At 38.2% G+C, this 72,089-nt stretch overlaps 5 protein-coding genes across 9 annotated transcripts; 2 read left to right on the top strand and 3 right to left on the bottom strand.

Annotated features, from left to right (window-relative positions):
- Positions 1-39,518: 39,518 nt before the first annotated feature.
- LOC107800905 (thioredoxin-like 2, chloroplastic) lies at positions 39,519-47,867 on the bottom strand. Of its 4 annotated transcripts, none has more exons than XR_012703147.1 (4): positions 47,347-47,867; positions 41,095-41,270; positions 40,076-40,240; positions 39,519-39,967 (listed from the first exon to the last, which is right to left on the bottom strand). XR_012703147.1 is itself a non-coding variant. In XM_075239447.1 (3 exons), the coding sequence occupies exons 1-3, from the start codon at positions 47,569-47,571 to the stop codon at positions 39,857-39,859; spliced, it is 501 nt and encodes a 166-aa protein (XP_075095548.1). In that variant the 5' UTR covers positions 47,572-47,786; the 3' UTR covers positions 39,519-39,856. The 4 variants fall into 4 exon arrangements, 1 of the variants encoding a protein (XP_075095548.1); XR_012703152.1 differs by having other exon boundaries at positions 41,095-41,232; positions 47,323-47,858; XR_012703150.1 differs by having other exon boundaries at positions 41,095-41,238; positions 47,323-47,795.
- Positions 47,868-48,753: 886 nt separating this feature from the next.
- On the top strand, positions 48,754-51,479 carry LOC107800902 (uncharacterized). The gene has a single exon (XM_016624165.2). The coding sequence runs from the start codon at positions 49,722-49,724 to the stop codon at positions 51,210-51,212; it is 1,491 nt and encodes a 496-aa protein (XP_016479651.1). The 5' UTR covers positions 48,754-49,721; the 3' UTR covers positions 51,213-51,479.
- Positions 51,480-53,146: 1,667 nt separating this feature from the next.
- LOC107800907 (uncharacterized) lies at positions 53,147-55,384 on the bottom strand. Its single transcript, XM_016624174.2, has one exon. The coding sequence runs from the start codon at positions 54,982-54,984 to the stop codon at positions 53,500-53,502; it is 1,485 nt and encodes a 494-aa protein (XP_016479660.1). The 5' UTR covers positions 54,985-55,384; the 3' UTR covers positions 53,147-53,499.
- Positions 55,385-57,183: 1,799 nt separating this feature from the next.
- LOC107800906 (enhanced ethylene response protein 5) lies at positions 57,184-62,118 on the top strand. Its single transcript, XM_016624173.2, has 9 exons — positions 57,184-57,517; positions 58,062-58,198; positions 58,293-58,386; positions 58,463-58,827; positions 59,050-59,137; positions 61,140-61,216; positions 61,290-61,364; positions 61,446-61,551; positions 61,661-62,118. The coding sequence occupies exons 1-9, from the start codon at positions 57,350-57,352 to the stop codon at positions 61,790-61,792; spliced, it is 1,242 nt and encodes a 413-aa protein (XP_016479659.1). The 5' UTR covers positions 57,184-57,349; the 3' UTR covers positions 61,793-62,118.
- Positions 62,119-62,806: 688 nt separating this feature from the next.
- Positions 62,807-66,788, bottom strand: LOC107800908 (protein HEAT STRESS TOLERANT DWD 1). Of its 2 annotated transcripts, none has more exons than XM_016624175.2 (12): positions 66,617-66,788; positions 66,368-66,531; positions 66,189-66,267; positions 65,478-65,651; positions 65,286-65,384; positions 64,803-64,971; positions 64,583-64,689; positions 64,321-64,460; positions 64,163-64,235; positions 63,436-63,551; positions 63,184-63,301; positions 62,807-63,095 (listed from the first exon to the last, which is right to left on the bottom strand). In XM_016624175.2, exons 1-12 carry the CDS (start codon positions 66,662-66,664, stop codon positions 62,964-62,966), a joined length of 1,419 nt encoding a protein of 472 aa, XP_016479661.1. In that variant the 5' UTR covers positions 66,665-66,788; the 3' UTR covers positions 62,807-62,963. The 2 variants fall into 2 exon arrangements, with proteins under 2 accessions (XP_016479661.1, XP_016479662.1); XM_016624176.2 differs by having other exon boundaries at positions 66,368-66,528; positions 66,617-66,786.
- Between the last annotated feature and the right edge of the window lie 5,301 nt (positions 66,789-72,089).

The following is a 72,089-nucleotide window of genomic DNA, read 5'->3' as shown; positions in this document are numbered from 1 at the left end:
TGGGTTTTAGACCATTTCTTCATGTGTTGGAACTTTTGATTTCTATGCTTCTGGTATCCCTCTTCGCGATCTCGAAGAATGTGTTGCAATCGCATAGAGTCTTCGCTGACAGGTGGCTTTTTGCTCTTTGCGTTCACGAAGATAAGGATGAGTTCGCAAAGCCTTGGGGTGTTTGTTCATCGTGAACGTGAGTGTAAGTTAATCATGATACTTTTGAGGTTGCAAATATTTAAGATCATGAACTATAAGTACCAAGAGGGTTTGAAGGATTAGAAGCTAAAATAATCGAAAAAAATAAGTTTCATTGAAACGCCAAGTTGGGAATGCTATAACCTGTACTTTAGGGGTGATACTAGGATGATTAACATGATAAGGAGGTGATATTATTAGGTATTTTAGTTAGATTATAGTCATGTGTTATATTTTGAAGTCAAACGAGTTAGGAAACAAAAGTCGACAAAAGTTGTCGCAAGTTACGTTGATAATCTTACATAAAAATTAGGTCTAATGTTACTGGGATTTTCTCTTAATGTAATTGGATTTACAGGGTGATACAACCACAAAATTAAAGATATACAAGTGTAGTTTCCAACTCATCAAACGATTTGTCGATACAACATCGGATTATACATATATTCACTTTTTCACAAAACTGCACAAGCAACTCCTTTTGGGACCCCCAAGTTCGATTGAAGTTTATCTTGATATATAAAGTTGTAGCCTTCATATCTAAGACTCAATTCCACCCAAATCAGACCTTAAAAGTCTCTCTAGACATCCTAAATACATCCTTAGGGGTTTGAAGCAATTCCATCATCCGCAATTCAAAATCAAGACGCGAACACATCAACGCGATACTTACGATATAGGTAAGACTGTGCTATCCCCCTTTCTCCTTATAAATCGTTATTTGGAAAGAGCTTAATGGTTAAGGAAACTTTTCACCTTTGTATTTTACTTATACAAGCATAAGTAAGGTGTGGATAAAAGGGAACAAGGTTTGGAAGCAAGAACACAAGAGGTATGTAGGGTTTTCGTTTTGTTTTCGGCATGATTTGGTTTAGCTATGTTCTAGCCTTTCTTCTTGATTTTATAGGGTTGTTCAAGGGAAATTTTAGCATATATTGTATCCTTGTATATTATTGAATTCCACATGTGAATTGTGGAAGGAAATAGATTAGGTTGGAACTTCAAAACACAACAAGAGCAAAAGGGCAAATCCCCATTTGGCCTATGCCATCTAGACTTTCGTTTGTTCCGTTCTTTTGATGTTTTATGTATACCTAAATCCCATACGATCATGTGTTGATGCTTAGATTATTCCTAAATCAGATTTAGACTTTCATGTCATAAGTTAGCCACTACGAGTCGACATTACATTTACAATTCCGTTTTATCGATCGTTTGATACTATTGTGGATAACTAGATATCCTTGAGTTTGATGTTATCATCTTGGCCGAGTATCCATTCCTGTGTATATTGCGGTGCTTGCTGTTTGTTTTTGGTGATCATCATGTTTTAGGGGAAACTCTACGGAACTTTTTGGAAATTCGAAGAGTTTGACAAATCTTGAGTTCCTTGGTTCTAAATTGATTATAGAGGAATCCTCATGAGTTAATTTATCTTAATATCTCATGTACATACTCATTTTATCCCTAAAATGGTGATAGGCTCCTCTGTCCAACTTATGGACAACGGGTGTCAGAATACATTTGTGATTCTGTTTATGGTTTCCTTCATGATCTCTTTAGTCCATATGATGTTGCCACATGTATTATGCCTCATACATGCTTACATTGATTATGCTTGAGATATATATATCCCATAACACCAGCAAGGCCTATTGATTATATGCTAGGGGGAGATAGCCCATAACTCCAGCGAGGCCTATTGATTATATGCCGGGGGATATAGTCCACAACACCAGCCGAGACTGTTGATTATATATTTACTTGCTAGGGGGGGGGGTATAGCCCATAACACCAGTCAAGCAGGTTATGTATGCGTATATAGCTGCAGTGTGTATTGCAAGACAATACATGAGGCTAGTTCAGTTTTATAGTTACCTGATTTGGGGGACATAGCCCGTAACACCGGACATGTACTAGTTCAGCACAGTTTCTGCTTTAACCTTCAGTTAAGTTCCAGATCATTTGCTAGTTCAAACTCTTGTTTAGCTTTCAGCTTATATTCAGATTTCCAGCTTACAGTCATACTATAGTAAGCTTTACATATGGTTTCCACCCTACATACTTTGTACATATCGTACTCATGTCATTTTCAAGGTGCTCCATTTTATGTCGCACAGGTACCGATAGATCAGCATTTGAGTCACATCAGTAGGCCATCCACCAGCTGTTGGAGTCTTTCCGCTTACTCCTGGAGTTACTTATCTTTATGTGTACAGTTAGCTAGTTTGGTGTGACGGGGTTATGTTCCATCCAGTACCTTGTTAGTTCAGCACTCCTAAAGGCCTGTAGATAAGCACCTACGTAGTTAGTATGTTTCTATATGTCAGATTTTGTTATCCTTGTTAGCGTTCCAGATTGTATAGTTCTTATTGTTTATGCTTATGATTTTAAAGTTTATCCGTTTATATTCATGACTAGTAGATTATCAATAAGTTTAGTGATGATCGACACCTAGTGTCAGTTATTCATCGTGACCCTAAGCTGGGTCGTGACAAACATGGTATCAGAGAAAGGCTCAGTCCTATGGTGTATGCAGGCCATGTCTAGTAGAGTTGTTTATTGATGTGTTTTTCACCACACTTATAGATAGGAGGCTACAAGATATTTAAGATGGTTCCTTTTCTTTACGGTCTATATTGTGCGATAGAACTGGGTTGTATGTATTCGCTCCTAATATCTATATTATTTATCTTCTTAGTGATACCTATTAGTACTAGACGACATGCGCCAACCGCTAGTACGGGTCAAACCCGTCGGACATCATGGTTTCTATTGAGGAGGATCCGTCCGAGGATCCATATGAGTAATTTGTTCGAGTAGTTTCGATTCCGCTAACAACGAATGGGTGAGAGGAGTTCGACCTCACCAAGGACCTTAGTTTCATTATTAGGGCCAGTTGATTGGGGTATAATAGGTGTGGTGTAGGGATTGGCAAAGTCGGGTCACCCCAGGCTCAGAAATATATTAGGGTATTTATAGACACTAGCTCTTCTGACGAGCCAAATAGTTCATAGTCTTTGGAGTCTGTTAATCAGGGTTCGTCTGTGTATGTCATAGGATATGCGAATGAAGAGGATAGTAGTTAGGCAAAGAGGATGAAAGTAGCTGATAAGTATGTGAGGATTCCGCTTCGAAGTGTGTTTGATCTTAGCGCTCATATAGGATCGCGGCAGGATGGTTATACGTTCATTAATCCCTCCACTAAAATTTCCTACATTATGAACTCAGGAGGAAACTTATTATTTGTTATACAGGAATGAATGTTATTCCAGGAGCAATAGACTGTGATTGTAAAAGGGGAGACAGAGTAGAAGTAACAGGACCGCAACACTGCTCTAGTAGGCTAATAAGATATGGGTTTTAGTTCATCTTATAGAGAAGACCCTGGCAAAATTTACATAGGTCTCTAAGAGTTAACATTAGAGGACTAAGGGAGGGGTGGGGAGTGACTTAGCACCTTAAGAAGTTAGAACTCTGATGGCTCTAATGCCCTAGGGAGGAAACCGTGGATAGTACACGACATTTTGGGGAAGTTAAAATAATGGAATAGAAAATTAAGAATTAGGTTAATAAGTTTACAACGTAAAGGTGTCAGTGCCTAGAAGATTGATTAACAGACTCATAGGTGACGAATGGATTAGGAAGTAGTTTTAATGAGGAAGTAGTCCGATAAATGCTTCATTGGAGTATAGCACAGGAAGGTATATGCGTTTAGAATTGCTGAGTCTTTCATGTAGATCTGACAAGTTTAAACATTCGAGGACTAATGTTTTAAGGGGGAGGGGGAGGATGTTACATCCCGCATTTTTGTACATTAAAGTTTTGCCATAAGTTAATCAACGTAAGCTCAGGAATGAGATTACTTTTGAGGTTATACGTATTTATGCCATTTATAAATAGTGATAGATAAGTGTCGTGAAATTTAGAGGATAAACAATCGAAAAAAATGAGTTTCGTTGAAGTTTGACATTTTGGGATAAAATACGGTTAAATCTATAATACTCCGTATTTATGGACTAGGGCCATACAATGTACCACATGACCATGATAGTAAGGTATATAAAGTATGTTAAATTAGTATATTGAATGAATTAGGATGGGATTAGGCTGCCATTCTTAAGATGAACAGACTAGGGAATTATTAAAGGACTTATATTTATACAGAGAAGATAAGCAAGGAGAGAGTAACCTAGGGTTGGGTAGCATACCTCGGTAATATTAAACCGAAGTAAGTGTTATGGTATAATATAACCTACCGATATGTAGAAATGCCATAAGATAATCGAGGATATGTACAAAATATAGCAATAACCGTAAGTTCGACAAAGTACCAAGCAAAGAACATTAGTACACCTATAGATGCTCAGAGGGATAGTTTGTCATAGTTATGATATGTTCACAAAGTGAGGCTTTAAATGATTGGATAAAAGCTGGTGAAAAAAGGAGAGAAAAATCGCATAGGTGTGCATACAAGGACATAGACGTACAGGCTGCTTGACGAATGGTAGCAATAGTTGCGATACTGGAAGAGTTCTTAACATAAGTCATGGTGTGAGAAAGAAGCCTGAAGGAGGGAATACCATGGCCTTTGGATTTATTCGCAGAACAGTTGCCAAGATTGAAAGGAAAATATAAAAATATTCATAAGATTTATAGGTTATGAGAATGATAACCACATCAGTCAATATTTGAGGATGAATGTTCCAAAGGGGGGAATGACGTTACACACCATGTTTTCCTGTGTAAAAGTACGTCGTAAGTCAGTTGATGTACGCTCTGAAAGTAAATCATCTTTGAAAGTACATAAAGTAAGTTAATCATGTTACTTTAGAGGTTACAAATATTTAATATCATGAACTTCATGTACCAAGATGCTAAACAAATCGAAGAAAATAAGTTTTGTCGAAACGACAAGTTGGGAATGATATAACCCATACTTTTGGGGTGATAATTGGGTGATTAATTTGATAAGGAGGTGGTATTATGAGGTATTTTAGTCATATTATAGTCGTGTGTTAATTTCAAAGTCAAACAAGTTAGGAAACAAAAGTGGACAAAAGTTGTCGCAAGTTACTTTCATAATTTTACTTAAAATTTGGGTCTAATGTTACTTAGATTTTCTCGTAATGTAATTGGAATTACGGGGTGATTGTATGTCCCCGTTACAATTTCCTAATGATTTAAGATTTTAAAGTGCGCCAACGGTATTTGAGGATAGCGTATTCGAGTATTAAAAGAGACCTATGGGAAAGAACCACATCATTTTGACCCAAAAATATATGTTTAAGGTGTGTTGGATCATACTAAGGAGTTTTGTGAATGGCAAGAATTTGTGCGGAACAAGTTAGATACATTAAGTGGAAAGGATGTATGAATTAGCACAAGACCCAAATTCAAATGAATGCCACTCCGAAAATATAATAACTTAGGTGGTGCTATACCTAACAAATTAAAACCCTTTGACTCTAGTTTCCAACGCGTCAAACCGTTTGTCATCTGGATATTTATACAGAAAGATATGGCCATTTTACCGGACCTATGCCATATGCGCGCCCAGATGGGCGACCGCGCATATAAGGGGGTTTCTGCCTTATGTGCGCGCCCAGATGCGTGGTCACTTGACCAGGTGCGCGGTCGCGGACGTAGTTGCCCTATAAATACCCCAAGGCCGAGTCAAGAGAGGGGCTAAGTCATTTCTTTGAGCTAGGGCTTGCATATCAAGGGGAACCCATCCTATACTTACATCCCATGAACCAAGGTAATGTTTTTGGAGTAATTTTGAGTTGATTACTACTCATAAAAACTTATATTAACAAGGATTAATCTTGAAGATCCATAGATTTCCATTCAAATCCCCAAATTGGTCAAAAACACTACAAGTTGGAATTTTCAAGAGTCTCGCTACAAGAGGTATGTCTACCATCTCTAACTACTCTATGGTGATTCTTTATGTATGAAATATATGTTAGGAATTATGGGATGGTGATTGGAAGCCATAAGTGCCTAACCTGGGTTGTGTTGGGGTTGTAGAGATTGTAAAATGGTTTAATTAATGAGATTGATGGTTTGGGTGTGAATTGTTAGGCATGCATGTGCTAATCGAAAGATACTGGTGAATCATTGGTGTGGAAGGTGGTTGTTAGGTGAAGAAATTCCATTGAAGGAGGTTGTTGAAAGATATTCACGTTAGATGTTTGATAAAAAGTCTAAATGACTTAAAGTATAGAAATCATACTAATATTGGTACAAATGTGTTGCATTGTTGTAGATTGAAGTTGTTTATTGTGGTGGGCCATCGTAGTACTATTAAGGGGCGAATTTCGGGTATGTTGGCTAAACTACTCTCTTATAATTGAATTCCATGATGTTTCCGCAAGTTTCAAGTATGGTTGGCTCAAGTTCCTAATAAATTTGATTATTCCGAATGAACCTTGTGTCGAAAGATATATATATATATATATATATATATATATGTGTGTGTGTGTGTGTGTGTGTTCAAAATGTGTTTCGGATTTTCTTATCATATTATGTTATCCTTCGGGAACGTGTTCAAAGGATGATATGTGTATTAAAATGTTATGAATCTTAGTCGTGTTTCAGTTGAAAGTCCATTATGCTTAACTTGGAAAGAATACTACATGCAAACAAAACTCCAATTACTCATATATATACTTAAGACCTTGATTTCGAATACTTATATTGTTGATAATCTATAAAGATTCTTAAAAGTCATAGAAGTGAGCTGAAATTGTGTATTGCCCTTTTTGGGAAACATATTTCAAGAATAAATGGTGTGTTACTCCTCTATGATTTTAACTTGTGCGTCGATTGCCAATCATTTTTACTCTATTTCTTGGAAAGAAATCGATTGTGTTTAAAGTCTTCATTTATAATGAACTTAAAGTTGTGATTTCAAAAATATTATATATTTTGATATTAATGATGATGATACATGAGAGGAAAGAAATGGAAGTGTGGAACATAAAATACGGCCACCGTGCCATGAATAAAGAAACTTGTGAATGGCCAAAAGAGCCAAGAAAATACTGTTGTTATGAGTGGTTGAAAATACTAATTAAGATTTATATAATGTGAAAGATGATGAGGTGAATACATTTATATTTATGTTACCTTTTGTGCAATAACAAAAACAAATATTTTTGGGAGTATCATTAGCTAACCGAGGAAGGGTGGGTCATATGGCCCACGCACGAAACTACACCTGTCAGTGAAGGGGTGGATTGTGATTATTTCCCTTATTTGGGATGAGATTGATATTAGTTGTGAATTGGAAAGTCAACCCACATGACATATGTGGGAAGTTGGCCTAGCCGATCGGGTGGAGATCGGACGCCATGCTGCGCACATGATGGTACTACTCTTGGCAACACTTTTTTTGCCAACACATGTCAAACCACATTATCCATAGGGAGATGTACTAGTCGATCGGCCGTGATCAGACTCAGTGATAAAAACACGGTTCTAAATCGGTGCTAATGATCTCCCAACCAACAATATATATTATTTTTGTATTTTGAAAATTGTTATGTTTTAACTTGGCATTTAGATATCATTGATTGTTACTTGTTGCTTCCATGATGTTTCCCCCTCTTTCATTGGCGTTCTATTTCGTAAGAGGACATTTAGCTTTGCATACTATTACTATTCCATATGTACTAACGTCCCTTTTGCCGGAGGCGCTGCATCTTAAATGGATTCAGGTAGTTCATCAGCGGGCGATCTTGATCCTCGTTAGCAGTTACTCTATACTCAACAAGTTTTGGTGAGCCCTACTTTGTTCTAGGGTTTATGTCATTTGACATTGTATTTTGTGCTTTGATGTATAGTCGGGTTCTTATCGCCGGTAGTTCCATTCTACTCTTCTGTTGTACTTAGAGGCTCCGAAGACATAGTGTGGGTGGTGTTTGATGTTTGTAATTGAACTAGAAGTGTTGGTATTTTGGCAAACATGTTTTCATCATAACTATAAACTTTTTCTATTTTGGAAATCGTAGATGAATCTCCTTTGAGTAATGGAAAAAGAATATGGAACACTTGACTATTCTCTTGTCTATCACTTGTACTGATTTTTATATTGTTAATGGGCAAGGTTGGATATAAGACATATTTGAGGCTTGATTAACCAGGGTATCTCGGTTGAGCGCCTGTCACGGCCCCCGAGGTCGGGGCATGAAAATATTGTTATCAGAGCCTATGGTTTTAAAGTATCGTAGGATGTCTCAGTGCCGTGTCTAGTAGAGTCCTTCTTATCGGTGTGTTGTCGACCTTATCTAAAATTAGGAGGGTACTTGCATTTAGGAATGTCACCCTTCTTTGATACTCCAGATCATTCGATAAATCTCAAGATACAAAAGTTAGTTTCCTCGTTATGTCTCATTTTCCAGATGAGTAATCCATGAGTTCGAAGCAGCAAAGAGGGAATGACCTCACCGGAGAATCTAGGGGAGATTGCACAAGAGTTCGTTAGGAGAATGCATCAAGCCGTGGAGGGATTGGAAGAACTTGTTGCTAAAGGAAGTACCCATGGTCCTACCAATGTCACCACACTATCGGATCGTGTGGTGAGAGTATTTGAGAAACAAAAGAGGGTTGTTTGTACTAATAAACCAGATTGTTTGATTTGCAAGAAACGTCACTTGGGAACATGTTGGATGTCTCTTAAAATATGTTATGGTTGTGGAAAGAGAAGGAACAAGAAGAACAAATGCCCTAGATTGGGAAAGAACATTTGGCATCATGTTGTGAGTATGCGCAGCAGCATGTTAGGCGTGGCAGGTTTGGAAAATTCCAAAGGCCCACACCGCAAGCCAGTAGAGAGATTGTTACATCCGCCATGGAGGCTCGGAGGGAGTATAAGGGGGAAGCTTATGGTGTATGCAAAAAGTGTGAATATCAGGTTAGTGGGGCGAGTCAGTTTAGCGGACCTCATCCCTGTTGTGTGAAGTGTGGGAGATGTCATTCAGGAATATGTCACTATGGTACCAATGTATGCTACTAGTGTGTTATGAGGGGTCACATTCAAAGAGATTGTCATTTGTCTTGCAGAGCATGGGCAGGGATATGGCACAACCAGCCAGTTCTGAAGCTACTACATCCATAACGCCTCCCCCAGTTGAAGGCATTATAGCGCCCTCAAGGCGTGGAGCAGCTAGGGGTGGTATCAAGAGCTCAGGAGGGCCCAACAAGTTTTATGCTATGAGGAGGCGTCAAAAGTTGGAGGCTTCTCCAAATGTGGTTACATGTATATTGACTGTCCAATCTCAAGATGTGTATTCTTTTATTGACCCCAGTTCTACTTTGTCATATGTCATTCCTTATGTTGCTATGGAATTTGGGATAGAATCGGAACAACTTTATAAGTTGTTCTCTGTATCCACTCTTTTAATGAGACATATCATTTGTGAAGCCTCTTTATCACAATTATATTACTTGCAACCTCTCGAGGAATTGATTTCTATAATGCTTTCTTTTAATTGAGTCACAAGCCCAAGTTAATAATTCCAACTTGCTTCCCTAAATTCTCCACAAGGGACTATGCCTATGGAATTCCTTAGATAACCTTCTGATCCAAATGGATAACGTCTACTCCTTTGTGCTTATGCATGCACCGTCGTAAAGTTTACCTATGTGGTATCAAGTACACTGTAAAGCAACCCGGTGTTGAGATCCTTCTTGAGCCACTCTCTCTTTCCTGTCCATATGACACCTATTGTTTGAACAATCACTTTGCTCCCTTTGTGAATATAGTCATAGATCATTTTCCCTACCCAAGTAACATAAAAGCATATCTAAGCACCTATTATATGTGTACATGTCAAGTGAGAGGGTCAATTGTTTGCATAAAGTTACTCTGAAACTTGAGATCCTCACAAATTCATCATAAGAATATCCATTTTTTGCCCATCTTAGTATGACCTTTATGTCCACTTAGGACATTCTGCATTAAGTAGCTCACTTTGTTCCTAGTATTGTAGTTGCCCATGACGTGGCATGGCATTGCCGTTTAGGAGTTGTTATAGCAAAAATAGGTCCAACTCATAACAAATGTTCATTTTCTCTTTTAACCTCTACAACATGTACTGACTGTGCGCTACCATGCATATAAGGGAAGTTCTGCCTTATGTGTGCGGCCAGATGTGCGGTCACTTGCCCAGGTGTGCGGCCGCGCACATAGGAGCCCTATAAATACCCCCAAGGTGTAACACTCGGTAAATCTGGATTAGTTGTGGATGCGTTAAATGAGTATTAATGTGACCTTTTAGACATGTGAAGTCCTATTGGTATGAGTATAGGTGGAAACAAATGTATTAGAATCAAGACCGAGACCGAGGTGTATAACATTAAATAAAATTTACTAAGTTTATGGGAGGTCCGTCTTATAACCTTAAATAGTGCAAGGCCATGAAAATGCACGGCCATAGACAGTGCAAGTCCATAAAAACTCAGTGCCCTAGTTGGTACAAGGCACTGTCCAGGGCATCAACGTCAATGCCCCAGACAACGCAAGGAACTGTAGTTTTTGTGCCTCCGACGGCACCTTGAATAGTTATTTTGGCGCCCGTGATGATTTCTCACGCCGACGAGGTTTATCCGATCTAATTTTATTTAAAAGCCCTACCCCGTTCCCCCACACCCCAAACACGAAAACCTACTGTGGAAAGTGATGCTCTCAAGAACCTAACGTCTCCAAGGTCCCTCCATTATCCAAGGAAATTTAATTTCAATTCTCCAACACCTTATTAACATGGGTAAATCCTTCCACTCCTTCGATATTCGGTCGAGATACCATTGTTGAGATAGGAAACCCTAGAACTCGAATTCAAGAATAATGAACTTCGAAAAGGTAATGCTTCTACTCCCTAATCATTTATAAATGTGAATTGATAAGTTTTTGGGAGAATAGTAAATGGGTTTGATAGATAGAACCATAAGAACTAGGGCTTTGGATTGTTATAAACATTTGGGTGATGAGAAATGGTGTTAGTTACATCTATTTGGGATTGTAGAATCACCTAGAAGTAGTAGAATGAGAACTTGGTGAAGAAAAGACCAATTACTAAGGTCGATGAGGCTTTACACCCATAAGGTGTTTGATAAAATTCGTAAGTTACTAAAACATGAACATTAGTGCTAATATTGGTTCATTTGAGACATCAACCCTTTTCACAATTTCACCCACAATACCACCGTGTTCTTACACGGAGTCCGATCTCGGCCCGATCGGCTAGGCCATCTCATTTGAGACATTACCTTATTCAGTAAATCACCTCACATCGTACTCCTTTCATATACTTTTGATTCATTGGCACTCGTGATTACGATTACAAAGTCATTCTTGGCACTTGGCCATATTTCATAGTTCCAGACCCTTTTTCCACATTCAATATCATTATCATTTTCAAAAACATTAAGTCTTCCCATTCAAGACATGAAATTCACATATGAGCAAATTTGGGAATCTTAGGCATATAGAGGCTTTTCATACAATCTGGCACAACAACCTTTATTTCAATCTTGACATGAAGTCTTAACATTTCTAACACATATTCCACATTTTTGAACACATCCTCAAACAACAAGATAACATGATGAGGCATTTAGAATTAAAAATTGAACTTACATCCTCTAACACAAACACATTAGAAATCGCCAATTCTATTATGATCAAGGGCTTACTCCAATTACATGAATATCGTTGGGTTCGATTCTAAGAAGAAGTGGGTTTAGCCAACATACCTCAATTTAGCTTCTTAAAACTCTAAGATGTTCCGGAATATTAGCAACTTCAATATATTTAAGCAATATAACAAAATTGAACCAAAATTAGGAAGATGAACATTATTTTCGCTCACTTGAGCATTCTATCAAACACTATGTCTGCATTAAGGTTCCACGGCCCTTTCATGAAAGACTTCACCAACCCACACCCTATTCTTTTCTATCTTTAACTAACAACCTCCCCCCATACCATAGGAACACATTCATGAAAAGTAAGCAGCCCCATCCCCAAGCATTACCCTACTAATGGCCCATTCTAGTCACATTTTGAAATTAAGAGTTTGGGTGATAGAACTTACCTCTTAGGAAGAAGACCTAGGTGACTCTCTTGATATTCTTCAAGGTTTAAGTGAGAATTGAAGAGTAATTGTTGAAGATCACTTCTCCCCCTAGGACCCTCTCTCTCACTCTAAAAATATAAGAAAATATGCTCAAAATAGTCTAAGGTAGGTGTTTTAATGGAATAGGGTCGGGTTCAAAAACCCCCAAAATGAAGCTCTGGAACAGGTTCTGCGGTTGCATATATGACCGTATAGTGGTTATGCAGTCTGCAAAATGACCGCAAAAATGGTTGCCAGAACTGGAAGGGAACTGACCTGGTTTACGGTCACTATGCGTCCCGCAGACATGTTCCGCGGTCGCATAATGCGCCGCAGAACGGTTCTGCGGTTGCATAGTGCGCCGCAGAACCTCCCTCCAAAAAATCCCAAGGAGGGATATACAACAACAATGCGGCCCGCAAAATGGTTATGCGGTCGCATAATGGCCGCGAAATTGGACATCAAAAATGCCCTAGAAATCTGCCCCACTCTACGACCAGTCTGCGGTCCACAGAGTGGTTCTGCGGCCGCATAATGGGCCACAAAAATGTGTACTTCTGCCCAACATTTTTCTTCAAATCCGAGCGCACTGTTCAATCCAAAAGGTCCGAACTGCGGCAAGCTTGCGAGGCCATGAAGAATTTCTACTATTATTAAACTCTACGCCTACTTTGGCATCACGGAATCCGGGTTTTTAGGAAATATTTTATGGGGCCTTACATACTCCCCCACTTAAGATCATTCGTCCTCAAATGTGGGTCATGGTTCACTCTTAGAACCTTATGTAACTCAATTTTTCTCATACCCCACACCGGCAGCCCCAAATTTAACTAACTCCCCAAATTTTCATACATTTCGCCAGAGTTTCCTTTGTAACTAGGCCTATCCAACTGTCAGAGAGGCCCAGAAATATATATTACAAACATATGCACAACCCAACGATGCAACAAACTCATAACAGTACCAATTGTGACCTCATGTAAACACATATAATCAAAATGAACACCTTTACGTTAACTGAACTAGTGATACAAAATTCATATACGACAGGTTTATAAAAAGAAAGGATTACACAGCTATTCAAACAAGTAAGGATACTTCTTCTTCATTTCTTCCTTGGCCTCCCACGTGGCCTATTCAACCTGTTGGTTTCGCCATAACACTTACACGGAGGTAATTTCTTTATTCCTCAACTTTCAGACTTAACCTCTACGCCTATTTTGGCATCACGGAATACGGGTTTTTAGGAAATATTTTACGGGGCCTTACATGAGGTGTGGCTCGTACTATAGCTAGGGAAACACATGTGGAGCAGGTTTCAGATACTGTTGAGCTAGTGGGACTAGCTCAGGCACCAGCGTTGCTAATCGTTATTCTTGGCCTTCAGGAGGCCTTAGCCCAAATTCTGACTGTGTGCACGAACCTGGCTCAAACGGTATTTATTCCAGTTGCACCAGCTACCTCGCAGGCTGGGTGAGTTGCCCAGACTCCCGCCACCCGTACTCTAGAGAAGCTATCCCAAGGTCATCAAACACCAGGAGTGTTACCTATTCAGCGGCTTGCTACTGCTCGGGCCGAGGTTGCTCCACCTATGATCGATGAGGAGCATAAGAGGTTTGAGTGGTTTGGGAGGCTTAAAGTGCAAGATTTAGCTGAGGAGAGTCAGAAGATGCTCAAGATTTTCTAGATAGGTGTCAGTGCATATTTTTCACAGTGGGTATTTTGGAGACTAGTGGAGTTGCATTTACCACTAATCAGTTGAGTAGGCCAGTTGGTGCAGCTCCACTTACATGACATGAGTTCTCAGTTCACTTTCTAAAGAAGTTTTTCCCACAAACTCACAAAGAGGAGTTGGTTAGAGATTTTGAGCAGCTACGCCAGGGGGATATGACTGTGACTTAGTATGAGATGAGAATTATGGATCTGGCTCGTCATGCTATATGGTTGGTTTCCACTAAGAGAGAGACGATCAGGAGGTTCATTGATGGCCTCGGCTATTGTCCATGTTACAATTTGGGTCGAGAGTCTGAGACAAATGCTAGGTTTGACCAGGTGGTCAAGATTGTCAGGCGCTTGGCAAAGGTTCGCAAGCTTGAGCGCTAGGAGGGGAAATGCATGAGCCCCGTGGTTTCAGTAGTTTTAGTGGTACCTCGTCTGGAAGTCATTAACATCATAGCAAAGGTCGTCCTTTTAGGCCCGCTCAAATGGCTGGTCAGGTTCCTCGTGGTTCATCAGCTAGCCACGGTTCATACAACACTCATCCAGCTCAGTCGTCCTTCAGTTCCCTTCCTGCTCAAAGCTCGTACCATGCTCCATTAGTTTAGGGTTCACTAGTATCGGATTCGTCTAGTGGTTATTCTAGTTCCCGGGGTCCGATTCATGCCCCACAATCATTCCCAGTTCTAGGTTTCCATGATTGTGGAGAGTTGGGACATTCGAGAAATTATTACACCTGTCATTACATAGGTCAAATATAGTAGGGAGGCCAGACTATGACTCTTGCACCAGTTGCTACACCACCCGCCCAGCCAACTCGGGGCAAAGGTCGTGAGGGTCGAGTTCACCCTAGAGGGGGAGGTAAGTCAGGTGGTGTTCAGGATCATTTCTATGCATTTCCTACCAGATAAGAGGTAGTTACTTCTGATGCTGTTATCACAGTTATTGTTTTAGTGTGCCACAGGGATGCTTTAGTATTATTTGATCCTGGTTCTAGTTATTAATATATGTCATCATACTTTTCTTGATATTTGGATATGCCTCGTGATTCTTTAACTATGTTTGTTCATGTATCTACGCCGGTGGGTGATTCTATTGTTGTGGACCGTGTATATCGGTCTTGTGAGGTGACTATTAGGGGATATGAAATGAGACTTGATCTTTTATTGCTTAGCATGGTTGATTTTGATGTTATTTTGTGCATGGACTGGTTGTCGCCATATCTCTCTATCCTTGATTGTCACAGTAGGACCGTGACATTGGCGATGCTAGGGGTGCTGAGGTTGGAGTGAAGAGGGTAATTTCACATTTGAAGGCTCAACGAATGGTTGAGAAGGGATGTTTGGCGTACTTGGCCTTTGTGAGGGACGTCATTACTGATACTCCTATCGTCAATTTAGTTCCGGTAGGGATGGATTTTCCAGATGTGATTCCAGCAATTCTGTCGTGCATGTCAACCGACGGGGAAATTAATTTTGGTATTGACTTGGTATCGGGACTTAGCCCATCTCTATTTCACTGTACCGCATTGAACCTATAGAGTTGAAGGAGTTGAAGGAAAAGTTGCAGGAACTACTAGAGAAGGGCTTTATCAGGCCTAGTGTGTCACCTTGGGGTGCACCGGTTCCATTTGTGAGGAAGAAGGATGGTACTATGAGTATGTGTATCTACTACAAGTAGTTGAACAAGGTTACAATTAACAACAGGTACCCACAACAACACATTGATGACTTATTTGATCAACTTGAGGATGCTAGAGTGTTTTCGAATATTGATTTGAGGTTGGGTTACCATTAGTTGAAGATCCGGGATTTGGATATTCTGAAGACGACACTCAGGACTTGCTATGGTCACTATGAGTTTCTTGTCATGTCTTTTACGCTGACCAATGGCCCAACAACCTTTATGCACTTGACGAACATTATGTTCTAGCCATATCTTGATTATTTCATCATGGTATTCATTGATGATATATTGGTGTACTCACGCAACTAGGAGGATCATGTGTAGCATATGAGGATCGTACTCCAGACATTGAGGGAGAATAAGCTATATGCTCAATTCACTAAGTGTGAGTTTTAGCTCGATTCAATGGTGTTTTTGGGGCACATGGTGTCTAGTGAAGGGATTAAGGTGGATCCAAAGAATATTGAGCAGTTTAAGTTGGTCTAGACCATCTTCAGGCCCAGAGATTTGGAGGTTCTCGGATTTGGCAGGTTATTATCGCCATTTTGTGGAGGGTTTCTCGTCCATTGCTACACCTTTGACTAGATTGACCTAGAAAGGTGCTCCTTTTAGTTGTTTCGATGAGTGTGAGGTGAGCTCTTAGAAGCTCAACATTACATTAACTACAGCCCCAGTATTGGTGTTGCCTACAGGTTTGGGATTTTACACTGTACATTGTGATGTGTCGCCTATTGGGCTTGAAACGGCGTTGATGCAGGACGGTAGGGTGATTACCTATGCATCTCGACAGTTGAACATTTATGAGAAGAAATACCATGTGCATATAGTTAGCAGCCATTGCTCATGCATTGATGATTAAAAGGCACTATCTATACGTCGTTCCATGTGAGGTCTATACCGACCATCAAAGTCTCTAGCTCATGTTCAAGAAAAAGGATCATAATTTGCCGCAACGAGGATGGTTACCGTTGCTGAAAGACTATGATATCACCATATTATATCATCTAGGAAGGTAAATGTGGTGGACGATGCATTGAGTAGGAAGGCTGAGAGTATGGGCAGCATGGCATATTTACCAGTAGCAGAGAGGCCACTAATCACGGATGTTCAGGCTTTTGCCAATCTGTTTGTGAGATTGATTGTTTCGGAGCCTAGCCGCATTCTTGCTTGCATTGTGGCAGTTAATCCTTGGAGAGTATCTAGGCTCGCCAATTGGATGATCCTCACTTATTGGTATTGAAAAACATAGTGCAACGACATGGTGCTAAGGAGGTTGTGATAAGTGATGATGGTGTTATGCAGCTTCAAAGCCAGAATTTTGTTCCAATTGTTGATGTGTTGAGTGATTTGATCCTTAAGAAGGCTCACAACTTGCGTTATTCCATTCAACCAGGTGTTACGAAGTTGTACCGTAAATTGAAACAATACTACTCGTGGAGGAGAATGAAGAAAGATATTGTTAATTATATATCTTTGTTTTTGAATTGCTAACAGGTGAATTATGAGCATCAGAAACCGAGATGGTTGACTCAGAGATTAGAGATACCAGAGTGGATGTGGGAGCGCATCGCAATGGATTTTGTGATAGGCTTACCACGGACCCTGAAGAAATAGGATGCAGTTTGGGTTAGTATGGACCGGTTGACTAAGTCCATACACTTTATTCTGGTGATGACTTACTATTCTTCAGAGTGGTTGGCTCAGATTTACATTCGTGAGATTGTTCAGCATCATGGAGTGTCCGTGTCTATCATTTCAGATTGAGGCACTCAGTTCATATTGTAGCTTTGGAGAGCGGTGCAGCGAGAGTTGGGCACACGGATAGAGCTGAGTACAATATTTCATCCCCAAAAGGACGGGTAGTCTAAGTGCACTATTCAGATATTGGAGGACATGTTACGTGCATGTGTTATCAATTTTGGAGCTTCGTGGGATTTGTTTCTTCCATTAGCAGAGTTCGCCTACAACAATAGCTTTTAATCGAGTTTCCAAATGGCTCCTTATGAGTCCTTATATGGGAGGAGATGTTGTTCTCCGATTGGTTGGTTTGAGCCTAGGGAGGCTAAACTGTTTGGCACTGATTTGGTCTGAGATTCGTTAGAGACAGTGAAGGTGATTCAGGAGCAGATTCATACAACACAATCCAAGTAGAAGAGTTATGCTGACCAAAATGTTCATGATGTTGCATATATTGTGGGTGAGAAGGTTCTGCTAAGAGTATTGCCAATGAAGGGTGTGATGAGATTCGGGAAGAAGGAGAAGTTGAGTCCTAGGTATATTGGCCCTTTTGAGGTTATTGAGAGATTTAGAGAGGTGGCCTACAGACTAAACTTGCCACCTAGTCTATCGGGTGTTCACCCAGTATATCTTGTTTCTATATTCCAAAGTATTATGGTGATCCGTCATATGTTTTGGTCTTTATCACAGTGCAGTTAGATGGGGATTTGACTTATGATGTAGAGTTGGTGACCATTATGGATCGGTAGGTTCGGAAGTTGAGGGCAATAAATATAACGTCAGTGAAGGTGCAATGTAGAGGTCAGCCGGTAAAGGAGGCTACATGGGAGACCGAGGAGGAGATGCTTATCAGATAACCTCACCTTTTTGCGACTCCAGGTATAATTCTAGACCCGTTCGAGGATGAACGTTTGTTTAAGACGGGGAGAATGTAACGACCCGGCTAGTCGTTTTGTGTATTGTAACCCCGCTCCCCTATCTATTTCCTCTTCTATGTTCATTTGTGGTTATGTGACATTCGGGGGTGGTTAGTTTGGTTTAGGGAAGGTCCTGGAATGAATTGGGAAACATAGTCTCAAAGTTAGAAGCATAAGTTCAAAGAGTTACCGGAGTTTGACTTTTTTGTAGATGACCCTGGAATGGTGTTTTGATGATTCCAATAACTCTGTATGGTTATTTTGGACTTAGCCTTATGTCCGAATTTGGATTTGGACGTTTGTAGGTTAGTTTGGTTCTTTTTGGTGAAAGTTGGAAAGTTGAAGGTTTGGAAGGTTGATAGGTTTGACTGAGAATTGACTTTGTCGATATCGGGCTCGGATTTTAGTTCTGGGAGTTGGAATATGTATTTTATGTTATTTGGAACTTGCATGCAAAAAATAGTGGTCATTCCGGGTTGGCTTGATGTGTTTCGGCAAGCGTTTTTTTATGTTGGAAGTTTATTAGGCTGGAACTGGGTGCGATTCATGGTTTGGATGTTGTTTTGTGTGATTTGAGGCCTCATGTAGGTTCATGATATGTTTTGGGATTGGTTTCAGTGATTGGATAGGTCCCGAAGGTCTCAGGTGTATTTCGGATGAGTTCGGACCATTTATTCATGTTTGGCATAGCTGATATCTGATGTTTGGTTTTCTCGATCGCGATCGCGAGGAGTAAGCCGCGATATTGTAGAGTGTTATGGATGGCAAGCAAAATGTATTTCATGTTCATGAAGTGGTAACACATTCGCAAATAATTGGGTGGCACTGATCATCGTGATCGCGATTGGACGGTCGCGTTCTTGTAGAAGGGTCAGTTCAGCTGGGGTGTCAGGTGGTAAGCCTTCATGACCACGATGTTGTTTCCGCGTTCGCGTAGTTTAGGAGCGTGTTGTGGTTCGCGTTCACGATCATGGTCTCGTATTCACGTAGACTCATTTGGAGGAGGTGGAAGTTTGTTCTTTGTGATCACGAGGATGGGTCCGCGATCACGAAGGGTAAGCCTGGGCACACTATTTAACATCTTTGTTTCAAGGGTTTGGTCATTATATCACATTTTGAGTGAGAGAGCTTGATTTTAGGCGATTTTGGAGGTTCATTATATCCACGATTTGGATTGGGGTAAGTAGTTTTCACTCGGATTTGTTTATATTGCATGATTCCATCCTTTTGACTTTATGTGAAGGTCCTATATGTTTTGAATGCGCTCCTAGTTTTATCATTTTGGCAAATTTGTCGAGTGCAAAACACACACTTAAACATGCTCGCTAGTCGAATATAGTATAATATAATATCGTATCCACAGGGATTGGATTTAAACAGCGTTATTGTAGTTTCTAGCTTGATTTCTATCAAAGATGATCATCGATTGAGATTTATATGATTAAGAACTAAAATTAATTAAGAATCTAAAGTTATTGACTAGTGACAATCGTACCAATGAGTAAGAAAAGAAGGTTATCAGTGGGAGAAGATATGGTTTTGATAGGATAGGAACAAGATAATTGTTTGGGATTTAATTCTAGATAATTCTCTTCTAATTTTCAACTGAGTTTCTTGAATTTACTAGATTATTAGTTCAAACGTTCATCAAAAACTCCTCTCTCGATTAAGTCTTAACCTCACAAGATAAACCAATTTAAGCACGTGAAGATATGCAAGAATGCGTAATGGATTGGTCTTTAGGAAAATCTTTTCCAATTATTCTCCTAACTAGGTTTAATAAATAATACTTGGAAAGCAATGCCTATTTTTCTGGAACTGTGAACGAACTGAGCATTTGTATTTTTGAGATACCGCTTTGTTACTTGTACTATGCTGTTATGAACTGTTGTGGAATATTGGTGTTGGACCCGACCTTCGTGTTAGCTCATCACTACTTTCAACCTAAAGTTAGGTTTGTTACTTATTGAGTACATTGGGTCGGTTGTACTCATACTACACTTCTGCACCTTACGTGCAGATGTTGGCTGCTGATGTTGATGTGCTCGAGGGGAGCTGGATTTGAAGATGTACCTGCGTCCCAGTTGTCGCTGCCTCTTGTTCATGGTAGCCTTAGATCTATAAAACTCTGTTAATGCATTTTTCAAACAGATGATGTATTTACTTCATTTCAGCTTTGTAAACTCTATTCTTAGAATCTCATAATTTGTACTACCAGTCCTTGGGGAATGTATAAGATTCAGATATTTCTTTACTTAATCCCTTTATTAATTATTATTGGAATTGGTTAGTGGTTGAATGGATTACCTAGCGGGTTGGGTTAGGTGCCATCACGACTAGTAAGATTTTGGGTCGTGATAAGGTGCTATCAGAGCTCTAGGTTCATAGGTTCTACAAGTCATGAGCAAGTGTTTAGTAGAGTCTTGCAGATCATTATGATGATGTCTATACCTATATTCAAGAGGCTACAAGACATTTAGGATATACTTCGCATATTTCTTTCCTTATCGGGTGGTATTTATTCAACAAAGCGTAACTCTTTGAATTCCTTCCACGCATTTTTATGCGCATTTGAGCACTCGGTATCGGCTGTGCGCCGGCGGCTTGTGATTCCATGGTTGAGGTGCGAGATATGATTTTGGTGTGCTGATGATGGGCAGTCTGGAGGACTTGAGGCTGCGTTTTGACGGTAGATTGAGCACTGAGATTTCGATTGTGTGAGCACGTGCTTTTGAGACTTATATGTATGGTGGTGTCTCTATTAGTTGAATTTGTGATTGGATGACTGAGTTGTGAGAATGATATGACTGTGAGATGTGTTCAGATTGTTCGAATGTGACAAGAAGATCTTACTTGAGATGTAGCAAGTACCATTAGGTGTTTGGCTTCTGTCTTGATGTGGCGTATGGCCTCAAGTTATGGGTATGTTGAAGGGCCTCTCATGTTTTTTAGTTGTGGAGTGAAGTAGATTTTCATGTCGTGTTATGAGTTTGGACTCAGAAAGATTAAGTGATTTCATAGTAATTGTAACTACGAAAGGGTATAACAAGATACCAATTTAAGGTTAATCAGGTAGGTTATCCCCTGCGAAGTAATCTGCGTAGGTGTGTTCCTTATTATGTGAATGGAGATTTTCTTTTTTTCCAGCGGGTCGTATGTGATGATATTTGAATTGAATCTGGTTGAGAAAGTTGACTTGAGTGTTCATAGAATGAATGCGAGTTTAGCGGACGATTGAGTTATTTTATGGTTGATGTTGCATGAGCTTAAGAATAATTTTTGTTGAACTGACTACGGTGTTATGACAGTAATATAGTATGAAAATTGTGAGTTATCGAGTGTTTTAATTTATGGCTTTGAGCCAAGTGGGGGAGTCAACTAATGGCAATTCAATTTATGGTTATATGTCAAAATTGTATTTTGGTCTGAGGTATACATGGGAATCAGTCATGACTTGCAGAGGCGGAGTTCGAGAATGACTCGATTAAGGAAATTTATGGATACGGGTTATGGCACTTTAGGAGTATAGGGAAATCATGGGATGAGTGAGATGTTATTTCTGAAGGATATAGTGCGCACAGAGTATGAATTTGATCGGTGGTATTAAGGCATGGTTACTTCTTTGGATGTTGTTGTGCTAGTGGGGCACATGTCCTTCAGCCCATTTGGGTGGTGCAACTTAGATTTGAGCAAAGTGAATGACTCTCAAGAAGGTACTAATGGATTCAAAAATGTATAAGTGGCAATTGAATATTTTTCGGATTCGTATATTGCGAGAATCGGTTATTTACATTGGATGGTGTTGGGACTTGCGGTAATTCTGTATGACTATGGATTCTACATTTCAGTATAAGAAAAGGGAAGAGGAATAATTTTAAAATCACATAATGTCTTTCAGAGTGGATGTCTCGGTTGTGGTGCTTTTGGGGAGCTTAAAAGGGAATTCGGCGGCTTATGGGACTTTGGGCGTTGTGGTTCTATGCTAGCTTTTGTGGGGTGAGTTGTGGTTAAGGATCGTGGTGTTCCACCAAGGAGAAGTAGCAATTTAAAGGAAATTTGGAAGGGACTTGGAGAAATAGGACAGCGTGGTTGGATCATCACAGTACTAGATACAATCGGTTCTTTCGGTACTTATGATGTGGCTAGCCTCCACAGGTGCTTTGTGGAAATGCTCTTGGGTTTTGGCAACCTGCCTGGCTGGGTTGAGTTAGAGATACTCGGTTCTGATAGCTTGGTTATGTGCAAATGGGTTTCGAAGAGTTCTCAATGGTTTTGACCACGGTTCGAGAAGTATATTTCCTACAGGAGTGAGGAATATGTTGCGTATTCGGATTTTCTCCGGGATGAGATCAAATGGAAGGTTTCTGACTGATTGGGCATGTATTCTGCTTGTGACTCATAGTTAATTATGAGATTCTTGTACTCTTCACAAGATGTCATGGTCGATGCAGCATGTTGTGTGGGATTGAGATTTGCATGTGGAAGGTCACAGTTCAGTTTTGAAGGGAATGACATAAATTCGTAGGCAGCATGGACGGCTTTAGATGACTAGGCTAATGATATTACTAATCGGTATGTCTTGATGAGAGTATACATTTCAAAAAGGGCATTGTGTTTGGAATTATGGATACTTCACTGGTACTGCGACACTCTCCTGGTTGATCGACTGATGATATTAAAATGTTTCTATATAGCACGGAAGAAATTTAGAAGTATTCCTCGTGGGATGATCATGTATGAGAGATGGCTTAGACATTTTGGCGGTGGAGTTGGGATCAGATATGGTGATTCGTGTGTTCTATGGATTTGGAGACTGAGAGTTCTCAAGAGCAGATTGTTTTATGGTTGTGGACTATGAAATCATGGCCGAAGCTAGCTAGACGATAGTATATTTTATGATTCAGTCATTGCGGGCTTTCAGAGGGTTAGTTATCCATTTGTGGGTGCCTGGAGTTGATTTGGGGGGTCCATTGGTAGGCCCAATTAGGATGTGTATTCTACACCGAGCTGGATTGTGTTATCGGACCTATATGGGATAGGGTGACGTGATATCACCCCCGAGTGCGTGCGTGGTAAGATGGAATAGTGATTTTGTGTCTTGGAAACAACTCTTGGCACATTCGAGGACGAACATATGTTTAAGCCGGGGAGAGTGTAACGACCCAACCGGTTGTTTTGAGCATTTGAACTTCGCTCGGTAGTTTACGGGCATGAGTAGCTCCGTATGACGCATTATGACTTATGTCAATCGTTAGTTTTGATTTTTAGGTTATTCGGAATTGAATTGGAAGAATGGATTTCATTGTTGAAGCTTTAAATTGGGAGAGTTGGCCAAGTTTGACTTTTTGTGAATTTGAACCCGGAACAGAGTTTTGATTATTCCAATAGCTATGTATGGTGATTTTGGACTTAGGAGCGTGTCCGGAAAATTATTTGGAGGTCCAGTAGTGGAATTAGGCTTGAAATGGTGAAAGTCGAATTTTTGGGAAGTTTGACGGGGGAGGGGGGCTGACTTTTTTCGGGGTCGAAATCCGATTCTGGAAATTAGAATAGCTCGGTTATGTCATTTAGGACTTGTGTGCCAAATTTGAAGTCATTTCGGATTCAGTTGCTATGTTTCGGCACGAGTTATTGAATTTGAAAGTTCAAAGTTCATAGATTTTGATTTAAGGTGTGATTCATCGTTTTAATGTTGTTATGTGTTTTTTGAGGCCTCAAATAGGTCTGTATTGTGTTATGGAACTTGCTAGCATGTTCGAACGGGGTCCCGAGGGGCTCGGGTGAGTTTCCAACGAGGTTCAGATCATTTCATTTCATTTTTGGATTTTTGCTAAGCTGCTGGTTTTGGTGTGATCGCAACTGCAGCTAGTTTCCGCGGGTGCGGTGGTCGCAGAAGCGACAATGCAGTCACAGAAGTTGGATGAGAGCTGGACGAGGAGGCCCACAGGAGCGGAGAAAAGGGCGCAGGTGCGGATACGCAGGTGCGTCGAGTGGATGGAGCTTGGATTGAGGCGATTTTTGAAGCAATTTTCATCTTGTGGACTGGGGTAAGTATCATCTACTCATTTTTTACTTTATATCACGACTCTACATTCGTTTTTGGTAATTGGATTATGAATTTTAAAGAAGAAATTGGGGTTTTTAGCCTAAAGTTTCATAATATGAATTTTTCAGTTTTGAACATCGAATTGGAGTCGGATTTGAGTTAAAGTAGTATGGTTGGACTCGTTATTGGAGTCGGATTTCAGTTTTGTAATTTTTTTGGGTTCCGAGGTGCAGGCCCGAGTTTTGCTTTTTGCCGATTTTGGGCTTTTGATTCAAGATTTGATCTTTTTCGATCAGGATTGGTTCCTTTAGAATTATTTGATGTAATTGAGTTGTTTTTGGTTAGTTTCGAGCCGTTCAGAGGTCGAAACGCGTGGGATGGCATCGTTGGAGCCTCGCTTGGCTTGCTCGGCATTGGTATTGGCTTGTTAGAGGTAAGTAACTCTTCTAATCTTGGAGCTGAGGGTATGAACCATAAATATACGTGTTATGTGTTTGGTTTTGAGGTGACGCACATGCTAGGTGATGGGCACGTGGGCGTGCACCATGTTAACTGTGATTTCCATTATTTATGTGGTACTGTGTACTTACCTTAACTTGTCTAAAATCATGACAATGCTACGTACTAGAGTTATCGAACTGTGATTATATTAGAAGCCATGTCTAGGCTACATGCTTATCTTGTTGGGACCCACTGAGGTCATTTATGTCGTTGTGCAATCTTCTTTCATTTCATTACATCCTCAGTCATACGCATTCACATTCATATCATATCTCAGTCTCTGTTGTTATTTATTGATGCATTATATCATTGTTTTCGGGCTAGTATCATGACATTGTGAGCCCGAGAGAGTTGAGAGATTGATGACTAAGTGAGGCCGAGGGCCTGATTGTGAGGATTATTATGGGATCGGGCTGCACGCCGCAATGACTCATATTGGCTTACAATAGCATGTGAGTTGTCCGTGCAACACGTGAGTTTTCCGTGCGATTCCAGATATTGATATTATGGCACGTGAGTTGTCCGTGCAGCCCGTGAGTTGTCCGTGCAAATTATAGCGCTTGGGCTGTAGGAGCCCTTCTGGAGTTTGCACACCCCCAGTGAGCACAGGTACCTACTGAGTGCGAGTGCCGAGTGCCGAGTGACTGGGAGAACCGAGTGAATTGGTACTCTGAGAATATACATCACTGATTTGCATCGCATTTGACATGCACACTTGACATACAGGCATAAAGATGCTTTTTTCCTCATGTTGTATAGTATCACGTCATTTATAACTTCTCATACATTTTGACATATGGGCATAGAGAGACGTCTTACACTTGCTATCTGAAAAGAAAAAATGAAACATGTTATTGATTGTTGAAAGGATATTTTTAGGAAAAATCACAGTTTTCAGACTTACTCGTATTTTGGCATTTTCGGTAAAAGATTTGTATTTTCACTGAGATACTTGAAAAGCAATGCCTATTTTTCTGGAAATGTGAACGAACTGACCATTTTTATTTCTGAGATACCTCTTTGTTACTTGTACTGTGCTGTTATGAACTGTTGTGGAATACTGGTGTTGGACCCGACCTTTGTGTTAGCTCGTCACTACTTTCAACCTAAGGTTAGGTTTGTTACTTATTGAATACATGGGGTCAGTTGTACTCATATTACACTTATGCGCCTTGCGTGCAGATGTTGGTTGTTGATGTTGCTGTGTTCGATGGGAGATGGATTTGAAGATGTACTTGCGTCCCGGTTGTAGCTGCCTCTTGTTCATGATAGCCTTAGATCTATAAAACTCTATTAATGTATTTTTCAAACATATGATGTATTTACTTCATTTTAGCTTTGTAAAATCTATTCTTAGAAGCTCATGATTTGTACTACCAGTCCATGGGGAATGTATAAGATTCAGATATTTCTTTACTTAATCATTTTATTAATTGTTATTGGAATTGGTTAGTGGTTAATTGCTTACCAAGCAGGTTGGGTTAGGTGCCATTACGACAAGTCGTGACAGTGCCGCATGGCACGGCGCGCCATGAGGATATTAGTGGACATCTTAAGAGAGCTCAAAAATTGACAAGTAGCATAAATTTGGCAGCCGCGCCACCCCATGCGCCGCGACAATGGGGTTTTCTTAAAGTACAGATCAAACTTCGATTTTTGATATCCAGACTTGGTCCTTGACCCATGAACACAATACTAGCTTAATCCCTTGGGCTTTTACTTAGACTTCAAAGCTCCAAATAGCTCGAATGAGCTCCACAACATCTACATTAATTAGAATCAATCTTACAAGGAATAAAACACACAATAAGTGCAAGACATTACCAATTAAAGCTGAAAATATGTAAAGTGCAGTAAATTAGAGTGCAATAAGCGACTAAGATACGCAATTATAGCCTACCATCAACACCGCACACTTAAACCATTGTTCGTCCTCGAGCAATCAAACTACACTTCACATAGACACGACCTTTTTTAAACAACTCTCATAACTCATCATACCAAGAATATTTAAAATAGACTAAGCACAATTGTGTAACATTTTCACCTCAAGATTTGACTCATAAATACCACACATTATTCATAACTTGCTCACTTACTCGAACACAGATGTCAATGACATTACCTTTCCTTCATGAATCAAGTGCCCTCACACAATATTAGAGAGTAGTACCAACACACAATAAAAGTCAAGGACAATTAGGAACTCAAGATAGAAAGAATTAGCTCACTCTCTGAAGTAACATTCATATGCAACAAAAGATGTACTATAGGCTTGCTCGTAGTGTACTACTCTACTAATTGAGATCATTCAGTCAAGGATCAAGTAGGACTTTATTTGGTTGCTACGTATGTTGTGGGATGGTTATGATATATTTGGATATAAGAGTGACTACACCTAACTAAGAACTTTAATACATACAATTAACTATTCAAAAGCCACACTTGTGTCAAACCATACTCCACCTTCACATCAATATACATTAAATCCCTACTTCTTTAAGAACAATTACATCAAGAGTTACAACTTTCAAGGAATATTTTTCACAATCATACAATTATTTTTCTTTCTTTTTCAATTCAAGAAGCTCTTACTTTTTCAAAACAGTACACCTTTCTCCTTAATTAAATAGTTCCAGTCAAAAACCAACCCAACCACCACACACTTCAACTTTTACAAAGTTCATACAAATTCAATTGCTCACGAGAGGTAAAAGGTTAAAATATATGGTCAATTCAAACAAATGGTAAGGCTCATAATATGGTTGCCAAAGAAATAGGATTACAAACTCAAAGGGGTTAACTAAGATACATAACAATTAGGTGGTTAGAAACATATAACTGGCTCAACAAAGAAACCCCTATATCAATTCTAAGACTGAATACAACTACTATTTCATTTTGCAAACACACGGGGCAAGTTCTAGAAATCAAATGCAATACAATGAATAATAAAAAACCTCACACACACATGGCACATAACTCACTCAGGATTGGACTCATCAAGATACTCTAGTGAAAGCAGTTAAGCAAAGATAAGATCATACAGTTTAAGGTACTTATACAATAGTAAAAAATAGAGCCTAAGTGTCAGAACTAAATCACTCACTATTCTCAAGGTACAACAAAGTTAAGAGATATTGCTTTCAATTCAAATCATAGAACAAGGTTTCCTACTCTTAACAAAAATAAAAACTAACTATACCCGATTCAAACAAAACCCTTGGAAAGGACCGCGACACAAAAAAGGGAAAATTATTACACTACCTACGAAAGAAAATATATTTTTTTCTTTAACTTTAATCCCTCAAGAAACCTGTCAATATGATATCCATCGTCGGAAAAAATCGACAATTTTAAAATTTTCAGTTTTTTTTCAATTCTTTTCTATATCTCTAAATAATACAACTAACAACAAGAAAACTTAAACTAATATACATACACATATCCCCCACCCACACTTTAAGTTATGGCATGTCCCCATGACATACAATTAAAAAGCATAAGGTGAAGGACACTTCCCTGAATATCTAGTTAGAGTCTTAGTAAAAGTAGGGCTCCATTCTTCGTGCCCGATCTAGTGCACACATCCATGTAGACAACTTCTTATCAGCCTTCTTGGGGTACACCCCACACTTATCTTTCTCACTCACTGGAGCCTTCTCTTTCGAACTCTTCACTTTCCACTCAACATTTGCAACTGGTCTTTCATTTTTCACCCTCGTTGCTACATTCATCTCAAAAGTCACAGTCTCCTCACCCATTCTAAGCATGAGTTTTCTCTCGTGTAGATCTAACATATCTCTACCCATTACTAAGAATGGTTTTCCTAGGATGAGGGGAGCCTCCTTGTTTTCTTCTATCTTCACCAATATAAAATCTGAAGGAAATACGAAGTTATCTACCCGAACCAACACATCTTCCACTATCCCCTCAGGTATTAGACTCGTTTGGTCTACCAGCTGCAAAGATATTGGCACTAACATTATCTCTCCGATCTCATTCTCTAGTTTCCTATAAATAGACAAGGGCATTAAGTTAATTGAGGCACTAGAATCACATTAAGACTTATCAAAATTTATAGTGCCTGAAGAGCAAGGTATATTATTACTCCTTGGATCTCCACACGTTTGTGGGAGTTTATTTTGCAAGATTACGTTGCAAAATAAGTTTTCTCTCGTGTATATCTAATATATCTCTACCCATTGCTAAGAATGGTTTTCCTAGGATGAGGGGAACCTCCTTGTTTTCTTCTATCTTCACCAATATAAAATCTGAAGGAAATACGAAGTTATCTACCTTAACCAACACATCTTCCACTATCCCCTCAGGTATTAGACTCGTTTGGTCTACCAACTGCAAAGATATTGGCGCTGACCTTATCTCTCCGATCTCATTATCCAGTTTCCTGTAAATAGACAAGGCCATTAAGTTAATTGAGGCACTAGAATCACATTAAGACTTATCAAGATTTATAGTGCCTAAAGAGAAAGGTATATTATTACTCCTTGGATCTCCACACGTTTGTGGGAGTTTATTTTGCAAGATTACATTGCAATGCTCTATGAGCTTGACCACTGAGGTCTCTTCTATTTTCCTCTTCTTTGTCGGGATCTCCTTCAAGAATTTGGCATAAGCAGGCATTTGTGAGAGAACCCTTGTGAATGGTAAATTTTCATTAACCTGTTTCAGTATATCCAAAAATCTCTCAAACTTCCGGTCCAACTTTTCTCTATATAGCTTCTGGGGGAAAGGTATAGCAGGCATGTGCTTGATCTCTTCATGTTCCTCCTTTCTAATTCTCTTCGTTCTTCTTTTTCTCAACTCCCTTCGTGCCTTTCTTCTTCTTATCAACCTCACTTTTCAGTCACTCCCCACTTTCCTTTTCAAGTTCCACATCCTATTGGACTAGGGTAGGATCTTTCAACACTTGCCCAGTTCTCAACGTTATAGCATTCATTGTTTCTTTGGGGTTTATCTCTATATCAGTAGGAAAAGTACCTAGAACTCTCTAAGATAATATTGTTGCAATCTGTCCCACTTGCTTCTTGAGATGTAGAATTGCTGCCCCTTGTACTTCAAATCTTTCATCTGTTTTCACAATAAAGGCCTTCACGAGATCATCTAGACCGGACTCATTGGGTTATCGAGGCTGAAATTGTTGCCTCTGCTGATTCACAATACTAGGAGTGCCTTGTCCCTAAAATTTGTTGCCATGCATTTGCAGTACCCCCAGGTCAACTCCATGAAAAAACAGGCTGCTTCTGACCCATTTCATTGAAGTTATAATTACCCACAACATTCACTCCCTGAGCTGAGGCTTGACACTCATGAGTAGGGTGTCCTCCTCCACATATATCATAAACTGCATGAGGTTCACTTTGTATTGAAGCTAAGGTCAACTTCCGTATTCCTTTAGCCATAGAATGTAGTTGTACCCGCACATATGCATTAACATTAACTTGATGAACACCAGTTGATCTTCTTCTTTCAGCATTCTCAGAGGGCCACTAATTAGCATCTTTAGATAACTCATCACGAATTGTAACTATCTCCTCTGGAGTCTTCTTCATCGACGGGCCTCCAATTACATTGCTCAATGTTCTATGCGAGGCTGATGTCAATCCATCCCAAAAGTCCTGGAGTTGCATCCAGAGTTCAATTCCACTATGTTGACACTTGACATAAAATCTCCTTAAACCTCTTCCATGCTTCAAATACAGTTTCAGTCTCTTTCTGGCAGAAGTTACGAATTTCTCTTCTAAACTTGCATGTCTTAGATGATGAGAAATACTTATCAAGAAGTTTTCTAGTCATCTCATCTTATGTTCTAATTTATCTCGTAGGCAAGCTTTGAAGCCATCGCTTTGCATCATCTTTGAGTGTGAAGAGAAATGTCCTTAAGTATACTATATCTTGTGACACACCATTATATTGAAAGGTGTTCATAATCTCCTCGAAGTCCACTAGATGGTTGTTTGGATCTTCGTTTATCTTTCCTATGAAGACACAAACGTTTTGAAGTGTTTGAAGCAACCTTTGCTTCAACTGGAAATTATTAGCTACAACTGGAGTTGGTCTCTCACTAGATAGGCCTTGATTGTAGACCGGTATAGAAAAATCGCCAAGTGGTCTCCCAGGCCTGGGAGCAATATTTCTGAACTGGTCTATAGCCAAGGGTTGAATTTAAGCAATTCTCCGACCCCTCTTTTCTTCACAAATAATTTGTGAATCTCTAATAGCTGCTTCCTTAGAATCCCATGTAGCTTTTTGTTGTTGTTGAGATGCCTCTCTTATAGCCAAATCTATAGTATCATCATCGACTCCAGCTGTAGTTTCCTTGGTTGAGTATTGCCCAACCTTTTTTAACTTCTTAATGAGATTTCTTTCCTTCCTCAACTGGCGTAGTTGTTTTTCTATCTCTAGCACATATGGTTGCATTTCTTTTGCATGGGCTCGAGTCATGCACCAATCTAAACATGTAACTTGGAGCACTAACGGTAAAAAGGGAAAAATAAAATAAAAAGAGAAAAATTTCCTTAATTGGCACTACAAACTATTTGAAACACTATTGATTGCCAATCCCCAGCAACAACACCAAAATTTGACGAGCTCAAAATACACACTTAAATATACCCGCTAGTCAAATATAGTATAATATAGTATCGTATCCACATGGATATGATTTAAACAGTGTCCTTGTAGTTTCTAGCTTGGTTGCTATCCAAGATAATAAACAATTGAGATTTATATGATTAAGAACTAAAATTAACTAAGAATCTAAAGCTATTGACTAGTGACAATCGTAACAATGAGTAAGAAAATAAGGTTATCAGTGGGAGAAGATAGGAGTTAATCGCTACCCCAGTTCTTCAGTACCCCTTAGTCCGCATGGTTGGTTTTACGAAGAGTGTGGCACATGAAGGTTTGTTTCCTGTGTCAAAATTATTTCTCAGGCCGAGAGGAAGCCAGACTCCCGCTACACACACTCTAGAGTAGATGGCTCACGGGTATCAGACCCCAACAATACACCTGTCTGGACAGTTCTACTTGTTGTTGCTATACAGGCCAGGGAGAGACCCACAATGTCAGGTGAGGGGTTGCAGAGGTTAGACAAGTTCAGCAAGTTGTTTTCCCTCACTCTAGTGGTTCACCTTCTGAGGACTCCTATGATGTCTTGGACCATTGTCATGAGTGTTTGCGCAACATGGGTATAGTGGAGTCCAATAAAGTTGATTTCATAGTGATTCAGATACATGGTTTTGCCAAGAGGTGGCAGCTCAAGTGTATGTTCAGGCAGTCCAGCAAGTTCACCTCCTCTCACTTGGGCTCAACTCTCATATTTGTTTATGGAGAACTTCATCCTTTTTACTCAGAGAGAGGAGTTCTGTAGTCAGTTTGAGCACCTTCAGCAAGGTAGCATGACTGTTACACACTATTGGACCAAATTTGTAGGTTTATCACACCATGTCACTATCCCGATCCCTATTGAGAGGTAGAAGGTGAGGAGGTTCATAGATGGCCTTACATATGGCATTAGGTTATAGATGGCTAGAGAGACCAAGGATGATATTTCTTTTACCCGGGTAGTGGAGATCGCTAGGAGGATCGAGCACATCAGGGGCCAGGCTATGGAGATGACCTTTAATAAGAGGCCTCGTAATTTTGGAGGATACAGTGGTGCCTCGGGCAAAGGCAGGTTTGTTTGTGTGGAAGCCATCCTATCAGGCCAGTTTAGTCGTCTTTACAGGTCACACATAGTACTTCAGGCAGTCATGGTACTTATGGACCTCGTTCTGAGCGGCTAGCATTTAGTGCACCTTTACATCCCATTAGTGCATAACCAATTCAAAGCTATCATGGTGGTTATTCGATTCATTAGGGTTAGTCTCTCATTCTGTATCCACGCCAGTCAAGAAAGTGCTTTGAGTGTGGAGGTGCGGATCTTATCAAGAGGTACAATCCCAAACTTCATAGCAGTATACAATAATAGGGTACTCGTGCCATGATTCCTACACTGGTTGCTCCACCACCGACACAACAAGCTAGAGGCGGAGGTAAGGTAGCCGGAGGTAGGGGTCAGATAGTTAAAGATGGAGGCCAGTCAGTAAGATGACTTCCGAGAGTAAGAGTTCAGGTTGGTGGAGCTCAACCTCGTTGTTATGCATTTCTAGCTAGACTTGAGGCGTAGTTGTCCGGATATAGTTATTACGGGTATAATATCAGCCTGTCATAGAGATGTTTCCTTGTTGTTTGATCCGAGTTCTACATTTTCTTATGTGCCTTCATATTTTTCTTCGCATTTGAGTATGCATCGTTATTCTCTTTATGTTCCTGTTTCTATGTCTATGACGGTTTGGAATTCCATAATAGGTGATCGGGTGTACAGGTCTTGTGGTGTTACTATTAATGGTTTAGATATTGTAGTTGATCTTATGTTGTTTGATATGGTGGATTTTGAGGTTATTCTTGGTATGGAATGGTTGTCGCTGTATCACGCTATCTAGGATTGCCATGCAAAGACTATGACATTATCCATGTTGGGGTTGCGTAGATTGGAGTGGATAGGGACTCTTGGTCACTCCACTAGTAGGGTGGTTTCATATTTGAAGGGTCAACATATGGTCGAGAAGGAGTGTTTGGCATATTTGGCTTATATCCGTGATTTTAGTGCAGAGGTTCCTCCTATGGATTTGGTATGGGGCTTGAGTGAGTTTCCTGAGGTATTTCCTATAGATTTGGAGAGTATTCAACCTGACAGGGGTATCGACTTGTTCATTTATTTGGTTTCGGGCACTCAACCCATTTCTATACCATCGTACCGTATGGCTCCAGCTGAGTTGAAAGATTTAATGTATAAGTTATAGGATTTGCTTGACAAGGAATTCATGAGATCGAGTGTTTCACCTAGGGGTTCGCCACTATTGTTTGTTAAGAAAAAGTACGGATTGATGAGGATGTGCATAGATTATCGGAAGTTAAAGTAGGTCACTATCAAGAATAAGTATCCATTGTCGAGGATTGAAGGTTTATTTGACCATCTTCAGGGTGCTGAGGTGTTTTCAAAGATTGATGTAAGATTTGGCTACCATTAGGTGAAGATTGGGGCGTGATATGTCCCTAAGTATCTTTTAGGACTCAATTTTGTCACAACTAGTTCTTAGTGATGTCATTTGGCTTGACTAATGCCCCGACGGCCTTTATGGACTTGATGAATCGAGTGTTCAAGACTTATCTGGATTCCTTCATGATTGTCTTCATTAATGATATTTTTGCTTACTTCTGCCATCGAGAGGAGCATATGCAGCACCTACAGTAGTGCTTCAGACTTTGAAGTATCGTCAATTGTATGCCAAGTTTTCAAAGTGTGAGTTCTAGTTAGACTCGATCGCCTTTTTGGGTCATGAGCTGTTGTACGAGGGTATCAAGGTGGATCATAAGAAGATTGAGGCAGTTCAGAACTTGCCTAATCCTACTTCATCTATAGTTATTTGATGCTTCTTGGTAGCTTACTATCATCAGTTCCTGGAGGGGTTTTCATCTATGTCTGCCCTATTGACCAAGTTGACCTAGAAGGGTGCGCTTTTCAGATGGTCCGAAAAGTGTGAGGCGATGTTTTAGAAGCTCAAGACTGCATTGACTATAGCCCCAGTGGTTGTGTTTCCTACAAGTTCGGTATCTTACACTGTGTATTGTGATATATCGCGTATTGGACTTGTCGCAGTATTTATGTAGGACAGTAGGGTGTTTGCCTATGTGTCTCGTAAGTTAAATGTTTACGAGAAGAATTACCTGTGCATGATTTGGAGTTTGCATCCCCTATTCACGCTCTCATGATTTGGAGGCACTATCCATACGAGGTTCTACGTGAGGTCTATACCGACCATCGGAGTCTCCAACACATGTTCACGCAGAAAGACCATAATTTGCGGCAGTGGAGATTGTTAGACTTATTAAAAGACTATGGTAACATCATATTATATCATTCGAGGATGGTCAATGTTGTGGTTGATGGCTTGAGTAGAATAGCAGAGAGCATAAATAGTGTGGCATTTTTACCAACAGTGGAGAGGCCACAAGCCATGAATATTCAGGCTTTGGCCAACCAGTTCATCAAGTTGGATGTTTTGGAGCTTAACAAGGTTCTTGCTTGTGTTGTGGCACACTCATCACTGTTGGAGCATATCAAGGCTCGATAGTTTGATGACCCTCACTTGTTAGTGTTGAAAGACACGCTCGGCGGTGTAGTTATAAGGAGGTTGTGATTGGAGATAATGGTGTTATGTAACGACCCGAACGGTCATTTTATGTATTTTTTCCTCGTTTCCCCCATTTGATGCTTTACATATGTGTATTTGTGATTATCAGACTAGCGGGGGATGGTTAGTTTGGTTTCAGGGGAGTTTTGCATTGAATTTGGACACATAGTCCGTTGGCTGGAGGCTTAAGTTGTAAGTGTTGTTTGAGTTTTATGTAGATGACCCAAGAATGGTGCTTTGATGGTTCCAATAGGTTTGTAAGGTGATTTTGGACTTAGCTGTATGCCCGGATTTTGATTTGGGGTTTTCTAGGTTGATTTGGTTCTATTTGGTGAAAATTAGTAAGTTGAAGGTTTATAAGAGATATAGGTTTGACCATGAGTTGATTTTGATGATATGATGTTTGGATTGTGGTTCCGGGAGTTGGAATAGTTCCGTCGTATCATTTGGGACTAGAATGTAATATTTGAGGTCATTCTAAATTTTGTAGGCATATTCGACGTAAGTTTTGAATTTGAAAATTTGGATTAGTTCCTTATGTTCTAATTGAGGTGCGGTCCGTGGTTTTGATGTTGTTTGGTATGATTCGAGGTCTCGAGTAGGTCCATGTTATGTTTTGGGATTGGTTGGTGTGTTTGGGTTATGTTGGCATTGCTGAAGATTGTTGAGTCTCGTGTTTACGCATCTACGGAATTGTGGTCACATATACAAAGCCGCAGAAGTGGATGATGTTACATAAAAGCGGACTGGGCTGCAGGCAAGGGGAAGACTGCAGATGCAGAAGTTGGAATGTAGAAGCGATTTCACAGAAACGGTAAGAGGACCGCAGACGTTGTTGGTCGGGGAATAAGCCATTCCCACATCTCCAATCGATTTTCCGCAAATGCGACATTTTGGACATTTTGGATTATCATTTTTCATTATTTAGAGTTATGGATATTGGCTATATGCTATTTTTGGAGGGATTTCACAACAATTTAATGGGTAAGTGCACTAATGGATTTTGGTGTTAGATATTAATTATCCATGGATTATTACACCTAGTTTATGTGAATTAAAGGTGGATTATGGTGGTTTTTGACTATGGTTTTAGAGATTGGAAATTGACGCCTTGAGGTTTGGATTTGGATGAAACACAAATATTTGGACTCGTATTGGAATAAGTGTTCAGTATTTGTGAGTTTTGTCATGTTCTATGGTGCGGGCCTAGGGCTGACTTTGTATAATTGCATCAAAATCTTAGCTTTACTAGTTGGGCTTGCTTTCTATGGCTTCTATTGATATTATAAAGTTGTTTTGGCTAGATTCGAGCCATCTGGAGGTTGATTCACGCGGGGAGGGCTTTCTAGAGTACTCATTTAGCTTGCTTGAGGCAATTATCTTACCTAAGCTTGGTTGAGGCACTAGTTGCATGAGTTATTAGTGAAAGCTACATGCTATGGGTGGAGCACATATGAGGGGATGGAGCCCATGTGCGTATACCAGGGTATTATCCATGCTCGGGGTAGTGTTTAAGCTATTCTATGTCTTGAATCGATTGCTAAGATTCATGTTATCATACTTCTTATGTTGTATTCCCTTCGTGAGCAATTTGGAATGATGTTAGAGATTATTTGTTGATTGATCTCCTATTCAAACATGTTAGTTGCTATTCTTGTGGCGTAATCACCTGACTAGAACTGTGGTAGCACACTTCGCACAATCCTATACTATAGCAAAATATCATATGAACCTATCGAAATCGTCAAAACACCGATTTAATATTGTTTACCTAGAACGTTGATAGTGGTCAACTCTAGCCTCATTTTAAGTCAAAAATTACGTTTTCTTCCAAATTTCACATAAAAGCTTTCCGAAAAGCGACACGGACCACACACGCAAGTCATATAACATCAAATTAAGTTATGATAGGTCTCAAAACATAGAAACTAAGGCTAGTACTCAAAACGACCTATCGGATCGTCACACCAATGCTCTTCTAATCTTCCGTATGTCAAAAGTCCTCTAAAAATGTATTTTTGGAGTATTTATACCTTGTAGGAACATGCCCGGATGAAACTACTCTTTCTAAGCCAAAGTGGAAAAAATTGGGCACTATTTTATACTAGCGTGCCGCCCAATGCGCCGCCGTGCACATGGGATTTTTCAGAGAGCTAATTTTTTTCACTCTGCAGGAATTTTGCGCTAGCGCCCAGCGACGCGGTAGTGCATTTTTCTCAGAGTAGGATTTTTTCTCAATTTTTGAATTCCAAACTTAGTCCTCGACCCACGAACACGATCCCGATTTAATTTCTCGGGCTTTGACTCAGACCACCTAATTTTGTGTACTCTTTCCTTTGTCTGTATTACAAGAACTAGAAGACTCTTTTCTAGAATGTAACATAGAGGATTCATCAAAGCTTACATATCTGCTAAATATAAATTTTGGTGTCGTGGGATCAGGATACCATAATCGGCATCCTTTCACCCCAGATGCATACCCAAGAAAAATGCACTTTTTAGCCCTTGGCTCTAATTTTTCATCATTTACATGCATGTATGCAGGGCAACCAAATATATTTAAATCAGAATAATTAGCAGGAGTACCTGATCACATTTCCTCTGGAGTCTTAAAGTTCAAAGGTGCAGAAGGAGTTCGGTTGACAATATAACAGGCTATAGAGATAGCTTCTGCCCAAAAGGCGTTTGTCAACCCAACATTTGAAATCATGCAGCGAGCCCTTTCCAAAAGAGTTCTATTCATCCTTTCTGCCACACCATTTTGCTGAGGTGTCATTCTCATAGTACGATGTCGAGCAATTCCTTCATTCTTGCAAAATTCGTTGAATTCATCATTACAAAATTTCAAGCCATTATCTTTCCAAGCCGCTTAACCTATTTTCCTGTTTTCTTCTCAATCAAAACTTTCCATTGTTTGAAATTTAAGAAAACATCACTTTTATTTTTTAGGAAATAAACCCAAACTTTCCTTGAATAATCATCAATGAAAGTTAACATATACCTGGCACTACCTTTTGATGGGGTACGTGAAGGACCCCAAAGATCTGAATGAATGTAATCCAAAGTACCTTTTGTTCTATTAATCGCTAGAGATTTGAAGCTAACTCTTTTCTACTTTCCGAACACACAATGTTCACAGAACTCCATATTTCTGGTACTTTGGCCACATAAGAGACCTCTTTTGCTGAGAATGGAAAGACATTTTTCACTCATATGCCCCAATCGCATATGCCACAATTTGGTGATGTCAGAATCTGATTTATCTGATATTGAAACTGCAGTAGCACCTGTAACAGTAGATCCCAAAAAAGTATACAACGTACCAGATCTGCATGCTTTCATTGATAGCCGCATCGATCATTTCAAATTTGTATAAAAAAATTATAATGTCATTTCATTAAACTCTATCCCAATACCCAATTCCTCATTATCATTCTAAATTTCTCAGATCTAACACAGATCAACATATATTATCAGTACTCATTACAACACATTAGGACTAAAAATCGCCAACAATATCTTTCTTTTTTAATATGCACATACCTTAATAAGCTTCTTAGAAGCAACTCGTCTGATTTGTAGATCAAATACCACTTCTTCTCTCCTTTTCCGTCGGCAGGATACAAGATTTCAATAAACATAAGGTGTTCAAGGATCATTCATTTACAGTTTATCTAGATGCAGTAAACATGTTATGCGAATTACCAATTCATCCCTCTTTAAATAAAACTCGTAGAAGAACATCCTGTAATTCCAAGTTTCTAAGTTGGATTGTATAGTAATTCAAATTGCATATATAACCTGCATATGTTACTCTCTAGAACTAAATGTGTCGCTGACAATTTAGTTGAAGTAACTTGATTGAGATTTGACAAGTAGCATAAACAAGGTGCAACTTATCTGAACTCGTTGCACAAACATACTATTTCAGGGTAAAAACTTACCAACACTGGTTGTTTACACCAAGAATATCAACTTACCATCGTTAAGTAAATTAATGAAGTCTTTTTTTTTTTAACCCTGTTTAGGTGGTTCACAACATGCTGCAGGTTTGACCATTTCACAATTAAAAGCCACAGTGATTACAATTACAACATATGTGATAACATTATGAAGAAAATGAAGAAGATGCAGTCTCTCTCAAATGCACGTTGGTAGGCCATTGACCACCGCCGCCTTGTTCCTCCTCATCTATAAATATTCTCAAATCATCGGTCCTCCTAACAGCTAGCCCTGATACCACATTCATAGTTGATATTGAAAGCAACAAGACCATTAATGTAAATATAGACAAGACAATCAAAACCACACGTTCGTCCACAATGTACCCGAATACTATCAAAGAGGAAATAAAGGTAACAGTGTATCATTATACCATGAGTACAGATTGAGAAGTATCACAAATGACAGGAAGTAGTGTTTTCGACTCACTTTTTCCACATAATTAATGAACAAAATTCCATCTATATATGCTGCAAGTATTACTACCACAATCGTCTCAAAGAATGGAGTATATTACTACATCATTACCTAGAATGGCGCAAAATGTAGCAACCAACAATGAAAAATGACTATATAGTTTCCATCACAGATACAGATGGGTTACGTGGCTATTCGAGTGCAAGCTATTGATACAGAGATGAAACACGTAAGCAGTTCTACGCAGAAGCTGCTGCAGGTATATCACTTGGTCCCAGAAAGGAGTTCAAGAGTGAGATCTCCCACTCCTATTGGCGGGCCAATACTGCAACGGGCTGTGTTATGTAATTGTATTGCATCTTTTATCTTCTGAAACTACATAAATAATTACCGCAGAAAAGGTTATTCATCTTGAATGAAAGTGGTAAACGGTAGCTAATAAAGTCCAAATAGGGAAACAAAACAAATTTTCAGATGTCTTACTTTGGCCAGTGAGCAAGAGAAGGACTCTAGTTGTCCATCAGCTCCGCGATAGAAATGGAAATATGGAAGGACTTTTACATTCAAAGCCTTGCACATTGGCTTATTTGCATCAAAATTCACTTTCAGAAACATGATTTCGGGGTTCTCCTGGGCAATTCTGCAGAGCTGCCAAGTGAAAAATGCAAAATCAAATTCTTGAGAATAGCAGAGAAAGCAACCTTAAAGACCAGATATCTTCTTAAAGTGGCTAATGGAAAATTCAAACCATTGTTCAACTCAATTTGAGATCCTTCGAGAACAAATATAAGAGAGAAAGTGAGGGAAGAAAACATAAACTGTTATGCAGGACAATAAGGAAACAGTGCCAGTTTTAGTTGGACATTATGATCAATAACCTTGAGATGTAAATGATTAAAAACTGTAGCTTTCCCCGAAAGTTTTACAATAAACAACCAAGTTTTGGCACAAAATCCACAAGAGAAATACAACTGTATTCAAAAACTGAAGGCAGACTGCATTTTTTTTTTTTTTTTTTGGTGCAGAATGGATCTTGTATGTGAAGATGAATCGGTTTTAGACTTGTTAGAGTGCCGACATGTTTAGAAATGGTTATACCCTTGCTTCTTCTTTTTTCACACTTTAAGCCACTGGATTATTGTACAGAATCTACTAGAACATCTTTGTGCTACATTGAATACAAACGTTACCATTTCCCATAACAAGACCCAACGAAAAGATCCACAAGAGAAAACGACTTGTTATAAGGAAAATGTGATTTTGCCCCTCTAACCAGAAAGCATCACAACCATGTCAATGCCATGGAATTATATTCTAAATGGACGTATAGAGCAGATTATAATGATCCCACTTCATATGAGTAGACAGCTACCAAAATAAGATCTTTAGAAGTTGCTGAAAGAGATGAACTATCTTCTTGAAACTTGCTCTTTTACATCAGAGATAACAGCATGGAGGGAAAATTATAGGCTTTCATAATGGGTGCAGAAAGAAGTGCTTACCTTGGGAAATAGTGCTTTGCAGGAAGCACACCATGTTCCATAGAATTCTACAATAACAAGTCTTTCTCCAGCCTGACTAAGAGCATCCTACAAAGTTTGTAAAGTCGAATGATCAACTAGCAGATATTTTCACTAAGTCTCTTACTGGTTCTCGTATTAGTTACATGTGTAACAAGCTCGGTACATATGATGTGTATGCACCGGCTTGAGGGGGAGTGTTAGTTTATAGATATGTATAGTGTAGTCTTGTCCCACATTGGAAGAGGAGTAATATCTCCTTGTAGTGTATAGCTATAAATAGGGACCTCTTGTATTGTATTTATCATCCAATATCAATAACATATTTTCTCCCGTGCCTTCTCACATGGTATCAGAGCATTAGTGAGAAAAGATCGCTTTGCGTCATTCCAGCGTTAACCGGGAAGAAAGAACTTAGTCATCGTGTAATTTTTTCGGTGACCTAAGGCTTGTCTAAGTGAAAGTCACTTTCTGTCGGTGTTGTGCTAAAACCAACACCACCACGAGGTAGATCACCCTCCGACTACCAACTCCTGAAATTTTATCCGGCAGAAAAGCCACCACGCTCCTCCACGCGCCGGCAACAACTTTTCCGGCGAGGGTTCTGGCCATTTTTTCTCGAAGTTTCTTCAGGACAGTGTGTTCTCCTCAAAATTCCGAGCCTACCCATCTAATTCAAATCAAATTCCGGCCACTTTTATATTTTTCCGGCGTGAACAGTGACCTTTTTGGCCATTTTTTGAAAATATTTCTTCAAGACAGCTTGCTCGCAAAGGAATTCTGAGTCTATCCATCCTGTTACAACAAATTCCGACAACTTTGGAATTTTCCGGCGAGCTACAGTGTTTCCGGCACAGAACAGTGTTCTGTTTTCCTGCTTTCCTGCTGTAAACAGTGTTTTTCAAGCTATTTCTTCAGTTTTCTCACAGGAGTTACTTATTTCCACTATTTCAAGTTAACCCTACTACTACAAATTGTAGCGATATGGGAACCGATGCTTTGAATAGTCGGATGGTTTCTTTAGCAAAGTATATTGAGTTCCTTCAGTATAAAGCATGTAAGCAGACATCTTCTGAGATAGCTTTTGTTGTTCAAACAGGAACGCAGTACGGGGCGGATCATTGGTACCGGGCGTGAATCAAACGGACTTTATTACCTTATCCTTGCTAAATCACATGGACTCACATCTTGTCTTCCTTCTACAACTTGTCGTGTTACTGATTCACCAGATTTATTACATAAACAGTTGGGACATCCCAGTTTGTTAAAACTTCAGAAAATGGTATCCGGTTTATCTCACTTGTCAGCTCTAGAGTGTGAGTCATGTCAGCTCGGTAAGCATACCCGCTCCCATTTCCCTCGGCGTCTTGATAATCGAGCAGAGTCATCTTTTACTTTAGTCCATTCAGATATTTGGGGTCCTAGTCGGGTCAGTTCCACCATAGGATTCTGCTACTTTGTCAGTTTCATTGATGATTATTCCAGGTGCACTTGGATATTTTTGATAAAAAATCGATCTGAGCTGTTTTCTATTTTCCAGACCTTCCACGCTGAAATTCAAAATCAATTTGGGGTTTCTATTCGCACATTTCGTAATGATAATGCCCGAGAGTATTTGTCTTCCCCATTTCAGCAGTTTATGAAATCTCATGGGATTATTCATCAAACATCTTGTCCGTACACATCTCAACAAAATGGGGTAGCTGAAAGAAAGAATAGGCATCTTATTGAAACTGCTCGTACCCTACTCATACAATCTCATGCTCCGTTGCATTTTTGGGAGGATGTCGTTCTTACATCTTGCTATCTTATTAATCATATGCCATCTTCAGCTATCCAGAACCAAGTTCCATTCTCTGTCATGTTTCCCCACTTACCTTTGTTCTCGCTTCCACCCCGTATCTTTGGAAGCACTTGTTTTGTCCATAACCTTACTCCAGGAACAGATAAATTAGCTCCTCGTGCTCTTAAGTGCGTATTTCTGGGTTTCTCAAGAACACAAAAGGGGTATCGATGCTACTCTCCTGACCTCCAGCGGTACCTTATGTCCGCTGATGTTACCTTCTTTAAAACCCAATCATACTTCACAGGTTCAGGTCATCACTTAGATATTTCCGAGGTACTACCAGTTTCATCTTTTGGAGATTCAGTCAGTTGTAGCTCCACCACCTATAGCTCCAGTTGTAGCTCTACCACCTATAGCTCCAGTTCCACCACCTACAGCTCCGGTTGTAGCTCCACCACCTATAGCTCCAGTTCCTCCACATAATCCAGTTCAACCTTCTGCAGCTCCACCATTCTTGACTTATCATCGTCGTCCACATCCAGCATCAGGCCAAGGTGATTCACGCCCCGCATCAGATTCTGCACCTACTGCGGACTTGTCTCCTCTTAGTCAACCAATTGCACTCCGCAAAGGTGTACGATCCACACTTAATCCTAATCCCCACTATGTCGGTTTAAGTTATCATCGTCTGTCGTCACCACATTATGCTTTTATATCTTGTTTGTCCACTGTTTCTATCCCTAAGTCTACAGGTGAGGCACTATCTCATCCAGGATGGCGACATGCTATGATTGACAAGATGTCTGTTTTACATGCAAGTGACACTTGGGAGCTTGTTCCTCTTCCTGCAGGTAAGTCTACTGTTGGTTGTCGTTGGGTTTATGCAGTCAAAGTCGACCCGGATGGCCAGATTGATCGGCTTAAGGCTCGTCTTGTTGCAAAAGGATATACTCAGATTTTTGGGCTTGATTATAGTGATACTTTCTCTCCCGTGGCTAAAGTAGCATATGTTCGTCTCTTTTTGTCCATGGCTATTGTACGTCATTGGCCTCTTTATCAGTTAGACATTAAGAATGCTTTTCTCCACGGTGATCTTGAGGAAGAAGTTTATATGGAGCAACCACCTGGTTTTGTTGCTCAGGGGGAGTTTAATGGTTGTGTGTGTAGATTGCGCAAGTCACTATATGGTTTGAAACAGTCCCCTCGAGCTTGGTTTGGTAAGTTCAGCACAATTATTCATGAGTTCGGCATGACTCGTAGTGAGGCTGATCACTCTGTGTTTTATCGGCATTCTGCTCCTAATCTGTGTATTTATCTAGTGGTTTATGTTGATGATATTGTTATTACTGGTAATGATCAGGATGGTATTACTAATCTGAAGGAACATCTCTTTCAGCACTTCCAGACTAAGGATCTGGGCAGATTGAAGTATTTTCTAGGTATTGAGGTCGCTCAGTCTAGCTCAGGTATTGTTATTTCACAGTGGAAGTATGCCCTAGACATTCTTGAGGAGACTGAAATGATGAGTTGCAGACCTATTGACTCTCATATGGATCCGAATGCTAAGCTTCTGCCTGGACATGGGGAGCCTCTTAGAGACCCTACGAGATATAGGAGGTTGGTTGGCAAATTGAATTACCTCACAGTGACTAGACCTGACATTTCTTTTCCGGTGAGTATTGTAAGTCAGTTTATGGATTCTCCATGTGATAGTCACTGGGATGCAGTTGTTCGCATTCTTCGGTATATAAAGTCAGCTTCAGGTAAAGGATTACTATTCGAGGATCGAGGCCACGAGCAGATTGTTGGGTACACAGATGCTGATTGGGCAGGATCACCTTTTGATAGACGTTCTACGTCTGGATATTGTGTTCTAGTAGGAGGTAATTTGGTCTCGTGGAAGAGCAAGAAACAGAATGTAGTTGCTCGATCTAGCGCCGAAGCCGAATATCGGGCCATGGCTATGGCGACGTGTGAGTTAGTTTGGGTCAAGCAGTTGCTCAAGGAGTTAAAGTTCGGAGAAATCAACAAGATGGAACTAGTGTGTGATAACCAAGCTGCTCTTCATATTGCGTCAAATCCGGTGTTCCATGAGAGGACTAAACACATTGAGATCGACTGTCACTTTGTCAGAGAAAAAATACTTTCAGGAGATATTGTTACAAAGTTTGTAAAGTCGAATGATCAACTAGCAGATATTTTCACTAAGTCTCTTACTGGTTCTCGTATTAGTTATATGTGTAACAAGCTCGGTACATATGATGTGTATGCACCGGCTTGAGGGGGAGTGTTAGTTTATAGATATGTATAGTGTAGTCTTGTCCCACATTGGAAGAGGAGTAATATCTCCTTGTAGTGTATAGCTATAAATAGGGACCCCTTGTATTGTATTTATCATCCAATATCAATAACATATTTTCTCGCGTGCCTTCTCACATGTCCAAAGCAAGGTAGAGTCCACATGCAGCTAAACGCATCTACTTGTTCATGAAATACAAAAATAATTACCAATCTCTGCTGAAACCAGTCCACCCAAGTTTTAGATGGTTAAATTTAGTAAGGATGAGTAATGAACCAATTTTGGTAATGAAAATTCTAGCTGAACTCTCAAAAGAAAATAGAAACACGCTATATCAAAATTACTATAATAAAAACTGTGTTGCATTCTGAAACTAAATTTATGGTTATCAAAGTTTGTCATTGTTCGAAATGAGTTAATCTTTAATCTTTTTAAGATGCGCTAGCAAATAAACAAGCTTGTTGGAATAGAATCGAGAACCTGAATAGTAACCTTAGGGGCGGTGTTAACTATCCCCTATTTCCCACCAGTTAATTTCGAAAACTAAAGACCTATTCAAAGGGGAAAGTTGGATGGCATAGTCAAATGGAGAAGGATTAGACATATAAAAGCAAGCATCAGTAAAAATGCAAAATTACTGCACCACATGGTCCAGAAACCACCTTTGTATCAAGTGAGGATGCATATCGGGTTTGGCATCTAAGGTTGCTACCTTGAGCCAAGGTCTCCATTTGGGGTTTGGGCACAAGGAAGCCCAGACGTAAATCAGCAAAGTTTGAACAGTTTGGCAGTTTCAAAAAACAACGCTCATAAATACTACAAAGGGTCATAGACAGCATGCCATGGTTGGTAAGTGCATGACTTCCATGCCTATTATCTATGCAGACCAATGTTTGAACAACCAGAAACACCTATGAATGAGTTTGATCCTTGAAATAGGAACTCTTCTCCCAACCTAACCTTTTCAGTTTCCTGTTTTCGCCAGTTTAACAACAGAAGCAGTAGAGTCTAGAGACTTCAACCTATGCTAATTTACAAAAAGTCAATTTCCAAGTCATTCTAGGCTGAACTTATCTGGGGAAAAAAACTCGCAAGTAGAGAACTTTATCATCGAGAACTTCGAATGATCCAGAATTTAACTTAACTTTTCTTAAAAAGAAAAAAAAATAGAATTGATAATAAGAATAGAAGAAATAGCAAAAGACAATTATGCATGTGGCTTTTAATTACAGGGGCGCAACCGTTGGCATTATCATAGCAGAAGCTTTCTCAGTCATAAGAGACAATGGTTAATGCAGTCAGTCAAAGTTATAATTATGCAGTACCCTATGAAACGAGGACTACTTCACCTGGGGATTCTTATCACCAAATGCTAAGCCCTTGCAGAAAGTTAGTCTGTTCTGTCATTCAAATATTTGATCCGCTATGAATGTTGATGCTAATGTTAGTGGCCCGCCGGTGTTATAACTTTTTTGTTTTACTAGCATTCTGTAGAGTGCTATTTTCTCGAACATAATCACCATAAATAAAACCATGTCCTTTGATTACCCAATAAACGTGATGTCTTCTTCAGAACATTGTGCTAAATAACATATGTGGTGAATTACTCAAGTCTCTGCATAACTAAAGTGATGATTAATAATATGCATCTTCATTTTTTGGAATAATGGCGATGTCCAACTTGCATGCCCTTCAACTATTCCATACCTACATCCTCCCATCCAGGGTAACTTTTCTCACTAACGCTTAAGCAAATATAGGAAGAAATCACCTAGCTTTTTTGCCTTTCTGCTGGAATCTGACCCCTTGTTTCCCATGGTCTTCCTTCCAACTTATCCATTAATCATATACATCTTGACTACTAATTTAGTGATTACTAAAATCAGCATAACAAAGACACTTAATTTCAAGGTTTGAATACAATTTGGTGTTAAAACAGAAGAACAAGAACAGCAGCATATCTAAAATGCTCCCTTCAGCTGCTAAAAAATAACTTGCAAAGAAATATGAAGCGTAAAAGACCTCAAACCTCTAATGAGCTAAGCACAACTACTGGCCACCGTAAACATTGACAATATCCTCATTTAATTGAAATAATAACAGGCAGTCAAAAAGAGAAAAAAACTCAGTAAAATGCAAGAATCTTTACCTTAACAGCAGGAAATCGCTTGTTGGGCCTTAAGGTAATTCCGGAAACGAAATCGACAGAAGTAGAAGGAGAATCAGAAAGGGAGACAGCCCTTTTATGCAACTTTTGATTTGATGTTTGAATAGAATTCAAAGATGAAGAGAATGAGGTTAACAATGAAGAATTTGAAGCAGAAGAAGAAGAGAAGCGTAAAGAGTTCAGAGAAAATCCCATTATATCAGCCATAGAAAAACCAAAAAGTAAGATTCTTTAATATGTCTCTTTAATATCTTCCTCTGAATCCTCCTTTGCTTTTTCTTTTTCTTTTTGGGGAATCTCAGTTCCGTATATATACACAGAAAGAAAGATTGAGTATGTTCCAAGTTACATCAATGGAAGCCCAGACCCAGTGAGATGGAAAATGAAAGCCATTTAATTGAAGGGGCAATTTGATATTTGATTTTTTTCGTGTGTTCCTATGGAAGATATTGGCATTATTATGTGAAATGGTGTATTACTGTTCAACTACTGCAGAAAGGCTTGACCACACACACCCGGAATAATAAACATAAAAGCAAATTGCATGTGAAGATTTTGTGTGAACCATATTTTACGACGAGAACTATCTACTTAGATATTTCTTTTTTATTTTTTAGTATTGGTCTACGTTAAGGCTGCGTTTGGATGCATGATTTTAACCTTTGGTCAACATTTCAACAATTCAACGAAAACTGTTCACAGAAAAAATGAGAAAAAATCAATGATTAGAAGATCTTGGTGTTTGTGAATTGTGAGGATATTGGTATGTTTCTAAGGAAAGGTTATAAGGAGAATTCAAACACTGAATTTTAGTTTCAGAAATCAAACAATTTATAACTATTACTTTTCTAAAATGTAAGACTGAAACTTCATGAGTTTAAGTTTGAGATCTTACTATGATTTATTTTATTTTCTAGTTTCAAATTTAATTATTTTTACTTATATAATGAATTTTTCAATACATATATAAGACTCGAACCAAAACTATTAAGTTATGAGAAATTTATAACTTTTCCCTACATTCGTAACATCCTCCAAATGGCAATGTCGTTATAGTTAATAGAAAAAGAAAAGGCCTTGGTCGTATCCTTGATAAGGTCTAGAACAATAAAAAAATTATATCTCAAGAAATTCAGCTCTTTAAAATTCCAACAATTATTAATGTAGTCTTGATTTTCTTTGGGCGAAGAGTTGCATATGTTCCACATTCATGATTGAGACTAAAAGTCGTTGATTTAGGAAAATGGAATGAGGAGAAATGTATTCCTTATGCAATGTGTTAAGTTACTACTATCATGGTCATTTTCATATAACTTGGGATTGGAAGTTCCAGAAAGATTGTCTTTAGGTTGTTGTCCAATTGTCTCTTAACCTACCAGCTGCCAGACATGAGAGCCATACAGTTGCACAATTATAATGCATTGACCTTTTCCTATTCCAAATCTTACTCGTCTTTTTCATTCTTTTAACCTTTACATCAACGTAATGTTAGGTATCTTTCCTTTTCTTAAGGAAAAAATACATATGTTGCCTTTTAAACTTGTGCAGAAAAATTATCAAAGAAGATTTTGAAACACAAATTATAGAATTCAAAAGCAAAACCATTATGATGCTATCAGAATTGGTTCGAAAACAGGGAAGAGGAAAATTTTGGTTCTTGACTGGAGTTCGACAATCCTCGGCAGATTTTACCCTTTTGAATCTAACTGGTTATGATGTAATTCATTCGTACCAAGTTGAGTGCAGGTTCTAAACCTGTTTTTTAGCCTCTTACACTGGATTACTGATTTCAACTGTGTAATATATGAGGTGTGCAGAAATTGATATCAATATACGAGTTCCTCATTCTTTTGTTTCACATTATATAAGAGTTTGAAGATCAATTCTTGAGTTGGATGCCTATAGGAGTCATCACTATTTGTGATTTTGCGGCACAGTCTCATTTTTATCAATGGTGTCACGGAAATAGCCTATTTGTGCAAATCACCCTAATTTATTGTTGTTGCCTTGTTGTACAAATTATGTATATCTCGTTAAACAAATTACCAAACTAATCTTGTGTAGTCAGAAGGAAAGTCCTGCATCTGACTTTGGTAATTCTGCTTCCTCGGAAGCAGGCCCTTCAACTATTCCATTGTTCCATTTCACTTTGTTCGCACTCCATTTTCCATTTGCTATAACAAGAACCAAAACATGAACAGTTGAATACACACCAGAAGAAGGTATAGTGCCCACAGTTTTCACTTCAGAAACTGTGTTACCCATTGAAGAATCTACTCATTCCATCTCAGGTAACTGATTCTCCGGACACCCTGTTGAAATCCAACTACACCAAAGACAGTACCTTTTTTCGTAGAATGATGAATTCTGATTCAATCTTCCTCCTACCATCAAGCAACAAGCCAATGGCAATACCCACAAAGGAGGAGGAAGAAGAAGAAGAACCACCAATTTCCACCACTACTTTGCTTTCTTTTGACACAGATTCTTCTTCCCCGTCTACTCCTCCTAAACACCCTTTGACTACTCTAATTTTCACAGCACTAATTCTTGTCACTTGTTTAGCTGTCTCTGCCGCTTTTGCCTTTGGTTTCCTCTTCTTTTCCTCCTCTTCACGTCCTTCTCTATCCATTTCTGATGATGTATCAGTTAGGCCACTCAAGAAACTCAAACGTCCAGTTGTTCTCTTGGTTTCCTCAGATGGGTTTCGCTTTGGGTATCAGTACAAGACAGATACCCCTAATATCAATAGATTGATCAAGAATGGAACAGAAGCTGAATTGGGTTTAATACCTGTGTTCCCAACTCTGACTTTTCCTAATCATTATGCTATTGTTACTGGTTTGTACCCTGCTTATCATGGTATTGTTAACAATTATTTTCTTGATCCCAATACTGGTGAGGCTTTTAGTATGAGGAGTTATGATCCCAAGTGGTGGCTCGGGGAGCCGCTTTGGGAAACTGTGGTCAATCACGGTCTTAAAGCTGCTACTTATTTTTGGCCTGGCTCTGAGGTTAATAAAGGAGGTTGGACTTGTCCCCAATCTCTATGTCTTATGTATAATGGTTCTGTTCCATTTGAAGAAAGAGTTGATACTGTTTTGAACTACTTTGACTTGCCAAGTGATGAAATTCCATCGTTTATGACGCTCTATTTTGGAGACCCTGATTATCAGGGTCACAAGGTTGGCCCGGATGATCCTCAGATCACTGAAGCCATTACAAGAGTTGATGGGATGATTGGGAGGTTGATCCGAGGTTTAGAGGAAAGAGAGGTTTTTGAGGATGTGAACATCATAATGGTGGGTGATCATGGTATGGTTGGCACTTGTGATAAAAAGCTAATCTTTTTGGAGGATTTGGCTCAGTGGATTGAAATCCCAAAGGATTGGATACAGTCATATAGTCCATTGCTTTCCATTCGTCCACCACCAAGTTACTCCGCCAAGGATGTGGTTACCAAGATGAACAGGGGCTTAAAGTCAGGGAAGGTTAAGAATGGTCAGTATTTGAAAGTGTATCTGAAGGAGGAGCTCCCTGCTCGGCTTCATTATTCAGCGAGCGACCGAATACCACCCATCATTGGGTTGATTGATGAATCATTTAAGGTCGAGCAGAAGAGCTCAAAAAGGAAAGAGTGTGGTGGATCTCATGGGTATGACAATGCATTCTTCTCAATGAGGAGCATCTTCATTGCACATGGTCCTCAGTTTGCCAGAGGCCGTAAAGTCCCATCTTTTGAGAATGTTCAGATTTATAATCTGATTACCACAATCCTTAATATACAAGGAGCTTCTAACAATGGGACAACATCATTTCCAAAGACGATTCTTTTACCCGGCCACTAAGACATTTTTGAGAAAGCTAATTAGGGATGTGAGATAATATTTGTATGCTTCACTTAGCAATTTAAGGTGATGAACACAAATTCAGAGATGTAGGAAACAAAAAGTAAGATCCTTTTAGATGTTTTTTTCTTCCTCTGAATCTTCCTTTACTTCATTTTAAAACTTTCTTTTTGGGCAATCTTAGTTCCCTATATGTACACAAACAAGGTTGTGTATGCTCCAAGTTATATCAATGGAAACTCAGACCCTACCATGTGGAAAACGAAAGCCATTGAATTGAAGGGGCAATTTGATTTTTTCGTGTGTTCCTACGGAGATATTGGCATTATTGTGTGAAAATGGTGTACTACTGTTCAAAAAGGCTGGACACAAACATCATAAACATAAAAGCAAATTGCATGTGAAGAATTTCTGTGAACCATATTTTACGAGGAAAACAGTCTACTTTGATATTTCTTTTTTTTCTTCTGTTCTTTTCTTTTTTAATATTTTGATAGTTGGTCTACATTAAGGCTGCGTTTGGATGCATGCATTAGCCTATTCCAACTTTGGTTATTCGACCAACACTTCAACTCTTTGGTGCTTCTTATTGCCTTTCTTGGAAGCTATCTTCAGAAAAAAAAAAAAAAAAGAGAAAAAAGGCCAATTAGATTGGAAGAACTTTTGTGTTTTTATTGGGTTGTTGCTATGTTTCTAAGGAATTTTAGAAGAAAATTACAACTCATAATGCTAGGAGGAATTAAGCACTTGAGGTAGTTGCTTTCCATTTGTGTTTTAGAGGGCTTACTTCACTAATCTAATATGCTACTCATAATCTACCAGCTATCAGACATGACAGCCAAACAGTTACACCATTATAATGCATTGACCATTATGACAATATTAGGTATCTTTCATTTCTTAAAGCAAACATATGACCTATCAATGGAGAAAAGAAGAAAAGATCTTAATGTAATCTCCAGTCCTATCTTAGTTGCTTAATTTTTCTGCTAATATATGATATAAAAGCTCCGCTAAGAGTTACCAACTAGAATCAAGGTACTCAGTGATCCAACATTAACAGACACAGAAGAAGCACACCCGAACTATAAGGGAGCATTTTTCATATCCAAATCAAATGAAACCCACTATCAAATATCTATGCGGAAAAATGTGAAATAACTATCGAATTCTATGAGTTGACAAACACTTGAAAGGTCCATCTTGCTGAAGAAACAACTTCTCTATAAAGAAGAAAAGAAACGAGAAGTAATAACAGTTATCCACTAAAAGCAGGCTATTTTGGTTCGGAAATGCATATAGAAACAACATCTTTGAGATCAGGTATGACATTACGAATTTCTCTAAAGAGTGCCACGGGGAGGGATAACCATGAAAACGGGATTCAACAGCAAGTCCAGAGAAATAAAGACACTTTCATGAAAATAAGAATGTGTTAATCACAACAATCACCGTCCAAGACTATTGCCTTGACAATGCGACACTAGGAAACATGCACCAGCATCCTCTTGTTATAGTAGCAGGAACAACAAAAATGGCAGCACAAGCTAAATGTAAGCCTAACCTATGATCAAGAGCACGGACTATGAAGTCAAAGTTCCTAGTACCAATCACACATGGCAAACAGATATGTGACGATTTTTCACTGAACGAATTTAGATGAGTCCATTTCACTCTAAGTCCCAAAGAAAATGTTTAAAGTTTATCTAGTTATGAACTTTGCTGCTTCCATCATTTGCAGTTTCAATTTTATCAACTCATCAATCAAAAACAATGGACGGAACATCATATGAATAAAGGAGAAAGAAATCTTTCTCATTCTAGAGTGTTCCCACCCACCCACCCCAAAACCAAAAAAAGAAACGCCAAAAATCAACAAAGGTAACGAGATGATAGAAAACAAAATACATACCACATATGGAGTAAAAGATAAAATATGGATACTGATAACTTTTTCATTTAGAAAAAAGATAGAATATGAATATGTTTAACAAATATATCGAAGGACATTCCTTTATCGATTCATTCTCTATCTACACAACAGCCACAATCTAGTAATTTAAAAATAGGCCAGCTATAAAATAAAAGCTGCAACACCTAATAGACTAATTACAGAAGCCAATAAAAGTGAAGTCATGCCACGAGGTACAAGGTGCATCACCTTAAATCAACTATAACAATCTTTTTTTTCTCTAATTGTTAAGTGAAGCATACAAAAATCACATGATATTCTCTCACCTCTAGTAGCATGAAGAATCCATCCCTAATTAGCTTTGTCAAAAATGTCTCAGTGGCTGGGTAAAAGAATCGTCTTCGGAAATGATGTTGTCCCATTATTGGATGCTCCTTGTATATTAAGGATTGTGGTGACCAGGTTGTAAATCTGAACGTTCTCAAAAGATGGCACTTTACTGCCCCTGGCAAACTGAGGACCATGGGCAATGAAAATGGTCCTCATTGAGAAGAATGCATTGTCATACCCATGAGATCCACCACACTCTTTCCTTTTTGAGCTCTTCTGCTCGACCTTAAATGATTCATCAATCAACCCAATGATGGGTGGTATCCGATCGCTTGCAGAATAATGCAGCCGGGCAGGCAGCTCCTCCTTCAAATAGACTTTCAAATACTGACCATTCTGAACCTTCCCCGACTTTAAACCCTCGTTCATCTTGGTAACCACATCCTTGGCGGAGTAACTTGGTGGCGGACGAATGGAAAGCAATGGACTATATGATTGTATCCAATCCTTTGGAATTTCAATCCAGGGAGCCAAATCCTCCAAAAAGATTAACTTTTTATCACAAGTGCCAACCATACCATGATCGCCAACCATTATAATGTTCACATCCTCAAAAACCCCTCTTTCTTCTAAACCTCGGATCAACCTCCCAATCATACCATCAACTCTTGCAACGGCTTCAGTGATTTGAGGATCATCTGGGCCAACCTTGTGACCCTGATGATCAGGATCTTCAAAATAGAGCGTCATAAACGACGGAATTTCATCACTTGGCAAGTCAAAGTAGTTCAGAACAGTATCAACTCTTTCCTCAAATGGCACAGAACCATTATACCTCATACAGATAGCTTCAGGACAAGTCCAACCTCCTTTAATTACTTCAGAGCCAGGCCAAAAATAAGTAGCAGCCTTAAGACCATGATTGACCACAGTCTCCCAAAGCGGCTCCCCAAGCCACCACTTGGGATCATGACTCCCCATACTGAAAGCCTCTCCAGTATTGGGATCAAGAAAGAAATTGTTTATGATACCATGATAAGCAGGGTATAAACCAGTAACAATGGCGTAATGATTAGGAAAAGTCAAAGTTGGGAACACAGGAATTAAACCCAGTTCGGCTTCTGTCCCATTCCTAATCAATCTATTGATATTTGGCACATCTGTTTTGTACTGATATCCAAAGCGAAACCCATCTGAGGAAATCAAGAGAACAACTGGATGTTTGAGTTTCTTGAGTGGCCGTGATACAACATCAGAAATGGGTTGAGAGGGATGTGAATAAGAGGAGGAAAAGAAGAGGAAACCAAAGGCAATAGCTGCAGAGAGAGCTATACAAGTAACGAGAATTAGAGCAGTGAAAATTAGAGTAGTCAAAGGGGGTTTAGGAGGAGTAAATGTGGAAGAAGAATCTGTGTCAAAAGAAAGCAAAGAGGTGGAAATTGGTGGGTCTTCTTCTTCCTCTTTTGTGAGTATTGCCATTGGCTTGTTGTTGCTTGATGCTATGAGGGAGACTGAATCAGAATTCATCATCCCACATAGAAAAAAAGGTACAATCTTTCGCCTTTCTGAGCTTAGAAAATTGCAACCAAAGACAAAGAATTGAAAAGGGTGAAGTTGGATTTCAAAAGGGTATAGAGAATCAGTTACCTGAGATCGAATGATTCCGTTAGTCCGGAGTGTATTCAACAATTCAGTCTTTTGGTTCTTGTTATGGCAGATGGGAAATGGAGTGTGAAGGAAGTGAAATGGAATGATTGGACTTATTAGTTGAAAGGGAGGCGTCAGACTCGGAGGAAGTAGGATTGATTAGCAAGTCAGGTGCTGGACTTTCGTTAAAACTACGGAAGATCAGTTTGGTGCTTAGATCAAAGAAAGAATTTTCTGCAGAATAATGGGGGAATTTCTTATGTGGATACCAGAATATCTAGTGAAACTCTGTTTGAAAAAGAAAAAGAAAATGTGTGTTTGATAACAATAAATTATACCTGAATTTCATGCTATAAAATAATACTTAATATTCATTTGGATTCATATTATTACAAAAATATTGGGTGAAAATCATTTTTATCCCCAAGTTTGCAGTAAAAATCAAACATGCATTATCTATTTTACCCTACATTTTCAATTGCTCCTCTATGCATATAAAAAAAAATTATATTTAAATTGGTAAAATACTAAGCTAAATATCTTGTTTTGAATTTTATTATTAAAGCTCAAAAAGATTTAATTAGAATAGTACTTTTATGAATTTGTAACAAAATTGTTGTCGTTACTCTTTTTTATTGTTACTTTAATATTAAGTATATATTTAAGTTTTACTTTCTCTTTTTTATTCTTTATTATGTATGTATATATGTATATCTTTGAATTTTAATTCTTAATTTTTATTTTTATTAACTAAATATATTTTAAATTGTAATTTAAAGAACATCCAAGGTATAAATATGTAATTTTTTAGGAATTTATTATAAATTTAACTTTATTTTTATATTACTGCGCCACATTTTATTTGATTGATATTAACAAGAGCTTTTACTCCAATATTTTAATTCTGCACATTTCTTTCATTATTCAATTTTAATAAATTATATATGATTGATTATCATTTTTTATCTTTTTAAATTTTTTAAAAGTGATTTTTACTATAGGTAAAATTTATAACATAGATAAAGAAAAATATCGTGATATTAAAAAAGTAAAAAAGAAATATCGATCAGGGCTAATAAAATTGAGGATAAATAGGTATTTTAAAAATACAATTGAGTTTCAAGGAGCAGAATTTCTATTATTTAATATTGGAGGAGGAGATTAATTTTTAAGATGAAGTTGGATGATCAAATTGTTTTCACCCCAAAAATATTTAATAACTTAGAGATCTTGACACCAAAAATCTATATAACTTTTACCAGCATATACATTTTAAATCAAACAAATAAGACTCCTAACAAATATTAAACCTATAGTAACGCTATAAGCATACCATCATATCCGAACTAGTTGGTATCCCATGTATGATTTTTTGGGCTTTTACTATATTTTTATTTCGATCAAAAATTATATAAATTCTGAAAAATTATGTAAAATTTGAGAAAATATTGTCCCATTTGATTTTAGATCTATCTGATTACCGTCAAGTATTGAACCATAGGTGTCTCCACACTTATGGTTCAATACATCTTGAGGTCGAGGTCGAACATGGACAAATCATTTCAAGCAACTTTCTTCCAATTATCCTTTATGTGTGGTACTTTCACATTTTATTAGATGCGATAAATTTTTATCTTATCTAACTTTGTGTGTCTACACATACATATTAACATCCACATCCTTTTGTTACTCATCTTGGTGTTATAAACGTTCTATAGATACCTTAATCGCTTTTGATAATTATTTTCTTTTAAATTTAGAGATCTATTTTCTTATGCTCGTGAATACAAATAGATACTGGTACAAAAAAAACGTGTAATAAAATAAATATAATGAAAACAAGATAATAGGGAAACTTTGTACACGGTCCAAGTTATAGGCGTTGAACATCATAAGTTACAATAGGGAATTCTAGTATGCCTAATTAATGCCTAATATCATTATTATGAGGGTTATACGCGTTGCATATGTAGGAGTTACTCGATAATAATGGAGTATTATTTACAATATTTAGACGTTTTAACTCTGTAGGTAATTTCTAAATATTTAAAATCCTGTCGAAAAAATTAAAAGATTAATAGTGCGACAATACAAACGGCGTCGTTCCAGCTGTCGTGCTCCTTCAGAGAAATTCACAGACCCCTTTTGGTGTCTGCTCACGCGGCCATTTCCGAGCAAAACCAAAAAGCTTCAACGATAGCTGAAGAAATTGGAATCAGATAGTTGAAGAAGAAGGAGAAGGACAAAAATGGCGTATATAAGTATGGGAGAAGCTCATAGAAGAATCACAGACTTCTTAAACCGCTTCTCCGACGCCGTTTCGTCCCAAGACGCCAAGTCTCTCTCCCTTATCTTCTCCATCTCTTCTACCCCATCTTTCCTTGCTGCCGTCTCCGATGCCCTCATCACTTTCCAGGTCACTTTCCTCTTTCTCGCTCTTATTTCTCTTCCTCCACCCTTTAAATTTTGGACCTTCATTGAACTATCTGTCTTTCGAGATTTCTTAAAAAAATTCACTTTTGCGCATTCAATACCCAGGCAAAGCTCAAAAGTCCGTTTTTATTGTGGGGTTATTGTGGAGACATTGAATTCACGTATGTACTTAAAGTCTTCTACTTGTATGAACTAAATAGCCTGATAGTTTTCCTTTATAACTTAGGGCTTTGAATCGGATTGATGATTCCCTTTTCTGGGTAAATGAAATTCTCTGGATGAAGTTGCAGTGTGCATCTTATTACTTTTCAACTGATATTTCCTAGTACGCTAAATCTAAATTTCACATTGTGTGTCTTATGCCTCTTTTTTTTATGTGAGGCGATGGCCACTAATAACATAGTTGAATATTTTTTGAGATGCAATCTGGTATGTGAATGAATGCTTCTTGTAGATAGCAAGACCCCCGTTATAAAATTTGATCTTTAATTTTGTGGTTATTTTGGTGTATCGCGTGTCTAAAACAGGATGCTAGCAGAGTAATCAGACAAGCTGATAGATACTCTCAGTATGCAGATATTCTCCTCCCTCTATTTCGTGCTTTACAAAGTTATCGTCTCAGAAACTTGGTTGAAGCTTACCAGGCTTTTGAAAAAGCTGCCAAGTGAGTTAAGCTTCACCTCTCTCCTTTTTCTTTCTTCTCCCTCTACCCCTTGTCCCCCTCCCTCGGGGCAAACATTGATTTGTGGAGATTGCAGTGCATTTACTCAGGAGTTCCGCAACTGGGAATCAGCTTGGGCATTGGAAGCACTTTACGTCATCGCCTATGAAACTAGAATTCTAGCTGAAAGGGTAAGAGCTCTCTTGTTATATTTAGATAATGAGAAGGTTTGTTGAAGTTAACTGATGTATGTTTTTGAATGTATAGGCAGATAGAGAGTTGGCTTCTAATGGGAAAACACCTGAAAAGCTGAAAGGTGCTGGCTCATTTCTCATGAAAGTATTCGGAGTCCTTGCTGGAAAAGGATCGAAACGTGTTGGAGCTTTATATGTGACTTGCCAGCTGTTCAAAATTTACTTCAAGCTTGGAACAGTTCACTTGTGTAAAAGTGTTACGAGAAGCATTGAAACTGCCCGCATTTTCGATTTTGAGGAATTTCCTCTTAGGGATAAGGTTACTTACATGTATTATACTGGGCGGTTGGAAGTCTACAATGAAAATTTTTCTGCTGCTGATCATAAGTTATCATACGCTCTAAGCCATTGCAATCCTCGGAAAGTAAGAAATATAAGGTCTGTATTGGTTCCTGCTATATTTCAGGATTACAATGTTTCACTCATGAAAGGAAATAGTGGTTATAAAGAATATTAGAATGAATATCCTGCGACAAGTATCAATTTTCAGCAATAAATGCTGAATATAAATTCCAGGAGTCAGTTTCTATTTCAAGCACCAAACAAGGCACTACTACTGACAGCATTTGGTTCATCTCATTGATTATGCATTTCTTACAGGATGATTCTAAAATATCTGATACCTGTGAAGCTCTCAATTGGCATCTTACCTAAAACTTCACTTTTGGAGAAGTACAATTTGACTGAGGTATTGCATGTCTTCTAATTCATTCAGCTTGAAATATTAAGATTATTTTGGATTAGTCTAATAGCGTGGCTTTACTTCACAATAGCTGGTTGAAAAATATTAGGGAGGTATGGCTGCTGATCTCTTCTTTTTGGTTGAACTTCACTGAGATTCTTACACTGCTGAAATGGAACCTAGAAATATTGAAGCTTCATACTCCCCAAGGATTTCTTGGAAGGGTTTGCTGTCGAATAATCTTAAGTGCTGGGCATCTTAACTGTCTCTTCTTTTAACTTTCAGACTCTTAACATTGAAGCTAATTCATTCAAGGTGCTGAGCTTACTGATTAAAAAAATTCATTCAAGTTGCTGAGTGTAGCTTAACGGAGCTACATTCTTTTTTTCTAAAGGTTTATATTATCATCATTTCAGCATCCCCTCGTTTTTATTATCTTGCTTCCTTAGTTGCCCTATGCTCTTAACACCTCAAGGCTCAAGCCAACCTCATTCGTCATTTTATTCTTATTATAATATTCTTTAGTTCTTAAACTTGCAATGATGCAAAGAAAAAGAAGTACAATGTACCTTTTATTTTGGATAAGTAAGAAGTACCATTTACTTATATCAACGGAAAAACTGCTACTGCCTTTGAATAGCTTGGATTAGCCTATTAGTCAACTACTATGAGATTAGGCATTTTGCTAGCAGTTAAGACCTATCTAGTCAGGTCTAGGTACTCTGTACTAGCTTGCTATAGCGGCGTTACTATAAAATGAACTTCCCAGATATATGTATTAAGTGCTGCTCAAGATTAATTGAGAATATGTGTTGGTATTCAATCCTATAAGTTCCTTGACTTAAGCCCAGCAAGATTGTGATTTCATTTCCCATGGAAAACATGTTAATGGTGATTCTTCCTCGATTCAGTTTTTGTGTTGAACTTCTCTGTAATGATATTATGACATATTTGACAAAATTCTATAAATTGTAGCTTCAACTGTTCACAAATTTCAGAGTCGAAATTTTATAAATATCAGTTTTTTTACTTCAGTAACGTTTTCCCTTTAATAAAAAATGTACACTCAGATCGCATCAACAAAATTGATACTCTTAGTTGAATGGTTTCTAGGAAGAAAGTGTCTGTTGTGTGATGTACCAACTATTGGCCAATAGAAAATTGTTTTTAGCTTTTTGTCTATCCTTTGTTGGCATAATCGTCTATCGTCTTTAGTATTTATTCTCTTGCTCGTTTATTCCTTCGTTATTTGACATGGAAAAATGTACTCCATGCCATGATCCTTTATTTGGAGGTCTTTCCTGGAAAGTTAAAGAATTGTTGATATTCTACTATAATTAACTTACATCAACTCCGTTTGTGGTTCAGAAAGACCTCAACACTGCTCCATGAGTCATGAGAAGCACCAAAGTCCTCTTTCTTCTATTAAAACAAATTATTCTTTTGCCCTATTCAACTTATTTTTAAAAGAAGTCTGGTCCATATGTGAAGTTCATTGCACCCTTAACCTCCTTTCTTTTTTATGAATTTTTTGGAAACTGTGTTCTAAAGCTAGTACTTCAACAGATCCGTCCCATATGTGAAGTTCGTTGCACCCTCAACCTCCTTTCTTTTTTATGAATTTTTTGAAAACTGTGTTCTAAAACTTATCCAAAAAAAAAATCCCACTTCATCAGAAGAGGGTAAATTCTGAAAAGTTTGTCCAATGTAGAAGATCCACGAATTCAAAGTTACTTCTACTGAGAGGAGTTAGTGAACCAGTTTATTTAGTTGAGCTTGGTCGGTCTTTCGTTGTCTCTCGATGATGACAAAACAGTAGTTCTGCTCGATAAAATGATGGCTATCATGGGAAATACCATGTAGCTTTCTAGTGTTTAAATGCAAGGAGGCGCACTTCTTATGTATCAGAATGCGTGATTGTTTACGTTATGATGAGTAAATGTATAAAACAATAGCTTCATGCTTTGTGATCTGACTCTCATTTTTTTCTTTTATATTATTTTTACAGTACAACAACATTGTGCTTGCTCTTAGAAGGGGGGATCTACAACTTCTTCGACGTGCTCTGCAGGAGCATGAAGACCAGTATGTTTACTTTTCCTTATTAGATGTGAGGCATTATATTTGCATATCCTAATAGCACCCCTCCCATTACCAGATTCTTAAGGTCTGGAGTTTATCTTGTCCTGGAAAAGCTAGAGCTCCAAGTTTACCAGAGGTTACTAAAGAAGATGTAAGTGTCATACTTTTCTTTTTATTGTTTCTTTCTAATTTGTATATAGGTATTAAAATCACTGTATTAATGGTCATACAGCTATATCATCCAGAAGCAGAAAGATCAGAATAAAGCTCATCAAATCAAGTTAGACTTAATTGTTAGAGCTCTAAAATGGCTTGAAATTGATATGGATGTTGATGAGGTAAACTATTTGGCTCTTATAGACTGGTTGGTTAAGATTTCATCTTCCTTTTTCAATTGGTGCTTTTTCCTTTACTTACACAACTGGAGCTTTATGTGCTTTGTTGCAGGTGGAGTGCATCATGTCCATTTTGATATATAAGAACCTTGTCAAAGGTTACTTTGCCCACAAGAGCAAAGTTGTAGTTTTAAGCAAGCAGGATCCTTTCCCCAAATTAACAGGCAAATCAGTAAACTCATAACAACGAGGCTGTGCCACTGTATCTCCTCAACTATGTTAGTAATAGAATGGCAGATTCCCAATCAGGGTGCTCCCCTCAATTATGTTGAGGATGACTGCTGTCTCCAGTCGCATGATGCCTGTAACACAAGTATGATTATTGCGGGGACTGCTTCTATCTGATTGATGCTGAACCCGATGGGCATAATGGATGTAACACAATTTTGCAGTTTTATTTGTTTTGATAACAATGTTAAATGGTGGCTGTAGAATTGATTTAAGAAATCTGAGACATTGCTTATTATACTTAACGTGCCAGAGTGTATACTATGCTGCAAGACTCCAACTTCAGTGACCTTTTTTCATTTTATTTTCGAAGCCTGCTACTTGTACCTTATGCAGATGTCCAATTTTGTATGATCATTTCAGTATCCAATTTCTACGAAGATGATATATTGTTTTTAGAGGTCCCACATTCATTACAATAAAACATTGCCAGTCTCAATATGGTTATAGAGCCCTCTCACTTTATTGGATATATCCAAGGATAACTTTAAACACCACAGTTTTATCTAATCTAATCTAATTCCATCCAACACAATTTTTTACTCGCAAATAACATGCCATAAAACCTCTTCTTTTATACATGATTACATCATCCACAACTAGTGTAAACAAGTACAAGCCTAAAATGTCTAATCCCTATTGTAAACCATCTAATATGAAAATCTCATATGTATCTCCTATCCTTGTGACATCTTTTATATTTTCAAAGAACATCTTTTTTCTCAAATACCCACTAAAGACTTTTTTCGTTACTTCTTCATGTGCTTTCTATAAGTAAATGAACATAGTGGAGATTCTTAGCAAAATATAGCATCTGTTATAGATCTGGCACATCATCACTGCGACATCCCTATTTATATATTCTTTCACTATTTCTAGAACTCTTGTAACATGGTGAGGTTCAAAATTTCGAGAAGCTGGAGGACAGGACAAAACGCGAACTAGGAAACAAAAATGAAAGGCTCACATCTCAACCATGCAATGTGTTCATTTATATGTATTGCTATAGTTCAAGATCCATAAATAGATTCTGGGACAAAATTGTTGGAACTCAGTCACAGTATATATTACAAAAGCAAAAGAACAAATGCCATCACACAGAGTAGGCACTTCAGAAATATGAACTATCAAGCATCATTTGCAGGAAGCGCGTTTTCGATGTTTGATGGCATTAGTATGTTAAATCCATCTGCTGCAGTGGATATAACCATTCCTGGGATCTGAGAATGCCAGTGAAGTTCTTTCAAATCTTTCTGACCCTGTTAACAGTGCAAGAGATATGTCATAAGAATAAACATAAAGCAGATAAATTTTGCTCTCATCAGACAGATATATAGATATAACAACCTGATGAACGAAGAGAAGTTGTGGGGGCAAATCTGTTGGGGCATTGACTTCCTCCTTCATTTTAGCTTTGAATTCAGCCTCCTCTTCCTCATCTCTCTCTAAAGAAAGGTCCCAGATACTGATAAATAGAGAAAGGAATCAAAGATTACATCCATTGAGAAACATCCAAACTTATTAAGAAACAAAATGTGGGGAGAGAGAGAGAGAACTGTTCCACATTCTCATTAGAGTTGTGTCAGTAGGTTTTCTTACGTCAGCTGATTGTCTGATGATGAAACAGCCACAGTTGAGGGTTCATGGGGACTCCATTCGACAGAAGTGATGGGATGTTTGTGATATTCAAAGTGTGCCACGACGGCATCTCCTTCCTGTCAAAGCAAACAAGAGAATAAGCATTCATTCTTTAACTTGTATTAGCAAATTGACTTTGTTGACATAAGCCCCACCTTACGGGGGCGTGTAAAGGACTCTACTAGTGTCCCTTTAACATAGGAGATTTTGAACTAGTTTATCTATATTTGTATCTATTTGTATCCTTCAGTTAACTTATATTTTAGGAGTTTGTTAGGTTTATATCTCATCTTATCTTTATGTATCTTTACGCATATTCTTCTGTATTTTTCTGGCTGTAACTCTGCTCTATATAAAGAGCTCTTTGCTCATTAATATAGATAGCTTCTTTAACTCATTCTGCAGCTTAACACTTTAGTAAGACCCTGGTTCTTAGTACATGTTATGACCTATACTCTCCTTTCTCCTTCTTAAACCACAGTTTCTTCCACAATGAAGGCTCAGCCACTAGGTTGGACGTAGGACGTGACAAACTGCTACTAATGTCATCCCCACTTCGCAGCCCACCCCCACCCAAAGTAGTTAAATATTTAATCGGATAATCAGAATTTAGAGAGTATTAGATAATCACACATATAAATACCATTGGTGCCAACAGCCACAAATTTAAGGACTACTAGTAGAATACCTTGAGCAATCTAAGATCTCGAATAGAAAATGTCCCATCATCACTTCCAGATGCAAGCATACAGCTAGCCAACCTGGCGAAAAAGCAATCACATGACTATACAACCAATTAACCATAACTATAGATGTAGAAAGTAACACAACAGAAAAGTCAAATACCTGTTCCATGATATAACATTGACATCTGCCTTATGTGCCTTTATAGTTGTAGCAGGAGATTTACCCACACGGATGTCCCATATGCCAATACTTCCATCAACTGAACAAGAGGCGAATACAGAAGGTTCTGTAGGGCTCCACTGCATCAGAGGAAGTTGGAAAAAATGCTTTAGAATTTAGCAAACGTAATAAGATTGTCCAAATTGCAAAAGTTTCCCCTAACTGAAGGTGAGGTAAGTAGATGCAAGCCCTATATGAGCACCTGGAGATCTTCAACACTTGCACTGTGTCCAACAAAAGGATTAGCATCAATATTCCATGTTGTACCAGATGTTGGCTCCCATAAATGGATACAATTCTTGCAGTCCCCTGAGGAGACAAGTAACAACATCAAATATAAGATTAATTTATGACCATGGCATATCATCACAGACCATAATTAATAATTATGTGCAAAGATGATAGGATTATTTATGCCATACCTGACACGAGCCTTCCCGGAACAAGAGGACTCCAATCTATAGCATAGCCTTCATCTTTATGTCCGCCAAACTTAACTAAGGGTGATTGATTAGAGACTGCAGAAGCCCCGTGGCTAAGATCACTCTCTGATTCTGCCAAAGCATTTAAATGAGAGCTAAAATCCCAAACCTGCCAGTCCATTAACCTAATATAAGAGAGGAGAAATCATACTAGGGTCTGGATATATTCTTCCAGATCATTGACAGAGAACTATATAACCCAGCAGAACATGATCAAATATGGAAATATACCATTTTGAGGTTTAAGATTGTATCTCACATTTTCTCTAGTTCTCTATAAATGTATTCATGTGTTTGCACCATGGAGAGTGATGCCAAACAGTTAAAAACATCATAAATACTCTCAAAAGTTAAAACAACTTAAAGAATTAAATTATCGACTTGCAAATTCAATTATTGAATTTTTATTGGGAAGAGTCTGACCTGAACATGACCAGTATCACCCCAAGAAGCAACTATATGAGGGTTTTGCGTCATAGCACGGATGCGATTAACACATCCTTCATGAAACACCTTGCGTAGCTGCAGATTTTTAAGAAAAGAAGTTTTAGCAAGAAAATGTGACGTATACACTGTCATACTAACTATATAGATGACGTTAAGAAATAAAAGTACCTGTAGAACAGGTGTCCCTGATCCAGCTTCCTCTTCTTCTTCTTCATCACTGTCACTACTATCGCTGTCCATATCAGTCTCATCACCTGTCTTGTTTGGCACCAAGTCACGCCTTTTTCCAGATATATTAGATAGCTTAAAAATTCCAATCGAGTTCCAAGAACTTTTCTCTGCCTGTAAGAATGAGAAAAACATGTTTCAGCTTAAATCTACTCTAACTCAAATGGTGAGAGCAACATTTGGGTTTTCACTTTCATTTTTCCTACTAATTGAAAAAAGGAATTCTATACTATACACGGAGAAACAGTGACATTAGGAAACAATTATGTTTTCTTTATAAGGCTGACATTAGTAAGAAAAAATGTCGTATAATTCTTCTGTGTTCTCCCAAGGTTGGTTTGATATTTTGTTGTTACATGCACAAAGTTTTATTAAAAATATTGTCGTATAATTAACTATTGCTATGTTACAAAAAAATCCGAAAAATGAATGGGAGGGCAGTAAATAAAACAAAAGAAATTTCTGCAATGTACAAAAAGTTAGTAATTACTTTTGCTCATACAAAAAAAAAAGTTTCATCAATGTATTGAAATGATCCTCCTCCTCGTATTATAAGAAAAGCTAAATGCCAGAGCAGCTCTTGGCTAGAAATAAATCAGCATTCATGATATTTCTATCCAACAACAACTCAAGCAATAAAAAAGAGCTTACTTGTGTTCCTGCTACACAATATACAGTATGTGGAAACTCAGTTCGCACCAAGCCCAGCGAGTCACGCAACACATCAAAACTGCCTCATTCAAAACCACAATAAAATGCAAGAATATATCACATTCAAACAAGATATATTAACATAACTAATATCAACAATTCAATTATTTATTTATTACCTCAAGCATGGCCAGCCAATATGGAAGGCATGAAGAGAGTTGTAAGCAGAAGGGTCACACTGAAGCTCTTCACCTTCCTCCAATTTGTCTACCCCTGGTTGCCATACCTTTGCTGGCAGCGACGGTACTTCATTCGACGATCCTTCTCCTTTCTTTCCGCCCTGCTTTATTTATTTAAATTTAAGATTTTTCTTTCATCAAAATTGATTGCAAAACAAGAATACAAACTTTTTGAGATAAAAATCGCACCTTGTTCTTCCGTTTAGCTTTTTTAGGGTTCTTTAAGCTTCGAACCATCTTTAATTACGCTGAGAAACAGATGCAAAAACGAAGAGGAAGAAGGTAATGTGAACCAGACAGTGACACTCCACCCACTGCAAGGGTTTTAGAACTAGGGTTCTTGTATTTGTTTTTCCCTTTTCTTCGAGTCTGAGAATTGGGCTCACAAATGCGAATTTGGTCGGGTTTTGGGCTGTTTTGGCTACTTTCGCATGGGCCGACTTACTAATGTTGTGTAGATGAATATGAAAAGGAAGGAAAAGAAGGGATTAAAAACACAAAAATAATAAATAAATAAAAAACTGCATACGAAGGATTTTCAAGAAATGAATTTTTGATATCTCTAAGTGACTACGTCAACTTTTTGTTATCTGGCGATCATAACTACACAGTTTTAATAATAACGGGGGCCAAAGCATACAAAGATATTTTTGTCATAATTTGTTTGAAAATTTTCCCTTCAATAATCTAATTCGACCAATTGTCTCTCCACCCAAGGGTAGGGGTAAGGTCTGCATACACACTATCCTTCCCATACCTCACTAGTAAAATTATACTGGGTTGTTGTTGTTGTTATCGTCGATCCTATATCAGCTTAAGTTAATTTACTTTAAGAAATTAAAACGTAGATATTCAAAAATTCATGAATGTACAATAAATTGTACTATCATCTATTTTATGCTCTTCTAATTGTTAGCTCCAATGTTTTATTTATTGATTTTGATGATATTTGATACTTACATTTCATCAAAAACATATTTAACTGTGACGAAAACAATTCTCGGCATGCACAGCCATGCATTGTGGAAATCAGCTGAATTTTTAAAATGCTTGTAAACTTTTGGAAAAGAATTTAAATTTAAATTTGCATTGCTAAACACATCCAAACAACTACATTTTCTTTTTGCCATTTTTGCTCTTAGAAAATGAAACAGCTGTGGTGATTGTGGCCAAGATTGAGGAACGTTCAAAATCTCTTATTTATAGGGTGTGTTTGGTACGAAGGAAAATGTTTTTCGTGCAAAATATTTTCCTAGAAAATATTTTTATGAAAAATGAGTGGTTTTATCATTTATTTTCCCTTGTTTGGTTGGTAAGTGAAAAAAAATTTCGAAAAATATTTTCTAGTATTTGGTTAGAGAGTAGAAAATACTTTTTAGAAAAATAATTTTTTATGCTACTCTCCTCACCCCTCTTCCTCCAATTTTTCTACATCATGAAAAGAAAGATTTTTTTTATTAAAATTAAAAAAAAAAAGAGTACTCTATTTATAACATGAAAAGAAAGTACTATTAATAATATTTATATTTATGGTGGGGTGGGGTGGGGTAGAAGGGTGGGGTAGGTGGGTAGGTGAGTGTATGTAGTGGGTTGGTGTGGTGGTGATGGGGAATAGGGTAGGCAAAGTTGAAAAAGAGTTTTGAAAAATATTTTCTCTTTTCTTGATAGGGAAAATATTTTCCTCCAATTGGAGAAAAATGAGTTTATAAAGAAAATATTTTCCAAAATATTTAAACCAACCAACATGAAAAAATTAGAAAGTATTTTACGGAAAATATTTTCCTTCATACCAAACACACCCATAGTGAAGCTGGCCTGCTTCAAAGCTGCGTTAAGCAATTTGTTAGTACTCTGTATTCGAAAAATATATTCAAAAAATAAAAATAAAATGATATAAAATCAGAAATGTAGAAGAGTAGAATTATTCTGAGCCCACTGAATTCATAGTGTTTTCTTAAGAAACTTAATCCCCTCCTAGTACCCGAGGTTTAGGATTATTTTCTTCCACGATAGAACGGATTATCCCCACTGGTGTAACGGTACTTCAAACTTCAGTGACAACGAATGCAAAGAACACTAGTAAATCACACATACTGCTTTTTTCCGGTTAAAACAATGCAGAAAGAAAAAGGATAAATCAGAATTTTCGTAAGGAAAATCTGAGGGAGAGTTCATGTATTTATAGCCAAAAAACGTTGGGTTATACTGAAGAGTTACAACTCTCCATGTAAGGTTGCAACTCAAAATGGTTGTTTTATAAAAGGATCATTTATGCAAACCGCCAAATTCAAATTATAACGAAAAAATTACAACGGGGGAAAATTGAATTACCGTTATAGAAACGGTCTAATTTGGATTAATTAATATTGCGCTAATATTAACAAATAAATTTGGTCCAAAAAATTAATCAATCGATCGATCATTTGACCAAATCCAAATCCAAATCGGAATCTCAAGCCGAAGTCGAGCCGAGCGACTGACGACGACGGTGCTAGGCTTGCCTTCTTCTTAACTCTTTAAGAGCTAGAAGAAAAGCGATTGTATATATACCTATTAAAAGTCTTTTCCTCCTCCAATATGAGACAATGTCCCTTTGTCAATGAAGGAAAAATTAAAATTTTATTTTTCCATCCATTTTCCATTCACCCTCTTTTAAGCTCTAAGAAGCTTAAACCTAACAATCCGCCACATGAATGGGGAATAGCTATATCACGAAAATATGCATGAAAAACGGTGTGATTTATGAGCAAGGATTAATTGCATCTGAATAAGTAGGTTTCCTTTGAACTTTTCATAGTGAACTTATGTCAGATATACTTGATCAATTGGTAGATTTGATATCTTTGAATCGTCGAACTTTGGTGTATATCTAGGCAACCATAAGTCACACAACCAACCCTTAACCATCTTTGGTTCTCATTGTTTTGTTCGTTTCGGCCATGAACACCTCCTGGTTTCATAAGTGCATAGAGAACTTGCCTTGCAAAATTCTCCTTGAAGCGGCTAACACTTATCACTTACATAGGTGATTCCTAAACGTGTCATCCCATAGATACGCTTTTTGATATACCCCGTATCAATTTTAGAAACCATTAAAAAGACTTACTATTTTATCCTTGATACTGAACATTGTCTCATCACGAGAATGGACCAAAAATTTAGTTGACAATGTTGAACAACCATTAATGTCTTTGTTTAATCTCCTTGAACCTAGATATTGGGATCTCCAGTATTCTAGGTAGATTTACCGCCACAATGACTTGTCCTCGACCATAGTCCTATTCCCCTCGATGATCTTTCAACTATCTCTCTAGTTAGGCTTTTCGTAAGTGGATCCGATACATTGTCGCTTGACTTTATGTAGTCAATTGTGATGATCCCCCTAGAGAGTAGTTGCCGAACAGTTTTATATCTTCGTCGTATATGACGAGATTTGCCGTTATACATAACGCTCCCAGCCCTTTTAATCGCCGCTTGACTATTGCAATGTATGCATATTGGTGCCAACGGTTTGGTCCAAAATGGAATATCTTCCAAGAAATTTCGGAGCCATTCAGCTTCTTCACCGGCTTTATTTAAGGCAATAAATTCAGCCTTCATTGTAAAGCGGGCAATATATGTTTGTTTGGATGACTTCCAAGATACTGCTCCTCCACCAATAGTGAATACATATCTACTTGTGGACTTAGAATTAGTTGAATCGGTGATCCTATTTGCATCACAGTATCCCTCAATCACCGCAGGATAAGTACTGAAGTGCAAAGCAAAGTCTTGGGTATGTTTTAGATATCCCAAAATGCGTTTCATCCCCATCCAATGAGATTGACCTGGATTACTCGTGTGTCGACTCAATTTGCTTATAGCACAAGCCATATCTGGTCGAGTACAATTCATGATATATATTAAACATTCCAGCACACGAGTATAATCCAATTGTGATATGCTTTGGCCTTTGTTCTTTGCAAGTGCAAGATTCACATCAATTGGAGTCTTTGTAACTTTAAAATCTAAGTGCTTGAATGTTTCAAGTACTGTTTTAATGTAATGAGATTGCGACAATTCCAGACCTTGAGGAGTCTTATGGATCTTAATACCCAGAATTAAATCGGCAACTCCCAAGTCTTTCATATCAAACTTGCTAGTTAGCATACGCTTAGTCACATTTATGTTGGCAATATCATTACTCATTATCAACATATCATCCACATATAAGCAAACAATGACTATGTGATTTGTAACATTTTTAATGTACGCACATTTATCACATTCATTTATCTTAAAACCATTTGACAATATTATTTGGTCAAATTTTGCATGCCATTGTTTGGGTGCTTGTTTTAGTCCATAAAGTGACTTAACAAGTCTACATATCTTCTTTTCTTTACCTGGAACCACAAATCCTTGAGGTTGTTCCATGTAAATTTCTTTCTCCAAATCTCCATTTAAGAAGGTCGTTTTAACGTCCGTTTGATGAATTTCAAGACCATATACCACAACTAATGCTACTAACGTTCCCAGCCCTTTCAATCGCCGCTTGACTATCGCAATGTATGCATATTGGTGCCAACCGTTTGGTCTAAAATAGAATATCTTCCAAGAAATTCCGGAGCCATTCAGCTTCTTCACCGGCTTTATCTAAGGCAATAAATTCAGCCTCCATTATAGAGCGGGCAATACACGTTTGTTTGGATGACTTTTAAGATACCGTCCATCCACCAATAGTGAATACATATCCACTTGTGGATTTAGAATTAGTTGAAACGGTGATTCAATTTGCATCACAGTATCCCTCAATCACCGCATGATAATTACTGTAGTGCAAAGCAAAGTCTTGGGTATGTTTTAAATATCCCAAAACTCGTTTCATTCCCATCCAATGAGATTGACATGGATTACTCGTGTATCGACTCAATTTACTTATAACACACGCTATATCTGGTCGAGTACAATACATGATATACATTAAACATCCCAGCACACGAGCATAGTTGCGATGATCCAAAATATCATCTTTAAATTTAATAATTAATTTTGTGTTCTAAGATCTCGAAAAGCACTATTTATTATTTCTCGACTTGCGTGCACAGTCCGTAAATTTTTCTAAAAAGTTTTCAGGTGAAAAATGGATTAAAATATGAATTAGAGCTTTAAAACACAATTGAGTTAACTTTGGTCAACATTTTGAGCAAACGGACTCGAATCAGTGTTTTGATAATTCTGATAGGTCCGTATCGTGATTTGGGACTTAGACGTATGCCCAGAATCAAATTCCGAGGTCCCTAGCCCGAGATATGGAATTTTGATGGAAAATTAAAAGTTTAAGTTCAAATAGTGACCGGATATCAAACTATGCGCAAACGACCCAGGAATAGAATTTTGATGATTCGAACAGCTCCGTATGGTAATTTTGGACTTAGGAGCGTGATCGAAATTTTATTTGAAAGTCCGTAGTGGAATTAGGCTTGAAATGCCAAAAGTTAAATTTTTGGGAAGTTTGAACGAGGGGTTGACTTTTTGATATCGAAGTCGAAATTCGATTCTGGAAATTGGAATAGGTCTGTTATGTCATTTATGACTTGTGTGTAAAATTTAAAGTCATTCCGAATTGATTTGATGTGTTTCGGCACAAGATATAGAATTTGAAAGTTCAAAGTTCATAGAT

This window comes from Nicotiana tabacum, chromosome 2 (assembly GCF_000715075.1).
Source record: "Nicotiana tabacum cultivar K326 chromosome 2, ASM71507v2, whole genome shotgun sequence".
Classification (NCBI taxonomy): domain Eukaryota; kingdom Viridiplantae; phylum Streptophyta; class Magnoliopsida; order Solanales; family Solanaceae; genus Nicotiana; species Nicotiana tabacum.
This window is presented reverse-complemented; position numbering and strand designations above follow the sequence as displayed.

Coding starts and splice junctions, on each gene's coding strand:
- LOC107800905 (XM_075239447.1), bottom strand. CDS start 47,571: ATGGCTGATATAATGGGATTTTCTCTGAACTCTTTACGCTTCTCTTCT. Junction 40,241..47,346: donor AGCGATTTCCTGCTGTTAAG/GTAAAGATTCTT, acceptor TTCACTTGGCAG/CTCTGCAGAATTGCCCAGGA. Junction 39,968..40,075: donor TCTCTTGCTCACTGGCCAAA/GTAAGACATCTG, acceptor TTATTTATGTAG/TTTCAGAAGATAAAAGATGC.
- LOC107800902 (XM_016624165.2), top strand. CDS start 49,722: ATGATGAATTCTGATTCAATCTTCCTCCTACCATCAAGCAACAAGCCA.
- LOC107800907 (XM_016624174.2), bottom strand. CDS start 54,984: ATGATGAATTCTGATTCAGTCTCCCTCATAGCATCAAGCAACAACAAG.
- LOC107800906 (XM_016624173.2), top strand. CDS start 57,350: ATGGCGTATATAAGTATGGGAGAAGCTCATAGAAGAATCACAGACTTC. Junction 58,828..59,049: donor CGGAAAGTAAGAAATATAAG/GTCTGTATTGGT, acceptor CATTTCTTACAG/GATGATTCTAAAATATCTGA. Junction 61,365..61,445: donor CAGAGGTTACTAAAGAAGAT/GTAAGTGTCATA, acceptor ATGGTCATACAG/CTATATCATCCAGAAGCAGA.
- LOC107800908 (XM_016624175.2), bottom strand. CDS start 66,664: ATGGTTCGAAGCTTAAAGAACCCTAAAAAAGCTAAACGGAAGAACAAG. Junction 65,385..65,477: donor CAGGGACACCTGTTCTACAG/GTACTTTTATTT, acceptor AAAAATCTGCAG/CTACGCAAGGTGTTTCATGA. Junction 63,302..63,435: donor TCATCAGACAATCAGCTGAC/GTAAGAAAACCT, acceptor TCTATTTATCAG/TATCTGGGACCTTTCTTTAG.